Source organism: Thamnophis sirtalis, unplaced genomic scaffold (assembly GCF_051295495.1).
Source record: "Thamnophis sirtalis isolate CommonGarterSnake01/CBP01778 unplaced genomic scaffold, rThaSir2_p1.2 scaffold_6, whole genome shotgun sequence".
Lineage (NCBI taxonomy): Eukaryota > Metazoa > Chordata > Lepidosauria > Squamata > Natricidae > Thamnophis > Thamnophis sirtalis.
In genome coordinates, this window is record NW_028261386.1 from 84,966,839 (window position 1) to 85,038,927 (window position 72,089).

Below are 72,089 nucleotides of genomic sequence, written 5' to 3' on the forward strand. Positions count from 1 at the left end.
GGCATTCTATAGTATCCAATCATGTATGACTACTAACATTAACAGTTATGGAATAGATGGGTTATTATTTCAAGATCATAAAGGAGAACTACATCCAGTAGTTTTTTTTTATAATTTTATTTTTTATTACATAGACAACATCGCATAACAATAAAAAAAAACAATGGGAAAAGGAGAGAAAAAAAAAGGAAAGAAAAAAAACACCCCATCATCAAATACAATATGTCATTTGATCACAGGTGCATCCCTACTATGTTTATACATCCCGTATCTCTCTGTTGTATATTTAATAAACACCACAATAACCTAGGGTTTAAAAAAAAAAAAGAGGGGGGGGAGACAAAAAAGAAAAAAAAGAAAAAAAACCATCATCACATGCAGCATGCCATTTGGTTACAATTGTTTTAACCTCTGCATCTTCAAATAATATTTACCGTCTCAAATATTTCATCTAATATAACTAAAGGCCTTATTTTCATTCTACAATATATATTTAGTTAACATTAGCATTATTTTCCCCCAGAGAGTATACTTCTATTTATTGTTAACCTTGCATTTCATACCTTCAAACAGAGATCTTATTCCTTCATTGTTCAACAAAGCATCGCTGCCTATATATACCAGTTTTCATTTGTTCCCCTATTAGAATTGCTTTATCAGCAGCGAAATATCATTATAATAAGTTCTTAACCTTATACATTATATCCCCAGACCTTATATTAATACTTCATTGTGTCATTATTAGATTATTTCACAGCATAATTATATCATCATTTACTTTTTTCAATTAAGGCATAAGTATATCATTTTTCATTTCCAAAGTTTTTTTTCCCCCCTAGCCACCGATAAAACAAATCCCATATCTTATAAAATTGTTCATCCTCTTGCTCTCTAATTTCAAATGTCAATTTACTCATTTCAGCACAGTCCATTATTTTTCGGATAACTTCTTCCTGTTTTGGTATTGTTTCGTTTTTCCAGGTTTTTGCAAATACAATTCTGGCTGCTGTTAACACATTTACAATCAGATATTTTAAGTCTTTGTTGTAGGTTTCTGGTATGATCCCCAATAAAAAGACCTCTGGTTTAAAGTCTATTTGTTTGTGTGTCATTTTCTCCAACCACATGTGGATTTTAGTCCAGTATCTTTTAGCTTCAGTGCAAGTCCACCACATGTGGTAGTATGAGCCAGGTATCTGGTGACATTTCCAACATTTTTCTGATTTATTCTTGAACATTCTTGCGATTCTGGTCGGGGGTAGGTGCCACCTGTAAAACATCTTATACAAGTTTTCTCTATATGCAGTAGACATTGTCATTTTGTAATTTTGAGACCACAATTTCTGCCAATTCTCTAAATCAATCCCATACCTAAAGTTTTTCCCCCAAGCTATCATAGTTTCTTTAACTTGTTCTTCATGCAATTTAAACTCCAATAAATATCCATATAGTTTTTTAATTACTTTTTCATCAGTACCTGTTAGAATTTTGTCTAACTCAGTCATTTTATTATAGTTTTTCTATCTTCATTATATCTAGATTGTATCTGTACATATGAATACCAGTTCATTTCCATCCCTTCTTGTTTCAACTCTTGAATAGATTTGAGCTCACCCTCTGTATTCAATAATTCTGTATATCTAACTGTTTGTTCCTTTTTATATATTATGGGATATGAAAATGCTTCAATTGTTGATATCCAGACTGGAATTTTTAAATAATGTAGTCTTTTAACCTTTTCCCAATTTAACAACAACGCCTCCCTTATATAATGTCTTCTAAAGTAACCATGTGATTTAGTACCCTTATACCATAAGAAAGCATGCCATCCCAACAGCAAGTCGTGACCTTCTACATTCAATAATCTAGAGTTTTTTTTAATAATATCCATTCCTTAATCCACATCAAGTTTGTTGCCTGATAGTATAGCTCCCAATCAGGTAGCCCAAATCCTCCTCTCGATCTAACATCTTGTAGTAATTTAAGTTTTATTCTAGCTTTTTTCCCTTGCCAAATAAATTTCAAAACTATTTTATTTAAATCTTGAAAAAAATCCTTACCCAATCTGATTGGGATTGTCTGAAACAGATATAGAATTCTAGGTAGAATGTTCATTTTAATTGTAGAGATTCTTCCCATCATTGATAAGTGCAAATTTTCCCATTTCTCCAAGTCAATTGCTATTTGTTGTTTTAGTCTGGTATAATTATCCTCTTTAAGAGTGCTACATCTAGGTGATAAATATATCCCCAAATATTTAACCTTACTTGTGTTTTGAATCTGCAACATTTCTTTCCCCCCCCTTTTTCCCCCCTCAAACATTCCTTTCTCCCCTTCCCTCCATCTCACCCTCCTTACATTCCCCTCTCACTCCCTCTCTACTCCTCCCTCTTCTTTCCCTCTACTCCTCACTTCGGTGTATTTCTACTATTCATTAATCTATTCAATTTATATTTTATACTAAAATTAAAAGAAAAGAAAAAAAAAGAAAAGAAAAGGAAAAGAAAAAAAGAAGAAAAGGGAGCAACAGTATACAAGTGAGTTCTTATTGTTTTGGAAATTGAAACTATGTTTCCCCCCTCCCCCCTCCCCCCTGTAAACCCCCCTCCCTACCCCCCTTCCGACTTCCCAGATCCCATACCCAGCATAGCTTTTTATCAAACACAGTCTAGAGTATATTAGAACCAAATAGGTTAAAAATTAAAAGATAAAGAAAGGAATTTAAAAAAAAAGGGAAAAATCAATAAGCTCTCTACCTTGAGCTCAGCTTCCCATCATTATTAGAACTTAAACAATGTACATCATTCCTGATCTCAATTAATTAATTGCTTGCAGGATTTCAAACTATATTGAGACCAAATAAGTTAATCAAATAAAATTCTACTCTAGCTAGGGGCCTTATCTCTTTATCTAAATATCTGTCTATTTCCAAACCTTTAATTTGTCCCTTTTATACCTCCTTCTCTATGAAGCAATTTAAACACATCTCAAATTCTTCTCTCAGTTTCCTTTTCCAACTCTTCTCATCCTGCCTCTACCCGTGTCCATATATATATTTTATTTTCATCCGTACTCCTCTCATATTTGCTCCGCCTTCCTGCAAACTCCCTGGGTATATCCTTCCAAACATTATGTTCAAGTAACAGTTTATACAAAAATCAACTTACTTTCTGGCTCAAAATAAGCTCTAATTCAACCTTCACTACCCTCCCATCTACACCACACTTCCCAACTCCATTCAACCTGAACCACGATCCAGGAACACCACGATCTCCGCCCTCCTCACCCTAGAAAATAAATCATGAGCAATTTATATAAAAGTTCAGAGTTATCCATCAAGTCTTTTTTAAGTCCCATACAATATATTTTCCGAGGAAGTCAGCATTAGTTCTTTCAGCCTTGATGTCTCTTCATCGATATACAACTATACCATTTTATGCAAGACAGAAGTCACAGATTATTGTTCAAGTTAAGAATTAAGCAAATGTTTTGGAAGCACGACTAAGTCCTTGTTCTCTGCTCTTCTGCCCTTCCGGAGGGAGAAAGCGATACCTCCTGCCTTGTAGTTGTGTGTTTTGTTGTTTCTCTTCTACTTCTCCTTGTCTTTCTCCAAGTCCAGGTGATTCAGGATGTCCCGCCTTTAGGATCTTATAATAAAAGTCTCGGGCTTCCCAAACAGAGTTGAGACGATATTTTTGGTCATCAAATGTAACTATAATACCAAATGGCACATCCCATCTGTACTGTATCTGACAATTTCTGAGTTCTTTAGTTAGAAAAGCATAGTCTCTCCTGGCTCTTAACATTTGAGGTGGTATTTCTTTGAAAACGATCGAGTCCTGTCCATCAATTCACAGCCTGTTATTATAAAACTCTTGTAATATCGCATTTCTGGATTCTCTTGTAGCAAAATATATAATTATATCTCTCGGAAGCTGTCTCTGTTTTGCTGCCCACAAATTATGGCGGTAATTTTTTTTGGATCTGCCAATCAAAGTTGAGTCCTGGACTTCCCACCACACGACTGAAAGCCTCAGAAAAAGTCTGTTTCAAATTCTCCTGTTCATTTTCACGCAATCCCCTAACTCTTATTGCAAGCGCCGTCTTTTTATAATTTGTCATAACAAGTTGTTTTTCTGCATTTTCAACTTCCTGTTGCAACACTTCAATTTTAGATGTCAGGTTAGAATTAGCTTCCTCCAAGAGTTCCAGCTTATCTTCCATTCCAGCCATATAATCTGTCATTACAGTTATGACTCCAATCATATCCTCCTTTGTTTGAGCAATCTTGGCATCAAGCTTGTCACATAAGTCCGAAATAAGTTGCTTCATTTCCTCCCTAAATTCTTTAAGAGTTTCAAAAAGAAATTCTTTCGTTAACAAATCTCCAGTAGAGGGCGTAGAAGGCAAGAGCTGCGGCTTTGTAGCAATTACTTGGGATGTGTTGTTAAAAAAACGTCTGGGCTGCTTTGATTTCGGAGCCATTATAAAAAGGAAACAAACAGAGTCTCTGCTCACATTGGTTTAAGATAAGGTACTTTCAATAAACTTTTAGCAATTGATAAAAAGAAGTCTTCAAGGAAACAGGGCTAATTAATTTGTGAGAAGTTATTCCCTTGATTCTGTGCCAGGAAGGTGGAAATATATCGTATAACAAATGCGGAAGCTATAAAATCGCCATTTTAAAAAACAATTAAACAAAGGAGTTTTTTTATAAAATTTAAGCTGGTATTTTGAATAATAATAAAAAAAGGGTTCTCAGGAATGGTCTCTGCTCGGATTGATTTTAAATAACTTAGTTTCAAAAAATTGTCCTGAGGGGGGGGGGTAACTTGCCTTGAGCTGAAAAAAGACAGCTGAGAAGATCTGGCCAGAGTGAATGACTCAGCTTTTGTTGAACCTTCTTCTCCGTTCACAGCCAAAAAAAAAAAGAGCTGTGAACTACAAAGAGGATTCTAACGACTGAGTCCCTCCCTGCTTCTTTCTTGCCTGAAAAAAGAGATATCTATAGATCTTGAATAGATATACGAACCAGAACTCTGAGGGCAGCTCTGTTGAGCTACCGGTGATGGCAAGCCCCTCCCCCGGAAGCCGAATCTGCAACATTTCTGACAGCTCTTCCTTTTGTGTTGCTGGGATATTCTTTGTCATGATCTTTGTTTTATCTTTGTTTATTTTCAAGCCTGCTACTTCTCCATATTCCTCTATTCTTTCCAGCAATTTGGATGCTGTTTCTAATGGATCTTCAAGAATAAAAACTAAGTCGTCTGCGAACGCTTGTAATTTATACTCTTCTCTCTTAATTTTCATTCCTCTTATTTCTTCTTCTTCTCTGATCTTTCTGTTTAAGACCTCTAGTGTTAGGACAAAGAGTAGCAGTGATAGTGGGCAGCCTTGTCTTGTACCTCTCTTTATTTCAATCGGATCTGTTAGTTCTCCATTTACCATTATCTTTGCTGCTTGTTTCTGGTATATCATTCGTATAGTTTGAGTGAATTTCTTGCCAAAATTCATCTGCTCCAGTTGCAAAAACATAAATTGCCAATTCACATTGTCAAAGGCCTTCTGCGCATCGAGGAACATCAGTGCCATTTGTTTTTCAGGATGGGCTTCATAGTATTCCAAGGTATTCAAAATCATTCTCATATTGTCTTTAATTTGTCTTTTAGGTAAAAAGCCATTTTGATCTGAGTGGATGAAGCCATTTAAATATTTTTTAAGTCTCTCAGCTAGTATAGATGCAAATAGCTTGTAGTCTGAATTTAATAAAGAGATTGGTCTATAATTCTTGATTTGTGTTAAATCAGTCTCTTCCTTGGGTAGTAGTGTGATATATGCTTCTGACCATGACTTCGGTATTTTGCTCTCAGACATCACTTCATTCATGACTTGTAGGAGTGGGAGGGTCAATGTTTCTTCAAATGTTCTGTAGAATTCCACAGGTAGTCCATCTGGTCCTGGAGCTTTCCCATTGTTTTGTTTTTTAAGTGCCTCTGTTAGCTCCATCATTGTTATTTTACTTTCTAACATTATTCTAGTTTCGTCTGGTACCTGGGGGAGATTGGCATCTTGTAGGTACTTTTTAACTCGTCCCTCCTCCACCTTCTCTTGTTCATAGAGTTTAGCATAATAGTCTTGTATAATATATTTTTTTCAGTATTTCCATACTGAATTACTCCTTGTTTATCTCTTAGTTGAAGTATTTTCTTTGTTTCTTTCTCTTTTTTCATCTTATATGCCAACCACCTGCCTGGCTTGTTCGCATTTTCAAAATAATTCTGTTTGGCACCTCTAATTCTTTGTGCCAATTCTTCCTTTTCTAATAGGTCCATTTTGTGTTTAATTATGTCCATTTTTATTTTGACATCTTTTTTTTGTGGTGCTCTCTGTAGTTCTCTTTCAAGTATTTTATAGTCATTATCTAGAGCTTTATGCATTTGTCTTTTCTTTGAGTTTCTCTTCCTTGTGTAGTCTATTGTCAAACCTCTGATAACAGCCTTCATTGTATCCCAGAGCTTCTGCAACGACGTATCTTCTTTCCTATTTTCTTTAAGGAAAAGGACTAGCTCTTTTTCCATTTTTTGTACAAACTCTTTTTCTTTCAATATAGTGTTATTTAGTGTCCATCTAGGTCTTGCCCTTTGGCCTTTCCATTTAATTAAAATTGGATTGTGGTCCGCCCAGGTACTTGCTCCAATCTCAATTTCTTTTATGTTGGAGCTCAACTCCGCTGAGACCCATATCATATCTATTCTAGAGAATGAAGAATGTCTGCTTGAGTAGAAAGTTTATTGTTCTTTTTTAGCATTTCTTTCTCTCCATATATCTTTTAGATTTACTTCATCTGTCATCCTAAAAAAAGATTTTGGCAGAGGCTTCCTATTTAATTTTTTTTGTTTTATGTGTTTTATAGTCCATATTTTGATTCACAATGCCATTAAAGTCTCCCATCATACAAATATCAGCATAGTCTAGTTCCAAAACTTTTTTGTGTAGTTTTTTGTAAAATTCATCTTGTTTTTCATTGGGGGCATAGATTCAAATTAGGAGTGTCTTTTTGGTATCCATAATTTCCACCATCAAAATTCTTCCCTCTTCCTCTGCATAGACTACTTTTGCTGGGATGTTGCCTTTAATATAAAAGACCACTCCTCTTTTCTTGCAGTTCGCCAATGATGAAAACACTTTCCCAAACTTTGGTTGAGTTAATAAATGTTCATATTTCTTTTGGATATGTACTTCTTGCAGGCAAATTATGTCAAGTTGTAATTTCTCTAATTTATGAAATATTTTCTTCCTTTTAATTACTGAATTAAGTCCATTAATGTTAATTGTAATCATTTTTCTTTCTTCCATGTTTATACTTTATATACAGGATTTATCATTCTAGTAGATCTGGGTTCTCGTTTTTCTTTACAGCTTCCATTCCCTGTCGCCCCTTCTTTCTCACTTCCATCTACTGCTCCTTCTATTTTTTCGGTCGCGGTTGCAGGTGGTTCCAGTATTTGTACCGCTGAATCGTCTTTCCCAGCTTTCTCAGCCATTTCTCTAAAGTATTCTTCGTAGAAAGCTTCTGCCTTCTCAATTGTATCTATCCTGTGTCTTTGTCCTTGCCAAGTACATAGTAAACCTTCCGGTATGAGCCATCTGTAATTAACACCTTTTTTTATCAATACTTTAGTCAGAAATTGATATTCTCTTCTCCTCTCTCTCACCTCTCTCGGAATTTGTTTGAGAACTACAATCTCCTTACCTTTATATTCTAATTTTCTATCTCTCAATTTCTGTAAAATTTGTGATTTAATTGTTTTCTTAGTAAATCTTACATGCACTTCCCTTGGGAGAGCATTTCTCATTGCATATCTTGTGTATACTCTAAAACTCTCGTCTATAATTTCTATTATTTTGTCCTGGGACATCTCCAGAACATCTATCAAAATATTTGAAATTATCTGAACTAAGTCCTCTCCTTTTTCTTCTTCTATGTTTTGAAATCTTAAGAAAAATCCAGACCTATCCATCTCCCATCTTAATATTCCACTGCTCTCTCTTTCTACATCACTTAGTCTGACCTCTAGCTTCTCGGTTTTCTTCTCTCCTTCTTGAATTTTATTTTCAATTTTTTGAATTCTGTCTTCGTATTTCAGCATCCAGTTGTGCATACTTTCAACTTTCCCCTCCATATTATCAACTTTTTGCACTATGCTTTGATTTTGTTGTTCCATTACCTCCATTTTTTTTACAAGGGTGTCTAACTTGCTATCTTTACTGTCAATTCCTGCTTGCATTTTCTGCATCATTTGCATAAGTGTTTCAAAATTTGCTTCCTTCTCTTTTTCATGCTGGGGCATTGTCTGTGTTGTCCTCTGGCCTCCCACAGGTGAGGAGGCAGAGGTTGATGTAGAGCCAAAAGCAACTGCTTTTCTACTCATAGCCAATTAGTATTAGAGGGTGGAGGGTTATAAGAACAGTGGATGAAGTACGTAAAGTACACAGAGGAGAGGGGGGAGAGATGAGAAAAGGGGGAGAGAGAGAAAAGAAAAGGAAGAAGGGAGAGAAAAGGAAAGGAAGAAAAAGGAACTTTTCCAACTATTTTGTTCAAAATTTAAATTGGATCATCTGTTGATGCCCCAATTTCTTCAGAAAAGAAAGAAATACAGTAAGAATACAAAAGAATATATATATATATATATATATATATATATATATATATATATATATATATATATATATATATATATATATATATATATATATATATATATGTTTTTATTTGTGCTGATAAATAAATAAAGGAAGACTAGTATAGGCTAGCTGATGAGAGCTAAATAGCTTGAAATAGATCTATACTAGTCTTCCTTTATTTATTTATCAGCACAAATAAAAACACAAATATAACAAAGGCAACAGTAAAAATATTGGGTTTCTGTCTGGATGGACTCTTGTGACGAGCCTAATGACAGAGAGTGGAAGTGTGACCTTCCTCCCACACTTGGGCATACCAGGGGTTGTGACTTTAAGTATATACCTCCCACCCTGGCTGGCTGATAAAAGGAGTCATTCTCTGCAGCTCAAATGGTTAACTCCCTGCCTTGGAGGCAATAGAGCACAGGTTCGAATCCCAGTAAGGATATGGCTAGCTGATGAGAGCTAAATAGCTTGAAATAGATCTATACTAGTCTTCCTTTATTTATTTATCAGCACAAATAAAAACACAAATATAACAAAGGCAACAGTAAAAATATTGGGTTTCTGTCTGGATGGACTCTTGTGACGAGCCTAATGACAGAGAGTGGAAGTGTGACCTTCCTCCCACACTTGGGCATACCAGGGGTTGTGACTTTAAGTATATATATATATATATATATATATATATATATATATATATATATATATATATATATATATATATATATATATATATATATATATATATATATATATACACACACACACATATATATATATATATATATATATATATAATGTTTTTATTTGTGCTGATAAATAAATAAAGGGAGACTAGTATAGATCTATTTCAAGCTATTTAGCTCTCATCAGCTAGTCATACCCTTACTGGGATTCGAACCTGTGCTGTATTGCATCTTAGGCAAATGTCTTAGCCATTATGCCACAGGTCTCCTCCTTATCAGCTGAAGCCAGGGAAGAAGGTATATATTTAGTGTCACAACCCCTGGTAAGCCCCAATTATGAGAGGAAGCTAAAGATATACTTTATACTTTGTACTTTAAATATATACCTCTCACCCTGGCTGGCTGACAAGGAGTCGAGCTCTGTAGCTCAATGGTTAACACATCTGCCTAAGAGGCAATAGAGCACAGGTTCGATTCCCAACATGGGTATGGCTAGCTGATGAGAGCTAAATAGCTTGAAATAGATCTATACTAGTCTCCCTTTGTTTATTTATCAGCATAAATATAACAAATGTAACAAAAAGGCAACAGTAAAAAATATTGGGTTTCTGTCTGGATGGTCTCTTGTGACGAGCCGAAGACAGAGAGTGGAAGTGTGACCTTCCTCCCATATTTGGGCATACCAGGGGTTGTGACTTTAAATATATATATATAATATAAAAAAAAGAGACCCCACCCTCCAAAAAGGGAAGGAGAGGTGCTTCAGCTACAAGTGGAAAAAAGAAAAAGCAGAAAAAATGTAAATAGTCAAGGGGTCAAAAAGAATTATCCAAAGGTTAAAAAGAATAATCAAAACAGAAAAAAAGTGTAAAAGATCAAAAAGTCAATAAGGATGATCAAAAGGAAAAAATCAATGTCAATATCTCCACAGCAGATGGTGTGAGAATGGTGTTGAGAGATGAAAGAATGCCAACAAGCTAAAACAAATGGTTTTTTTCGGACTCTTTTTTCCCCCCCTAAGATAAAAGTCTTTCCAAGGTCACTCTCAGCTCTGCTGTTTTGTCTAGCAAGATTCCAGCTGCGTAAATACGTAAATCAAATGCACTACAGGGGGGATTTTGATAACAAAGTTCAAGTCCACTAGATGGCAGTGTTAGTTTGTGATTTGTAGTTTATAGCTTGCTTTAGCTTGTTGTTCCGTAGCGTTTGTTAATTACTAATTGTTAAAATACAACCAAAAGGCTAAAAGGAAACAAAAAAACCCAGATCTTCAAGGCACTTTAAGTTTAAATTCAATGTCCCCATTAGGTTCAAAGTTAAAAGTATCAACAACAAAAAGGAGGAACACAAGAGGCCGATTTAAATTACAAAAGAGTCCAGCCCGGCTTCCAAAGATAAAAGAAAGGAACAGAAAAATAAACTTCCAAACGGCAACATTTGTCCCCGCCGCTTTTCTCACTAGTCAGCCTTATTTTAAACTAAGTTTCCAAATTTAGAGTGTTCTCTTTCCAACAAGAATTTTTTTTTTAAAACTCACACCAAATGACATGCTTATATCCACTCTCTCTCTCTGGGCTTTTGCAGTTATAGTCAGCATCGGCTGATCCGGAAATCACTGGATTAGGAGGGCTTTCCTTAGGTTCCCAGAGATTTTGTGAACATCTCTGGGACCACTGGAGTTCCCACCACCTTTCACTGTCTCTTCGGGGCAGCTTAGATTCGAAATGAATCGTCCAGATAACCCGGTATAGATGGTCTCTCGGGAGCTGCCTGAAAGTCCGTCTTCTCACTGCTAAGCCCCGCCTTCTTCTTCTACATCCAGTAGTTTTTGTTCTAGAACACTTACAGATGCAGAAATGTCCCACTCCCAAATAGAAAAAAAGAAGATTGCAACAGGGTAGACATATGAATGACTTTCAAAATATCTTTTTGGATTGGATCCTTTCAGCTATGTACAGATCAAAATCCATTGGTTCCTTAAAAGTGGAAACATTTGGGGGTAGGTATAAAAATGCCAGAGACTCTTCCAGATGAAGAACTATAAAATTCATGCTCACTTCTAGCAAACCTGCTTTTCAAAAGAAATATTTCTCCTTGACATCCCCTAAAGCTATATGATTTATGCTGAGGGCCTTTTACCTTTTGCATTTAACCATAGTACAGACAGGACTGAGATTGCTTTCATATTGTCCATACCTCAGTCAGATTTATTTACTTTTTTTATTAATTTTTTTGCATCTACCCATTCCAATAGCTTAAAAAAATCAAATACAAAGGTAAAACAATTGAAAACAGACAAAACAAAAGGCCCTGGATTGAAAACATCAATTTACAGCACAACACCCCCTTCCCCCAAATATGAATCCCAGCCCTGGGACCAAAACCAAGTTTTTACACTTGTCAGAACCTCAGGAGAATGGATGCGTTCCTTTTCTCTGGTGGAAAGCTATTCCAGATGGTGGAAGTAATGGCAGAGGAAGCCCCCTTCCTAAACATTAGTGAGGCACCCCATGAGTCAAGAGCTGCTGGCACAAGCTTTCCCTTCCTGTCAAGATCAATTGGGACTGACTGAGGAAGGAAAAGATCCATCACCAAGACATAAAGTGTCCAATTCCCATAGTTGGTTCAAAAGAATACTGGTGCTATTGAAAGCCAATGAGAAATCAAAGAGCACAAGTCTGGATTTACTTCCTCCATCACACCAAAGGTCATAGGTAAGCATGACCAGTACTGTTTCCTTACTTTCCACATAACCTGAAGTTGTTCCACTAGTTAATTGTTCTAACTGTCAGGAAATTTCTCCTTAGTTCTAGGTTGCTTCTCTCCTTAATTGCTTTCCACCCATTGCTTCTAGTCCGCCCCCCTGGTGCTTTGGAAAATAGGTTAACCCTTTCTTCTTTGTGGTAGCTACTTAGATATTGGAACGCATCATATCACCCAGGGGTGGGTTCCTGCCAGTTTTAACCTCTTCTATAGAAGAGGTTCCACAAATCTACAGTGCCGTTTAGAACCGGTTCCAGCTCCCTCCCCCCACCCGTCTGCACATCATCAAGATGAAGAGCGAGAGGAGGAATTCTGGGAGTTGAAGTCCACAAGTCTTAAAGCTGTCATGTTTGAACATCCTGGGGTTTTTTTTTCTAAAGGGTTAGGGGTGCAAAGGTCTTGTAACTTGACAGCTTTAAGACTTGCATGCTTCAAATGCCAGTTTCTGAGCCAACATTTTGGTTGCTAAGCAAGAGCGTTGTTAAGTGAGTTTCAGCACATTTTACACATGGCTGGCAAGCCACTCCCACTTGGTCACATGGTTGGCAAGCCACTCTCACCCAGTCACATGGCCTGCAAGCCACTCCCACAAAGCAGGCCATACCTACAGAAGAGCTTGTAAAAATTTTTGAAACTCACCACTGATGTCACTCCTAGTCATTCTTTTCATCAAACTAGACATACTCAGTTCCAGCAACCATTCTTTACATGTTTTAGCCTCCAGTTATAGCAATAGCAATAGCACTTAGTCTTATATACCACTTCATAGGGCTTTCAGCCCTCTCTAAGCGGTTTACAGAGTCAGCATATTGCCCCCAACAACAATCTGGGTCCTCATTTTACCCACCTCGGAAGGATGGAAGGCTGAGTCAACCCTGAGCCGGTGAGATTTGAACAGCCAAACTGCAGAACTGCAGTCAGCTGAAGTAGCCTGCAGTGCTGCATTTAACCACTGCGCCACCTCGGCTCTTAGTTCCCTAATCATCTTTGTTGCTCTTCTCTGCAATATACAACTGCTATATTTTCAGTGTAAACCTATTGCAGGGTACCAGCTCTTTAACAATGCACTGAAAACAGTATCATTTTTCAGTTCTCCTTCCTAAATAGATAACCTTTTTAATTTTTATTGTTTAAAAATGCATGAACCATTTTAATCACACACAAAAATGAGTTGTTTTAGATTCTAACCTTTCTTTTTGTGAAATTCAGGCCTTCTGGAGATGATCTCTGGGTAAATGCCATTCTGATTCTATTAAGGTTAATTTTCAGACAGACAGCAAAGGGCATGGTGAGAGTGGAAAGTAATTATAGAGAACAGGGCACATCTGCTTTTCAATGCCTCTTCAAAGTCACCACAAGCAACACCCAAATGAGTTAATTCTGTGCTCCAGCTTCCTGTCAATGGACTAGACACTGTTATAGCGATATATGTCAGCCTTGAAGTCAATGATCTGTGAGCAAGGAGAAATTAACACTTAAACTGTACATATTCTGAAAAAAAATCCTGAAAATTATCGTCATGGATGCCTACATCCTTATTATATGCATTTTTTTTCAGCACCCATAGCACTGAAAAATTGAAAATAAAGTTTTAGAACTTCTAAAAAAATTCAAATACCCAAGTAAAAACACATGCTTAGAACCAATATTAATCTAGAAATGACCTGTACAGTTTTTCATTTGATCTACTACTAATTTTTTGGGTATTGTTTGTTTTGGCATCAATATACTATGTATAAGAGGTTTGTTCAAGTCTAATGTAAACTTGATAAATAAATAATATTCTGAAATACAAGAAGCTCATTTTATCATATGCACATACATTATCGTGGATTTTTTAGTTGAGTGTAGGTAAGCTTACATCCATTCATTTAGTGACCGTTCAAGATTACAACAGCACTGAAAAAAGTGACTTATGACTGTTTTTCATACTTACAACCATTGCAACATCCCCATGGTCAGATGATCAGAATTCAGATGATTGACCATTGATTCATATTTATGATGGTTGCAGTGTCAAGGGGTCATGTGATCAGCTTTTGTGACCTCCTGACAAGCAAAGACAATGGGGAAGCCAGATTCACTTAACAACCATGTTACTAAGTTAATAACTGCAGTGGTTTACTTAACAACTGTGGCAAGAAAGGTCATAAAATGGGGCAAAACTTGTTTAACAACTGTCTTGCTCAGCAACAGAAATGTTGGGCTCAATTATTGTCATAAGACGAGGACTTACCTGTATGTTGCCTTCTGTTTCATAGCAAGGGGCATAACAAAGAGCCTTGCTGTAGAAAAACAACTCAAAATCTAGTAACAAGAGGAGGAGAATTAAGCCCGTTAGGAAATATTGTATTAGCGTAATGGCACCGCATGGAAGAATCCTGGCAATAGAACAGAGTGAAAAGGCTTTCCAATATATCTTCATGAGAGAGTGTCCAGGTTTTTTGAACTCAAATTTCTGATTGTTACTTAATTAATGCAGGTGATAAATGGGTAGGAAAGTGAGGCTAAAGGGGGACCAAGCCAAGAAACATATATGAATGTTGCATTTCCAAACTGGAAATTAAATGTGCTCATTTGCAATGTTCAGAAACATTGGTTAGCCCAGGGGTGTCAAACTAATGTCATCACGTTGTCATCACGTGACATATCACAACTTTTTCCCCAGGGTGGGCATGGCCAGCACGTGATGCATCCAGCCCATGGGCTGTGAATTTGACACCCCTGGGTTAGCCATTTTCAAAAGCATCAGTCTTTGGCCAATTTAAATCAGGAGTATGTAATGTAGTGATTACGTGCTCCAATATATCCCCACACATCTCCCTTGGTTCACATCAGAGGTGGTATTCAGCAGGTTCTGACCAGTTCTGCAGAACTGGTAGTGGACATTTTGAGTAGTTTGGAGAACTGGTAAATACTACCTCTGACTGGCCCCACCCCCATCTATTCGCTGCCTCCTGAGTCCCAGTTTGATTCAGGGGGAAATGGGGATTTTGCAGCAACTTTCCCCTAGAGTGGGGTGGGAATGGAGATTTTACAGCATCCTTCTCCTGCCATGCCTACCAAGCTATGCCACGCCCACAGAACCGGTAGTAAAAAATTTGAATCCCATCACTGGTGCACATGTAGTTCCCCTGGTCCCCCTGCTCCTTCTCCTTCTCCTGCTCTTCTTTCTCCTTCTCCTTCTCTTCCTCCTCCTCTAGGGTGACCAGACGTCCCACATCTGGCGGGACAGGCACGCCTTTTCATAATTTTCCCCGCATCCCGAGCTGTTCTCAAAACCCCCAGACTTATTTTGGCGCTCGCTGGCTCCCCCGCCCATCAGCTGCCGCTAGCTCGCTCGTTCCATTCCCCCATCTATTCTATCTACACTAAAAATCTAAGCCAGCCCAGCCTGCCGCTCACTGATTGGCCTGGACTCCAGCCAATCAGTGAGTTGGCTGGGATGGAAAACTTTAAGCACGCACGTGGCGTGCTTAAAATTTTCCATCCCAGTCAGCTCACTGATTGGCTGGATCCGCTTAAGGATGCCGCACGAGTCACGACTCTCACGAGTCTCCATTTCATTTTGCCTTTGCTGTTTGCTTTTGCTGCACTGCCCTGGTGAGTAACTCCGGCGGTGACGGTGGGAATTGGGAGGCTTCGCCGCTTCGGGTGGGCGGCGGCGGCCTTTAGCAAGGGAAGGGAAGGCCTTCCCTTGCGAGTTACTCATGAGAGGAACTCGGGGGGGGGGGCAACCTGAGAGACGGGAAGAAGATCGTCCCTCCCCACAAGGAAAATGCAGAGACCGGCAGCAGAGAAACAACATTGCTCTAGCAAACAGAGTTGGCGAATGGGTTTTCGCTAGAGCAATGTTTCTCTGCATTTTCCTTTCTCCCCCCGCACCGCCGCCTTCCACACACACCCAGCTTCCAAAATCTGGGGAGTTGTGGGGAGGGACGGGAGGTCGTGGGAAGTGCCATTTTTGAGGAAAGCGCTTGGCCGCCCCCGTTAGCCGCAGCCCCAGACGGAGGAGCGGAGCCCGAGCTTTCATCGCCATCCCCGCCAGTCGCAGCGGGGTGCACCGAGTGACTCGGCATCTCATGCTGCGATGCCGGCAACCCCTGCCACCCCCTCCCGGTTCTGCCGCCCGGCCTAGTGCATAGCCGCCAGCTCCGCCTGGCGAAGCAAATTCCACATGTGGATGCGGAGACGGACCTCTTGCCTAGGGAGGCCGCGGGCTGGCAGTAGCCGCCGTGGTCTGGCTTTCCCCCCTGCCCTGCCTCCTCCACTAGCATTTGTTCCTCCACAGTAGGGCGGCTGGGGGGAGGAGACAGCCCTCCTCTCCTTCTCCCCCTTTGCGGAGTTGGGTGGGCCGCCCTGAGAAGGACTACCACTTTCTGAACTGTCTGCATGAGATTTAAATCGATTTTACCATCTTTTTGCTCTCAAGCCTCTCAGAAATGTGATTTTAAAGTGGACAATGCGAGGAGCTCCCACTGCATGCTGGCAGATGTAGTTCTGCAAACATCAAAGTCTCTGCACGGACGTCGTTTCCCGGCAGCCTTTTCGGCGTGCCCCATTCAAAACGGTGGCAGTTGGTTGAGTGCTCTTGTGCAGTAGCAGGCTAGTTTGCAGGCGTCTTGAGATTTCTCTGGCAGTTTAGTATGGATTCCAACATTTACAAGTGCCTTCAGCCTGGCTTATCGATTAATATTGAGCGCAGCAATGGTGAGTGCCGAGAGGAGAAAGGCGATTTGCTTCGGAGCGTCTTTTGCCTCCTTCCGTAGCGCTGGTGTTCTCTGGAGGCTCCACGAGATTAATGCTCAGTGCGTTATTATCGCTTTCCTGCGGATTCGTATGTCTGTAATGCAGTTCTTTGGGACAGAAGAGTTGTCAAAGAAGCAAGTTAAAGTCGGGCTATTCTGCCCCTTTGCCTAATGTTACTCTCTGGGACTAGCTAGCGGGGCTGAGCGTGTGCTGAGCACTACCTCCATGTGGTCTCGCTCCTTGATGCTTTTTTAGAACAGGAATGGGGAACTGTGGCCCTTTTAGTAAAGGACCTCCCCAGACTTGTTTTGATGAGGACGGAGCAATTGACGGTAGTTTGTGCCAGCCGCGGAAGCTCAAACTAGTATCAGTTGCCCCCATGTTCAGCAAAGCAAGCCCGCTGGTGGCGCCTGTGCTGTGGTGGGAAGCAAGCTGCAGGTCCCCCCCGCCGCCGCCGCCACCTTCTTTACCTCCACCTCTTCCAGAGCCTGGGGTGGCTGTCAGGGCGCTGACGGCGGAGCAGACGCGCCCAGTTTGTTACTGCTTCGAGTGATCAGATGGACGAGGGAAGCGGCAATGGCAGACTCGCTTCCCACCGCAGCACAGGCGCTGAGGCATGGTTGCTTCCCACCCGGAGGTGGCGGCAAGAGCAGCGCATTGTTGTTGTTGTTGTTGAAGAAGACACCGGGGCCAGCCTGCTCGTCCATGGCTGGAGCCATCGTCGCGGGCGGGAGGGACCTTCCGTTCTTCCTCCGCACCTCGCCCGAGTGGTCATTACAGTCACTGCCGCCATCCGCCGTCTGCCACCGCCGCTTCCCTCGTCCGTCTCGATTGCTGAAAGCAGTAACAAACTGGGCGCGTCCGCTCCACCATCAGCGCCCTGACAGCCACCCCTGCTGGCGGCTACCGGGTCTCGCTGGAGTCAATTGCAAAATTGCGTTCAGCGCTTTGAGGACCTGAGGCATCTTGGGAAATGCAGTTTCCTATCGGAAAGAATGGAGTAGCTGCGAATTTGTAACAACAGAAGACAATAACTTGGTGCTTCGCAGGTTACGAAAATCTCAAGTTTGATTTGCACACTGTTTTTAAAAGTTAGATAAAGAAATTATGCTGTGAAAGCGACTAGAAAGCCGCCCCCCTCCCCTTCCTGTGTGTGAGAAAGGGAAGGAGAGGAAGGAAGGAGGGAGGGGGGAAGGAAAAGAAGAAGGGAGGGGGGAGAAGATGGAAGGAGAAAAGATGGATGGAAGGAGAAAGAATGGAAGGAGAAGGAGGAAGATGGAAGAAGAAAGGAAGAAAAAGAAGAAGGGAGGGAGAAAAGAGGGAAGGAGGTAGGAAGAAAAGGGGTAGAGAGGGAAGAGAGGGAAAGAGCAGAAAGACAAAGAGGATGAAGTTGATAGGCAAGAGGAAGGAGGAAGGAAGGAAGGAAGGAAGAAAAAGGGAGGGAGAGAGGAAAGAAAAGATGGAACTAGAAAGGAAAGAAGGGAGGGAGGAAAGGGGAAGACAGGGAAAGAGCAGAAAGACAGAGAAGGTGAAGGTAGATAGGCAGAAGGAAGGAAGAAGGAAGAAATAGGAAGATGGAAGGAGGAAGGAACAGAAGCGAAGAGGAAGAGAGAAATGGAAAGAGCAGAAAGACAGAGAAGGTAGATAGGCAAAAGAAATGAAGCTGAACGAATGGAAGGAGGAAGGAAGAGAAAAGGAGGAAGGGAGTGAGTGAGGAAAGAAGAGAGGATGGAAGGAGAAAGGAAGGAAGAGAGGGAAAGAGCAGAAGACGGATAAGGTGAAGGTAGATAAGCAAGAGGAATGAAGGAAGAAGTGAGGTGTCTCGAGGAGGGGGAAAACATTTAGTGACCAAAGTTACAATGGCATTGAAAAAAGTGACTGATGACCATTTTTCACACAGCGACCATTGTGACCATTTTTCACACTTAGCGATGGTTGCAGCATCCTCATGGTCACGTGATCAAAATTTTGTTTGGCAACAGATTCGTATTTATGCTGGTTTCAGTGTCCTGGGGTGACCTTTTGACAAAATATAAAAATTTTAATAACACCCCCCCCCATCAATGGTGTCCCTCTTTACCAATCTGAAAATCTGGTCACCTTATCCTCCTCCCTCTCTTCCTCCTAATTATATGTGATGAAAGAGCATCTCACAGTGACAGAGTGAAATTGCTGTGCCAGGAAAACTAGTGCTCATTTCCTCTTGCTTTCTTATTATGATTGTTAACTACAGTATCTTTGTTTGAAAGTGTTTTAGACACTTGAGTTGAAGCTTTTCTCAACCTAAGTTCAAATTATTCCAACCTGTTCTAGGAAACTAGACAGTTTCTGGCACAGACATGTTAAATATATTTCACCAGCTAACAGTGACTGACAAGAGCTACAGATTTCTGCGCACTTCTCAGCTATTTTCCACCCAGCTAACAAGCACTGTTGAAATAAAATGTGAATTCCCAAATCTCATCGAACTGATAGATTCTAGGGATAAGGAAATGTGATATTGCATACTATATCATCTAACTAGCATTACATGTGCAATTCTCCACTTACAACAATTTAGTGACTGTTCAAAGTTACAACAGCACTGAAAAAAGCGGCTTGCAACCATTTTTCACCCAACTGTTGCGGCATCCCCATTGTCACATGATCAAAATTTAGAGGCTTGGCAACTGACTCATCTTTATGATGGTTTCAGTGTCTGGGGGTCACGTGATCACCTTTTGCAACTTTCTGACAAGCAAACTCAATGGGGAAGACCAGGGGTGGGTTGCTGCTGGCATTGCTGCCGGTTCGCTTCGCACGGGCTTCGTATGAATGTAAAAAAAGATTGCAAGGCATTTCTTTCCATGTTTGCAAGGAAAAATACATACCACTAAAATATGAGAATATTGGATAGATAGGTGTTCTGATCCCCCTGGTTCCACACCAAAGCACACTCCGAGCCAGAGATAAATTATGGCATTTAATTAACAGACAAACAGGTTCTTGGCAGCAACCCAGCACAGACAAGCTTGGGCAGCAATAAACACAGATAAGGCTTAGCAGCAATCCACCCTGCAAAGCTCATACAAAGTTCTCCAACATTCAATTCTGTGTTGACTTCTGCAAAGCGGGGCGTGTGCAAAAGTAGCCTTTTATACTGGAGAGGAGCCTAATGACCACCAGCTGAGTGCAATTACCTCCTGTAATTGCGTAATTGTTCCTGACGCCTATTAGCTCTTCGATGGCGTGCATCCAGGAACAACTCACTACTGGCTTCCGGCTCACTCTCCCTTGTCTCCTCCCCACTGGTCCAAGGCTCAGATGCCTCCTGGTGGCCAACCAGCCTCCCTGCGCCCTGCTCGGAGTCGGAACCCTGTCCAGGGACCTCCACATCCTCCAGAGCCGACTCAGAGGGCCCCTTGCTGTCAGAGTCTGGTGGCAGCTCCAACGGCTCCTGCTGGGCCACAACAGATAGGTGTACTTGAAATAGTGAAACTATATCTGAACAATAGTCATGATGGACATTGTCACAAATTAGTCACTTACCTGTTTTCCAGTTTGTTCCTTACCACCTTAATTTAACTTTGTCTTTTTCCAGTTAGGTTTTTTTCCCCAAATTTATTTATTTATTTATTTATTTATTTATTTATTTATTTATTTATTTATTTATTTATTTATTTATTTATTTATTTATTTATTATTTATTTATTTATTTATTTATTTATTTATTTATTTATTTATTTATTTATTTATTTAATTCATTCAATTAGCAAGTTTATATGCTGCCCATCTCATTGTCAAGTAACTCTGGCTGACTTAACAATATTATAAAAGCAAAACTACAAACATTAAAAGATGAAAAGAAAGATGGTTTAAAAGTTTAGTATTGTTCCATTTAAAAAAAAGAAATAGCAATAGAGACCTATTGTTTCGTTTTCTAATAAAACAGGGACCCCAGAAATATTCTTGCTTTAAATATAGATTTGTTCTGTGGATTTATCCAAAACCCTTAAAGGCATTCATATTAAAAGTCATCATTATCTCCTATAGCTTCTTCGGTTGTGCCTTCTTGAATTTCTGTGTACTATGGATTGCTCCAGCTTAGTATTTCTCAAGCTTCTGTAGTCATGGCTCACTAAATAAACATCCATAAAATGTTTATTAATGCTAAACCACTCTAATTTTTTTAAGCGTCCTGGTAGTCCTTGACTTGTAACCATTGGTTTAATGACTGTTCAAACGTGTGACAATGCTGAAAAAAGTGACTTATAACCAATCCTCACAATTATCACTACTGCAGTGAACCCCAAAGTCACATGATTTGGGTGTTTGGTAATCAGTATGTATTTATGATGGTTATAGCATCCCAAGGTCACATAAGTGCCATCTGAGACCTTCCCAACCAGCTTCTGACAAGCCAAGTCAATTGAAAGGCAGAGTTATCAAGGGCTATAAAGAATCACTGTTGCAAGGTTAAGAGGGCTTTGCCCCAAATACCAGTCTTAGTGGAACAATAGTGTGAGAAGGGCATAAACATACACAATATGTGGTTGCTTCCATTGCACCATAAGCTCCATCCCTTCCATGTGTGGTTGTGTTATCACAGTGCATTGCAAAAAGGTGCATTTGCATCACCGCCCTATCAGACTATTGTTGTCATTTTTACCTCCCCCAGTCTTCTTGTAGATGTTTTAGAAAGGGCCATGTCTCTATCTTTTGCTTCTGAATTCAGTAGAAGTATAGATCATCATTAAAAAAATATGTTGGGCTAAGATAGACCTTGCCTTGATCCAGTAAAACTATTATGTTTTCTTACAAACTGACTCAAATATTCATCTCCACCAGCACCAATAAAGGTACTTCATTATTGTCTTCCCAATAATGTTGGAGTCTACATTGTTGGTAGCCTTGTTTATTCTAATTAATTAAGAATTCAGCTTTTGCTGAAACTCTGCCTACCTATCTGGCCCAGGGGTGGGCTGCTGGGGGTTCGCACAGGTTCGGGCAATCATCTAGCTAGCATTCTGCCCAGTTCGGTGAACCCCCAAATGTCACTGCTTGCCACGCCCACCCCACCACGTCCCTCCCTCCCTGCCCCACCCGTCCCAGGAGTCTCCACACAGCCAGGTAAGTGAAGGGCCTACGTATAGCTGCAGGGAGGGAGTGGGGTAAATCGGCCTACCGGAACACTGGAAGTCCAGAAACGGGCCTGTTTCTGGTCTCTGGAGGGCCTTTGGAGCCCAGGGAGAGCAGCCTTTGCCCTCGGCTCAAGAAGAGTCTGGAGAGGGTGAAAAATGCCCTGCTCTGCCATGGTGCAGGAGGCTGACTAGGCCATGCCCACTATGGCCACGCTCACCCAGCAACAGGGCAGCGAACCCACATAACTTCCTTTAAGATAAAAGGTTTGTGGCACAAAATTAGCCCAATTCATTTAGAAAGAATTATACCTCAGTTGTTTCTTAATTTGATCCCACGAAATAGCTTCTGTCTACTTTCTTTCACAGGAGAATTATATTTCCCCTTTCTCCTACAGTCATGCAAGCAAGAACATCTGTTCTCATTTTCTATTGCTTGTTTTCCTTTCTGGCCACCACAGGGATCAGTCTTTCGCTCTTTTCACAATGAAGATGCACCTAATTTTCATGGTAACTGCTAACAGAGACATAGATAACCTGAGCTAAGCCTTGGAAATTAGACCTCGTTGTAACATGCAAGTAAAAATAAAAATAAAAATTGAAAGATAAATTCTGGAGCATGCAGGTACATTTTTTTCCTCATTAGATATTAATTAAAGGATTCCATAAATAAATGTTTACATTTTAAAAAGAAATCTAATTCACATCTCTCAAGATTGTAAATGGGAAACTAATTCAACACTGAAAAACACAATATAAATTTCACATAACACAACATTAAAACACTGAAGTCAACATCTCACAAAGGAGATGACTCAGGAAAACCTTCATTTTCAAAATAGTGTCAAGTCCCATTAATATCCACCAATGTAACATTTAAATTAAGGTGACCAGATGTCCCGCTTTTGGCAGAAGCCCCTGAAACGCGTGGAAGTTCTCTGCGGGCGGCTGCCCCCTCCTCCTCCCTCTCCTCCTGCGGCCGTGAGGAGTCCGTTCGTGCAGAAATTGCCCGCCCCGGCTGAGTGAATTGGGATCGCCGCAGCAGGAGGAGAGGGTGGAGGAGGGGGCAGCCGCCCGCAGAGTCAGAGAACTTCCACGCGGTTCAGGGGCTCCCACCGCCCGGCAGAAGCCCCTGAAACGCGTGGAAGTTCTCTGCGGGCGGCTGCCCCCTCCTCCTCCCTCTCCTCCTGCGGTCGCGAGGAGTCCGTTCGTGCAGAAATTGCCCGCCCCGGCTGAGTGAATTGGGATCGCTGAGTGAATTGGGATCGCTGAGTGAATTGGGATCGCTGAGTGAATTGGGATCGCTGAGTGAATTGGGATCGCTGAGTGAATTGGGATTGCCTGCGGCCGCGAGGACTCCATTCGTGCAGAAATTGCCCACCCCAGCTGAGTGAATTGGGATCGCCGCGGCAGGAGGAGAGGGAGGAGGAGGGGGCAGCCGCCCGCAGAGTCAGAGAACTTCCATGCGGTTCAGGGGCTCCCGCCGCCCGGCAGAAGCCCCTGAAACGCGTGGAAGTTCTCTGCGGGCAGCTGCCCCCTCCTCCTCCCTCTCCTCCTGCGGCCGCGAGGAGACCGTTCGTGCAGAAATTGCCCGCCCCGGCTGAGTGAATTGGGATCGCCGCGGCAGGAGGAGAGGGAGGAGGAGGGGGCAGCCGCCTGCAGAGTCAGAGAACTTCCATGCGGTTCAGGGGCTCCCGCCGCCCGGCAGAAGCCCCTGAAATGCGTGGAAGTTCTCTGCGGGTGCTGCCGCTGCCCCCCCACCCTCTCCTCCTGCCGCGGAGTCCGTTCGTGATCGTGCGCCTCTGCTCTGCAGCGAAAATGCCACCGCCACCCCCTCCGGCTCTTCCCACCCAGACACCTGCCGCCCAGGAGCTGCCCGAAAACCTTCCTGCCCACCACCGGCTGCACCGCAGCTGACTCGCCCTGAGTGGGCTGGAAGGCTTTGGGCATCCAAAGAAGAGGCGCGAGCGGATGGCAGTGGGGTCGCCGCCCGGGAGCCGCCAGAAGCCTTCCCTTCCTGCCCAACACACTTGTTTTGATGAGCGCGGGGTGACTGACGAATCAGCTGAGTGATCTATTTCCCGGCTGCTTGGTTTGCTCTCTTTCTTGAGGCAGTGAGAAGTGGGGGGGGGGGAGGAATCTCCGGATGAGGTGAAGACGTGTTTTCTCTTTAAAATTATTTTTTGAATAATTCTGTAAGATTTCTTTTTCTACTTGGAAGTTGGGAGGGCGGGATGTGTGTGTGTGTGTGTGAGAGAGAGATAGAACATGGAACATACATAGAATAACCAGAGCTGGAAGGGGTCTTGTCCTTGGAAGTCTTCTACTCCAATCCTCCACTCCCTGCTCAGGCAGGAAACGCTATACCATTTTTGATCAATGGCTGTTCAGTTTATTCTTTAAAACTTCCAGTATTGGAGCACTCACAACTTCCGGAGAAAAGCTGTTGCTCTGGTTAATCGTTGTCGCTGTGGGAAGTTTCTTCTTACTTTTAAATTGGATCCAGTTTGACTGCATCTGAATACTTTCAAAGAATGCAAAGAATTTCCTTTAACAAGGAGCTGGCTGTGTGTGTGTGTGGTGTGTGTGTGTGTTTTGAATGGAGACCTCATGGTTTCGATTGCCAAGTTTCGATTGCTGCGAGCGGATGGCAGTGGGGTCGCCGCCAGAAGCCTTCCCTTCCTGCCCAACACGCTTGTTGCTTTGGGAGAGGTTGGAATGTTTGCTCTGTTTCTCGAGGCGGTGAGAAGCGGGGGGGGGGGGGGGGGGAGGAGAAGGAATCTCCGGATGAGGTGAAGACATGTTTTCTCTTTAAAATTATTTTTTGAATAATTCTGTAAGATTTCTTTTTCTACTTGGAAGTTGGGAGGGCGGGATGTGTGTGTGTGTGTGTGTGAGATAGAACATGGAACATAGAATATGCATATAATTCATAGTACTCCATGGATTATTTTAATTATGATTCTAAATTAGTGGAATTTGCTGCTCTCCATTTCAATATCTGTAGGTATCAGCTGTACTCTCTTTTTTTTAAATGGCTCTCACTTGAGATTCACATTGTAAACTGGTTTCCTTTAATAAATAAAATCCATTTTCTTGTACATTATTTCTGCTGTCCTGGAACTTTTTCAGTTTCATTTAAATAGGGATGTACTTGTAACAATAGGGTAGAAAACAGTACTGATTTCTGAAGGAAAATTAGATAGAACTGAGGATGCAAAAAATCTGATCAATCTTCATTTTTGGTCTGAAAATATACAAGTGGTTTTATGTGCTTCTGTTCTAACTAAAGGATGCACTCACAGTTGTGATTCTGTGAACTAGTTGCAGCTTGTTTCTGTACCATTCTGTGCCATGTGCTTTCCAAGTTTCAAAGCCTTGGATTTTTGCATTTAATCACTTTCTGATTCAGATTCCTAGGCTTTCGCTTGCATTAAAACATTGATTTATAAGATCAGTAAACTGGATATTCTACTTTACAGTTATTGTAAATGCCATTTATTAGACATACAAGCCACAACAACTTCTAACACTCATAAGTATGAACCAGTTGCCAAGCATCTGAATTTTGATCACATAATCATGGGGATGCTACAAAGGTCATAAGTGTGAAAAATAGTCATAAGTCATTTTCAGTGCCATTGTAACTTTGAACAGTCACTAAATGAACTATTGTAAGTTAAGGACCACTTGTAATCTCTTTACACTCATGTAATTTAAATATTGCCATAGCTAAGATTATGCCAGGATATTCTACACAGCAAGACATTCTTTAAAGCTTGCAGTCATTTTATGGGCATTTTAACTTGCTGTGGTATAATTTTAGAATACATCTGAATGTAGGTAGTAAGCAATCTTTTCCCAAACAGTGGAAGGGACAGAACTGGCCATCCTGCATTGGAAAACAAAACTTGCTGCTAGAAACAGTTGATATTGGCAATCCACTTGGAACATATCTTATTTGGCAAGTAAACTTTTACTTGTTAAAATTTGTTGCTTAGTTGTTTGATTGATTTCTCCTGGAAACGGTATTATATTAAAGAAGCATTTGCTCTTTTCTTTGCCATTATAAACCTTGTTTTGGGAATGGGAGATTATCATAGCCCTCACTCCTATGATTGAAAAAGAAGTAATTATGAAAATAAAGTATACATACTCAGTACTTCATTGAAGATGGTCACATGACCTTTTTTTAATTTGCAATATTTGGCACATAGACTTCTTTCCTGGAAAATGTATTCCTCAAATTGAGGTAGTACTCTTTGGGCCCTGCTTCAAGTTTTTCTTCCTCCTTTTCTAAACTGCTGAAACACAGGGTGATTTAATTTTGAAAATATTGTTCAGATACTCGGCACAAATGGTAGTGATGGTATTAATCATAATAGCCATGGACAAGGAGAATATAGTACAAAAAGATGAAATATAGTACAAAAAAGACCACCTCCATAGTTTAATATTCCAATCAAACCACCTCATATCTTTACGTAATAAGGGAAAAGACAGTAACTTGCTTCTTGAAAAGAAAATTATATCAGCTGTTCTCCAAGCTTTGTTAAACACAATTGCAGTTATCATTTGGTTTAAGCCAAGAAGCATGTTGCTTGGAATTATATCAATCCAGAACCAGTGAAATTAAATCAGTGTTAAATTAAAAATGTATTTACGGGTAATTAATTATAGAAAGATACAAATGTTGCAAACTCATCCACTTACATGGATCGCCTCATATCCATTATATCATATATCTTTTGTTATTGTCTTTCCTGTTTTTTAGTGGCATTCCATAAGAAAAAATTTCCCCACCATGATTTGTGACATCTATGCCATACTATATTCCACATCCATGTATTAATTTAAGGAGGAGGGGATTGATATGCTAACAAACACATATTGTCTCCACATGGTTTCACATCTTATTTATAGATTGATGTGTTTATTGTAGTTTTGAAAGAGAATGTATTTTTTACTCAATCAGAACCTGCTGGACATAGGATCAAAATGTATTGCTATTACCTAATTTTTGGGTATGATTCAGCAGTTAGAATAGTTTGCAAAGGTACAAGAAGTTCTGTATGTCATCCTCACACATGCAAGTTACACAGCAGTTATTCACTTAAGAACTGTGGCAAGAAAGGTGGTATAGTGACCAAAGTTACAATGGCATTGAAAAAAGTGACTGATGACCATTTTTCACACTTAGCGACCGTTGCAACCATTTTTCACACTTAGCGACCGTTGCAGCATCCTCATGGTCACGTGATCAAAATTTTGTTTGGCAACAGATTCGTATTTATGCTGGTTTCAGTGTCCTGGGGTGACCTTTTGACAAAAAAATTTTTTTTAATCAAGCCCCCCCCCCCCCCCCCCCCCGGTCAAGGGCGTCCCTCTTTTCCAATCTGAAAATCTGGTCACCTTAATTTAAATGTCTCCAGCTCAGACTCTCCCTTTTTGGAAACAAATTCTGAAACATAGTCCAGCTATTCCTTCCATCTCTGCAAGCTTTCCTGAATGTTTTATCCACGTGCAATTTCAGTTGCATAGCAAAACAGGACCTGCTGCATCATTACATAAAAATGATGGCCACTGTGATTAGGTGGCACTAAAATTTGAATTTGTATCAGTGTTAAGTTGCTTGATCATAGCGTTAGTTGCTAGGGCAATGAATTGCCAAGAGGTTGATTGTAATCTTGATGCCTGTAGAATGATCTCTGGGGTTGAGATGTGTTTGACTGAGGTTTTAATACATTAGAGATAAGTTTCAAGGGAAGCAATATTGTGTGCCAGCAAGAGGACTACTTGTTAATTATATTAATAGAATTTAAAAAATAATCCAGGGACCATCACTGGTAAAACTGCAGCCAAATCAGTTAAGTGGATCAGACTTCTGGTTAGAATCGGAAACTTTGCTGTCTTTTAGGTGATCACATAGTGTGGCTCAGGGGCTAAGATGCTGAGCTTGTCAATCAGAAGGTTGGCAGTTGGGTGGTTCGAATCCCTAATGCCATGTAACGAAGTGAGCTCCCGTTACTTGTCCCTGCTTCTGCCAACCTAGCAGTTCTAAAGCATGTAAAAATGCAAGTAGAAAAATAGGAACCACCTTTGGTGGGAAGGTAACAGCGTTCCATGCGCTTAGTCATGCCAGCCACATGACCACAGAGACGTCTTCGGACAGCACTGGCTCTTCGGCTTTGAAACGGAGATGAGCACTACCCCCTAGAGTCAGGAACGACTAGCACATATGTGTGAGGGGAATCTTTACCTTTACCTTATAGTGTAAACCACTACCACATTTTTTTTGATGTTTAGGTATATGTTGAAGAAATATTGTTACTAATTTTCTTCCTTTGCTCTTCCTTCCTTTTCTCTCATAAATCTGCTTGGACATGCTCCACATATTTGCTACACTGGTAAGGTGTGAGTGGTTGGAGTATTTGGAAACATTTTATAGCAAGATTCCAGAAAAATATTAATGTCCAAATTGACTCTGACAATTACGGAAGAACAGATGCAGAGTCATATTGAGCAGAGCATTGAATAATTATGGATTTCAAATTAAAGATGTCTGAGAAATTTTGATTTTTTTTTGTGCGAAATATGTTCAGTAATATGCCCAAGATGGTGTCCTGTCGCGTTTGAGGAGAGCTTCAGGGAGATAATTGTCCTTCTCGGGGCTAGCAGAAAGTACCCTATTCCATCGTCAGCTCCAGGTCCAGCTATGAGAACTTCCTGGGACCTTGGCGGTACCCTTGAGCTGCAATTTCCTGCCTCGTAGCTGGAATGTTGTGAGTGAAATGGGGCAGTTGGCAGTGAATGGAGAATGGAGACCGTCTGCAGCTGCTGGCATGGGTATGGTCAGCAGCAGCGGGACACCCTGCCTGAGGTTTCTGCCGCTGCTGCTCCCCATGCTGTGGTGTTGTCCCGGTTGCTCCCCCACACCTTGCTTATGGATGTGATGGGCTGGATCAGCAGGGAGTGGCTGAGGTGGCTGGCATGGATATTGATGCCAGCAGAGGATGGCTTCGGTGGTTGGCATGGGTGCAGTTGGAGTGGGGGGGGGTCCTTCGTTGTGGCCCCCTCCAGTATCACCGCCATTGCCTGGGCCACCGTACTGTGTCATTTGGCCATTTGACCCCTCCTCTTGTGACACTATGGACTGGGTCAACAGAGTGCAGCCCTGAAGACAGATATGAGTGCGGCTGGCATGGACAGAGCTTAGTTGTTGGAGTTGTTGGAGCAGCCACTGCTGCTGCTGCTGTCCTCACCGTCTCCATCACTGGCCGCTTCACCACCTCGCAATTTATCATCTGCTGCGATTTTGACATCTGGCCATTACCCCTACATATTGTCCTTAACACTCACCATTGCTATGATGGTCAGTTCAAAGCTACCCCTTTGAACATTGTCGGCTGCCCCCCTTCTTGGACATGTCATCTCCCCATTCCATCTCATGATGTCATCCTGTTTGGTTGATGCCTCTATGTTATACTGGGACAGAACTTTACTCCCTTTGGGAACTCCCCCTTTCCCGGGGCTGACCTTCTTACCTATCAAGACACTTCCTTAATGATGGATCTTGGGATCCCAAGAGGTGGCATGTGAAGAAGAGATTTCTTAGGGGTTTTTTACAGGGGTTTTAAAATCAAATTTTAAGGGAGGACTGGGGGGGGGGTTGATCCAGATGGCTCATACAGGCTTGCGGGGGGAGTCTGCCAGGGCACAGGCCAGAGCTAATTAATGGGCATGGGTCGGGAGTGCTGGGAAGGGTTGGGATTCCGGGGGGGGGGATGACATTAAGCCATTCCATTGGGGGGGGGTTTACCATCTCTACTGTTTGTGGGAGAGGCAGATATGGTGGGGGGTAAATTATGTTATGTTATCATCGTGGGTTTGTTGTTTAAGAGCAATCGCATGTTCCGACCCTCATCACCTTTCTCACACCCCGGGTGCTTGGGATTACAGGACCCTGGTCTCTGGCTGGTGTCACTTAACGCCAGTTCTGTGGTACATAAGGCTCCCCTTATTTACGACCTCATACAAGAGGGTAGAGCAGACCTGGCGTGCATTACGGAGACCTGGTTGGGCCATGAGGGGGGTGTTCCCCTTAGTGAATTATGCCCACCAGACTTCCGGGCGTTTCACCAGCCAAGAGCCCAGAACAGGGGGGGGTAGTGGTGGTTAATAGGGAAAGTCTTGGACCTCAGGAGGTCACTGTGCCTCAGATAGGTGGGTGTGAGTCCTTTTTTGTGAAATGGGGCCTTGGAGTTCAGGTGGGCCTTTTTGTTATGTACCTATCTCCCTGCTACATTTCATTGGCCCTGCCAGAGCTGCTTGATATGCTAGTCGGATTGGTGGTTGATTTCCCCAGGCTTATGATCCTGGGGAATTTCAATCTGCCTTCCTTTGGCGAGACATCCGAGTCAGCTCGGGAGTTCATGGCTTCCATGATGGCTATGGACTAACTCAGTTAATTCAAGACCCCACCCATAACAGGGGACACATGCTCGACCTGATTTTTGTCTCTGGGCAGTGGATGAATGATCTAGATTTAGGGGATACTTCTATCCAACCCTTGTCATGGTCTGATCATTTCCTCATCTGGCTTGACTTCCATACTGCTACCACTCGCTGCAGGGAGGCGGAACTGATTAGATGGTTCTGCCCCAGGCGCCTGATGGACCCTGAAAGGTTCCCGATGGAGCTTGGGACTTTTCCTGAATCCCTTGCTCACAGCTCGACTGAAGCCCTAGTGGAAGCCTGGGATAGGGTGGGCACTGGGGCCTTGGATCGTGTTGTGTCTTTGCGGCCTCTGACCCGGTGTCGATCCTGGGTAGCTCCCTGGTTTACCGAGGAGCTCCAGGAGATGAAATGCTGGAAAAGACACCTAGAGAATGATTGGAGGGCCAGCCGGTCTAAATCCGGTTGAACACTAGTAAGAATTCATATTAAATTTTACTTAGTGCCGATAAAAGCGGCAAAGCGGCAACATTTTCCACTCTTATCACATCCACAGATAACTGCCCAGCTGCCCTGTTTAGGGTGACCCGCTCCTTACTTAACCAAAGAACTGGGAAGGACCTCTTGCAGGGTAGGGCTGAAGAATTTGTTCAATATCTGCAGGATAAAATCGCTCAGATTTGGCAGGATTGGACTCTGACTGGGTAGATTCGACAGGGATGAATCTTGTGGAGACTATCTGGGATGAGTTTGACCCCCGAGGGCATGGACAGGATTATGGGGAGACTCAGGGCTGCCACTTGTGTGCTGGATCCATGTCCCTCTTGGTTAGTTTCAGCTTCCTGGGAGGTGACACGAGGCTGGCTGCAGGCGATTACCAACGCTTCATTGAGAGAGGGGTTCCTTCCCACTGCCTTGAGGGGGGTGGTGGTAAGGCCCTTCCTTAAGAAGCCTTCCCTGGACCCAGCTTTTTTAACCAACTAGCCCAGTCTCCAACCTTCGCTTTGTAGCAAAGGTTGTCGAGAGTGTGGTAGCACGTCAGCTTCCCCAGTACCTGAATGAAGCTGCCTACCTGGATCTGTTTTAGTCGGGTTTCAGGCCCGGGTACAGCATGGAGATGGCATTGGTCGTGTTGGTTGATAATCTCTGGTGGGCCTGGGACAGGGGCTGCTCCTCTGTCCTGGTCCTATTAGACCTCTCAGCAGCTTTTGATACCATCGACCATGGTATCCTACTGCGACGACTCGGGGGGTTGGGAGGGGGGGCACCGTTTTACGGTGATTCTCCTCCTACCTGTCGCATCAGTTGCAGTTTGTGTTATTTATTATTTATTATTTTATTTATTTGTCTTGTATGCCACCCACTCCCGGAGGACTCCGGGTGGCTCACAAAAGACAAGGGAAAGGGGGGAACTAGACAAAGACAACATATTAAAAACAAAACCAACATTCACAATTTCTGTGGAGGTAGAAGCTTCTCAGCTCCCCCCAGCCTGCTGGAACAGCCAGGACTTGGTGGCTTTGCGGAAGGCCGGGAGGGTAGTAAGGATCCGGATCTCAACAGGGAGCTCGTTCCAGAGGGCCGGAGCTGCAACAGAGAAGGCTCTCCCCCGGGGAGTCGCCAGCCGACATTGGCTGGCAGATGGAATCCGGAGGAGACCTAACCTGTGCGATCTAATTGGTCTGAGAGAGGTAATCGGCAGGAGGCGGTCTCTCAGGTACCCAGGTCCGATGCCATGTAGGGCTTTATAGGTAGCGACCAGCACCTTGAAGTGGATTCGGAGACTAATAGGTAGCCAGTGCAGCTCGCGGAGGATAGGTGTAACGTGGGTGTACCTTGGTGCACCCACAATCGCTCGCGCGGCTGCATTCTGGACTAACTGGAGTCTTCGAACACTCTTCAAGGGCAGCCCCATGTAGAGCGCATTACAATAATCCAGTCTTGAGGTCACAAGGGCGTGAGTGACTGTCTGAAGGGCCTCCCGATCCAGGTAGGGTCGCAATTGGTGCACCAGGCGAACCTGGGCAAAGGTCCCCCTGGTCACAGCCGACAGATGGTGTTCTAGAGTCAGCTGTGGGTCCAGGAGGACTCCCAAATTGCGAACCCTCTCTGAGGGGCGTATGATTTCGCCCCCCAGCCTGAGAGATGGAACAGTTGGACAATCTTTGGGAGGGAACATCAGAAGCCACTCGGTCTTGTCTGGATTGAGTGCCAACTTGTTTGCTCCCATCCAGACTCTAACAGCCTCCAGGCACTGGCATATCACTTCTACTGCTTCGCTGAGTTGGCATGGGGCAGACAGATACAGCTGCGTATCGTCTGCATATTGGTGATACTTAATCCCGTGCCGGCGTATGATCTCACCCAGCGGCTTCATGTAGATGTTAAATAGGAGGGGGGACAGGACCGAACCCTGTGGCACCCCATACTTGAGGGGCCTTGGGGTCGATCTCTGCCCTCCGACCAACACCGACTGCGACCTGTCCGAGAGGTAGGAGGAGAACCACCGCAAAATGGTGCCTCCCACCCCCACCTCTCGCAACCGTCGCAGAAGGATACCATGGCCGATGGTATCGAAGGCTGCTGAGAGGTCAAGAAGCACAAGGATAGAGGGGTGACCCCTATCCCTGGCCCACCAGAGATCATCGATCAGCGCGACCAAAGCAGTTTCCGTGCTGTAACCAGGCCTGAAACCCGACTGAAAAGAGTCTAGATAATCGGCTTCATCCAAGGACCGTCGGAGTTGTGAGGCCACCACTTTCTCAACAACCTTCCCTACAAAGGGAAGGTTGGAGACTGGATGATAGTTGCTCAAAATGGCTGGGTCCAAAGACGATTTCTTCAGGAGGGGTCTCACCACCGCATCCTTTAGGAGGGGTTGGAAGATTCCCTTCTGGAGAGAGGTGTTCACAATCGTCTGGATCCAGCCGCGTGTCACTTCCCTGCTGGTCGAGACCAGCCAGGAGGAACACGGGTCCAGTATACAAGTGGAGGCACTCACCGCTCCCATGGCCTTGTCCACTTCATCAGGAGAAGTCCATTGAAACTCAATCCATAAAGCATGCTCAAGACTCTCCCCCGGTACCTCGGCTGGTATCGTGCAATTGGAGTCCAGCTCTGTCCAAATCTGAGCGACTTTATCCATCAAATACTGAACAAATTCCTCAGCTCTACCCTGTAGAGGGTCACCCGCATCCCTCCCTTTCAGGAGGGAGCGGGTTATTCTAAACAAGGCGGCTGGGCGCGATTCGGCAGATGCAATAAGGGCGGCAAAATGCGAACATTTCGCCACCCGTATTGCCACGAGATAGGCTCTAATAAAGGCTCTCATCAGTGCTCGGTCTGACTCAGATTTACTGGCCCTCCAGCGGCGCTCTAGGCATTTCTTTTGGCGTTTCATCTCCCGGAGTTCCTCGGTGAACCAAGGAGCCCTCCTGGATCCACTACCTCGGAGAGGTCGCAAAGGCGCAATCCGGTTTAGAGCCCCTGCCGCCGCTGTATTCCAGGCAGCGACTAAAGACTCCACCAGATTGTGGACGATAGTGTCAGGTATTTCTCCAAGCGCCATCTGAAACCCCATTGGGTCCATCAGGCACCTGGGGCGGAACCACCTAATCGGTTCCTCCTCCCTACAGTGGGGGATTGGCCTCCGAAAGTCAAGCCTCAGCAGGAAGTGATCAGACCATGACAAGGGCAAGGTTTTAATGCCCTTCAACTCTAGATCACATCTCCACTGCTCCGACAGAAATACAAGGTCAAGTGTGTGACCCGCTGAATGAGTCGAACCTCGAATTACTTGGGTCAAGTCCATGGCTGTCATGGAAGCCATGAACTCCTGCGCCCCATCAGAGTGTTCACCAAGTGTAGGCAGGTTGAAATCCCCCAGAACCATAAGCCTGGGGAACTCCAACGCCAACTCGGCTACTGACTCGAGGAGCGAGGGGAGGGCTGTTGCAACGCTGTTGGGAGGTAGGTACGTTAGCAACAGACCCATTTGACCACCAAGGTCCAACTTCATCAACAGGGACTCACACCCGACAAACTCCGGAGCAGGGATCCTACGAGGAACTAAAGACCCTCGGACGATGACAGCCACTACCCCACCCCTTTTTCTGGGGTCGCGGCTGATGAAGCACCTGAAAACCTTCTGGGCACATTTCAGTGAGGGGGACTCCTCCCTCTGGGCCCAGCCAGGTCTCAGTAATACATGCCAGGTCTGCCCCCTCGTCTAAAATTAGGTCCCAGACAAGGGGAGCTTTGTGAACCACAGACCTGGCATTTAGCAACAACAGCCTGAGACCAGGGCCCTGACAATTCTCGCCACCTGGCCCTGGAGTGGAACCCTCCTTCCCCGGTAATGGCCAGCCCTGAAGTTCCCGTCATACCTGCCCCTCCCCATAGTGACCGTAATGCTCTGGCCCTCCCCCGCTACTGTAGACCCCACAACCCCTTCCACAGCTCCCGCACCATCCAGCAGGCAATCCTTAACACTCATTCTAGGACGGGAAGTAAGTCTGGGCCCCTACCACTTCTGCAGTGGCACTCAGTGGAGGAGACACCAGGCAATACTCTCAACCCTCTCATACACACGCAGCCAGTCACCCATGCAGTCCCCACGAAATAAGTTAAACACAGAAAATACAACAGTATGAATTTTAAAAAAGTGGGTGCAAACATCAACCAAGCATACCATTCACACTACATTCCTAAACAATTTGCGGAGCACTGCGCTAGTGCGATGTAAGACAATGGTGTGCAGATGGAGGGCGAGCTGCTCCACTCTTCTCCCCTCCTCTGAGTCCTAGAAGAGCTTCCCAGGCCACAGGTCCAAAGTCAGTAGCATATAAAGTGGCTGTAAGCAGAGAGGGCACGGGATAAGGGTCCGGTATTGGTACACAGCAGCTTTCCAGTCCTAAGTCCTCTGGATCCAACAAGCAATTTATGGCCCCTGTGTCGGGGGGTAGTTCTTCTCCTTCCCCTGAGATTGAGCAGGGTCCAGAATCCGGGGGGGGGGGAGAGTCTGTGGGGCCAATGTCTGGGACTGGCCCGAGCTGCTCCAGAAGACGGGATAAAGGGCGCCAATTCCTACAGAGCCAAGTCCTGACCCCTACGGCTGCCATCATCTACCACTCCTAGCCCTATTCCAACCTTATCCTACTACTAAACCTAATCCTAACCTAAAACTAATCCTAATTCTAAGCCTAAACCAAAAACTAACACCAACCCAAACTAAGCTCACCCTACACCAGCCTAATCCTAATAACCCCAGCGTAGCCTAGCCCTAGCCCCCACACTAACTCTACCCCCAACTCTAGCCACGACCCCAACCCCGGTCTCCACTAGCCCTGCCCCAAGGCCGAGAGCACCCACAGATGGTACAGTCTCCGGTACTTATACCTAAATCTATATCTAATCTATGCCTAAACTATCTATAACTATAAACCTAAACCTAACTAAATCTACCTAATTAACTGGAGCTATGGCAGGCAGCAAACAGTCAGAGGGAGGGCAGATAGAATGACCAGAGCAGATGGCCCCAGCCGAGGCGAAGGAGAGTCAATGCTGGGTAGGGAGATGGTAAGGCTCGCCGGTAATGGAGAGGGACAGGAGTGGTATCTGAAAGGCTGCGATGGAAAAAAAAGGAGGGGGAGGCGTCCAGGCCTCTCACCGGCTCAGCAATGGACGATGTCAGAATGGTGCCCCCTTCTCCGCTCCGAGCAGCATGATCACTCAGGGTCACCGGAACCCGACAGGGGCGGAGGGGCACAGGGGCAAGAGGAGAGGGGCGAGAGGAGAGGCTGGAAAGGGCGAGCAAGGTATTGGGGGGTGGGGGTGGGGGAACAGCCACGGCGGCAGTACACGCAGCCAGCCGCCGAATCCGCCGATCCCACAGAACTCCGTTCCAAATGGTCTCAATCGAATAGATCTCCCAATCCCCCCTGCTCACTGCTCACCACATAGATGAAATTAAAAAAAAAACAGAGTTCAACTCCAGTTGGAAAAGCAGCCGCTCAGATAGAATCAAAGGCAAGCGTCCAAGATTTAAAACGCAGCGTTCAACAGAGCGGCGTCGCCATCTCTCCTCTGTGCCACGAAGCAGCTCCAGTTCCAGATCCAGGCCTCAGCAAATCCACAGCTAGGAAAGCGACCGGAGACGGCTGATGTTCAAATGCCAGTCCCCGCTCGATCCGCAAAATACAGCCCTTCCAGGACCTTATGTCAAAGTTGTCACGGACTCCGGAGGCTCTTCTAAGATCTTCTTTTGTCTCGCCGGCTTCTATCGGGCGAGAAGCCAGGCAGCCATCCAGGTCCTGCACATGCGCAGATCATGACTGGAGGGCAGGGATCGACCCGGAGGCGCATCACTTGTGGGGTGCCCCAGGGGTCAGTTCTCTCACCCACCTGTTCAACATATATATGAAACAGCTGGGTGAGATCATCCATGGTTTTGAGGTACGGTATCATCAATATGCTGATGATACCCAACTTTTCATCTCTCCCCAAACCACCCAAATGATGCCTTTGACGTGATGTCCCAATGCCGGGAGGCTGTGGGGATCTGGATGGGGAGGAACAGGCTCAAGCTCAATCCCTCCAAGACTGAGTGGCTGTGGTTTCCGTCATCCCGATTTGTGCATCTTGTTCCATCTTTGATGATAGGGGGAGAAATTTTAGCTCCCTCAGAGAGGGCCCACAATCTGGAAGTCCTCCTGGATATGTGGCTTAGTTTAGAAGAACACCTGATGGTCATGACCAGAGGGGCCTTTTACCAGGTTCGCCTGGTACATCAGTTGCGCCCCTTCCTGGATTGGGATGCTCTGTGCACAGTCACTCATGTCCTCGTCCTTTCTCGTCTGGACTACTGTAACGCTCTCTATATGGGGCTGCCCTTGAAGAGCACCCGGAGGCTTCAGCTGGTCCAAAATGCAGCTGCACGGGTTATCATGGGGGTACCTAGGTGCTCCCATGTTACACCCCTTTTAGGCGACCTGCACTGGTTGCCGGTTGTCTTCCGGATGCAATTCAAGGTACTAATTATGACCTTTAAAGCGCTCCATGGCTTAGGCCCAGGGTACCTGGGAGACCACCTACTGGCACCAGTAGCCTCCCACTGTCCAGTACGATCCCACAGAGTTGGCCTCCCCAGGGTGCCCGGAGCTTCGCATAATCCCCGACTTCCAGTCCTTCCGACGCACCCTAAAAAGTTGGCTTTTCCAGCAAGCCAGCCTGGCCTGAATAGAATAAAATATAGGATTAATTTGGTTGTTAATTTTAATTTAATTTTTAAAATTTTATTGTAAATATCAATTGGGTTTTTTGGATACTTTATTTAATGTCCCTTTTAATTTTTGTAATATGTGTTTTCTTTTATGTTGTACGCCACCCTGAGTCCTTGGGAGAAGGGCAGCATATAAATCCAATAAACCTAACCTAACTAACATATAAAATATGAACTTCCATATTGATTATTTGCTGGCAGTTTATTATGAAAATACACATTAACTGAAATAAGAATCAACAAATACAAAAATCAAATGAAATAAAAATACACCAGCTGGCATCTTCCTATTTGAAATGCACTTATTAACTAGAATCGTGACTGTGTCTCTTGTTCTACCCTCAGGTGCCTTGGAAAATAGCTTTATTCCCTCTTCTTTGTGGCAACCCCTGAGATATTGGAACACCGTTATCATATCTCCCTTAGTCCTTCTTTCTATTAAACTAGACATACCCAGTTCCTGCAACCGTTCTTCATATATTTTAGTCTCCAGTCCCCTAATCATCTTTGTTGCTCTTCTCTGCACTCTTTCTAGACTCTCCACATCTTTTCTACATCGTGGTGACCAAAACTGAATGCAGTATTCCAAGTGTGGCCTTACCAAGGCATTATAAAGTGGTATTAACACTTCATAACACAACATTAGTCACTAAATGAACGGTTGTAAGTTGAGGACTTCTTGCTTTCTTGCTCAGAAATCTAAAATGGACATCTTTTGACAGCACAGACTGTCAACTCTGAAGCTGGTCTCACCAAGGCCATTTTGGGGGTTCAGTGTTGCTACACTGGAGCTGAGGGATAGGGAGGGGTGAATAGAGATAATTGGGGTTTTGTAGCCAAAACAAAATACTTTCTCCTGGGAACCAAGGACATTTCCACAGGTAGTCGGAGAGCGCTGAAGTTACCAGGCAACCAGATGGCACCTTGATTGGACCATGTGACTGATTGTTTGGGGAAGGGAAAAACTTTTACTTTTAATTAGATGAAAACCGTGGGAATGTTCAGAGTCGGTTTTCACTAGCCTGGGCCAATGTGATATATCCAATAAAACTATTCTTTGAGGAATCTACCTGCCTTGGAGTTCTGTATGCTATGGATGTATTACTTGGAACTCTCACATCGACTTGTCTGGGTCCCATTGGGACCAAAGCTTAGGAATGTAGTTTCTGTTTTGGGAATACAGCTGACACAACTTCTAAGCACCAGGGAGATATTTAAAAGAAACAGAAGAAAACAGAACCATATCTCAAGACTCTTTATCCTTTTTTTGATTGTTCTGTTACATCAGCTACTATTTTCTTAAATATCATTTCTGCTGTTTCAGCTAAAATGTAATCCTTACATTTTAGTCACATCCCATTTCTCCATCAAGGAATTCAGGGTTCCCAGAATTTTTCCCCTGAGGTTCGCCAACTACTATTGACTAGAACTGCTTAACATCTTGCAAGTTAAATGAAATTTACAATTCAAAGTAGAGATGTTCACACCAGTTTCTCATAACATACCTGTGCGACAAAGGTGGAATGGATCTATCAATGTCCTTTTTAAACTCCAAATTAATTGGTGAAAAGCTTGTTTCGTTAAGATTCTCTGTGCATTCACCTCCACCTCCAAGCTATTGTTAGTTATTATTAAGTAGCTCCAGGCAGGAGAAACAGCGTATATTCAGTATAAGTATAGAAACAAGTCCCTTGCTGTCTCATTTCCCTATTTACATTTTCTAAAACTAGCTTGAAATAATAATGCTTTTAGAATATATATTGATATCAGATCATGGATTTTCCAAAGCTCTGTGCATTGCAAAGCCCTCATTGTATCCAGATGGGCTCACAAAGGCCTCCACAGTGCAGATGGTCCTGCTCTGCCCGTCAATATCTTTGCAGTCACATTTTTGTAGGGGTGAGTGAGGTGTTATGCCTGAATGGGCTTCTCTTATTGGCAATTGGGTTGTGAAAAGAAACACAATCACCACAGAGATCTGTCCTACTTTTTAGGAGTACATTTCATAAATGGGCACACCATGCTCTAGCAGATATCCCCAAACCTGATACTTTACAGAAGTGTTGGGACAACAGCTTTTATTTACTTTTTTTCCAGTGGGAAGGGCAGTTTATAGATGATGTGTGTCAAACTCAAGGCCTGGGGGCTGGATCTGGCCCGTGGGGTGCTTAGATCTGGCCAAAGGGGCCACCATGGAAACAGCAAAGGACTGGCCCGCAGTGTCTCTGCCAGCAAAAATGGAGCTTGGGTAAGGTGACCAGACGTCCCGCATCTGGCGGGACAGGCACGATTTTTAATAATTTTTCCCGCGTCCCGTTGCGTATTGAAAAAGTACCGATTTTCCAAAAGAAAAAAAAATCAATTTTAAAAAGGAAGCTGTTAAAAAAAAATTCTCTAAAGTGTCATTCCTGATGTGGCCTTTAGAGGGCAGTGTTTCCCTCCCTCCCCTTTTGCGCGTGCGCGCACCGACGCGCGCCGTTTTTCTGCAGGGAGAGCGATGGTAAGGAGGAGGCTAGGTCCTGGGCCAAGCAGCTCAGCCGTCGGAAGTTTTTTTTCCCCCCGCTTCTTTTGGGCGCCACTCTTCTGCAGCCATGCTGTGCAAGCCGCTGTCAATCTGGTCTGGGTGAGCTGAGGGGAGGCAGGCGGGGATCCGGTTGGGAGAGGCTGGTGATGGGGGTGGCTTTTGAAAGGGTTGGGAGGTGTGGGGGAAGGCAATCGGGGGAAGGCTGCTTTGCAACTGCCAGCAAAGTCCCATCCCCCCCACTCTTGCCTTTCCTTCTGCTTGCTCCATCCCAGCGGAGGCTGAACCTGCCTCTTATTTGGACCTCCTGCATCCCCCCCCCAAACGGAGCACCCCATTTCAAGCAACGAGGGGCGCCAAGCAGGGCAGGATTGCAAACACCCCCTCCCCCCAAGGCTGTAGGCAAAAGCTGCTCTCCAGCGTCCCTCCCTGCCCTGCCTTCCCAGACCCAGAACCATCTCTGTGGAGGTCCTTTTTGGCTTTAATGCGAAGCCTTGAGGGGGGAACCTCTGCCCCTGAATCAGGAACGCTGGAGAAGCGGGCGCAGATCGCTGGCTTTTTAAATCAACTTTTTGGAAGGAGGATGGGAGGACGGATGGGGAAAGTATTAAAGGCATCCCAGCTGAAATGGGCCATGAGCCAAGGTGGCACAGTGGTTAAATGCAGCACTGCAGGCTACTGCTAGATCAGCAGGTCAGCGGTTCAAATCTCACCGGCTCAGGGTTGACTCAGCCTTCCATCCTTCCGAGGTGGGTAAAATGAGGACCCAGATTGTTGGGGGCAATATGCTGACTCTCTGTAAACCGCTTAGAGAGGCCTGAAAGGCCTATGAAGCGGTATATAAGTCTACTGCTATTGCTGCTATAAATCACTTTAAAAAAAGGCCATTTTAAAAAAATTCCACTTTTAAGGCGGTGAGCAGATCTAATGCTCCTTCCAACTCCCCACAACAGAGAAAAGGGGGGGGGAAGTTAGGGAAGGAAGGAAAGAAGGAAGGAAAGGAAGGAAAGAAAGAGGGAAGGAAACAAGGAAGGAAGGAAAAGAAGGAAGGAAAGGAGGAAGGAAGAAAGGAAGGAAGGAAAGGAGGAAGAAAGGAAAGAATGGAAAAAAAGAGTGACTGGCCTCATTTCATCCAAACAGGTTTTCATGTCCAAAATGGGACTAGAAACTCCTGATTTCTTGTCTGGTGCCTGAACCACTAATGAAAAGAAGGATTAGGAGAGACATGATAGCAGTGTTTCAATATCTCAGGGGTTGCCACAAAGAAGAGGGAGTCAAACTATTCTTCAAGGTACGTGAGGGTAGAACAAGAAGCAATGGGTGGAAACTAATCAAGGAGAAAAGTTGTGAATGTTCCAACACTGGAAGTTTTTTTAAAAGATGTTGGATAACCATTTTTCTGAAATGGCGTAGGGTTTCCTTCCTAAGCAGGGGGGTGGACTAGAAGATCTCCAAGGTGCCTTCCAACTCTGTTATTCTATTCTAACATATACTGTTTTAAAGAAGCACAGAGGGAACAATCCTCCAGGCTTTAGTGACCATCACTAAGTGTTGTAGCTTATGATTCTTGATGAATGTATTCCATTTTATTTTTCTTTATGTACACTGAGAGCATATTCACCAAAGACAAATTCCTTGTGTGTTTAGGAGTTTAGCTTCTCTCTCTTAAAAATGTAAGCTACCATAAGGCATTATAATGCAAGCTAGCCTTAGCTTTCAAACAGTTCATTTAGTGACCAAAGTTGCAATGGCATTGAAAAAAGGGACTGATGACCATTTTTCACACTTAGCGACCACTTAGCGACCGTTGCAGCATTCTCATGGTCACATGATCAAAATTTTGATGTTTGGCAACAGTTACAATTTATATTTGTAAATTGTAGTTATGTTGAAATAAAAAATATTACAATACTATTTTTGTGTTGTATGAAAATTTTTGTTGCTCCGTATAAATTTTTTAATCAAGCCCCCCCCCCCCCCCCCCGGTCAAAGGTGTCCCTCTTTACCAATCTGAAAATCTGGTCACCTTAAGCTTGGGAGGGTCCCGTGCAGCCCTCCGGAGCTCTGTTTTCACTGACAGAGGATTGCAGGAGGCTGTTACAGCCAAAAACGGAGCTTGTGAGGGCCACATGCAGCTTTCCTGAGCTCTGTTTTCACTGGCAGAGGGTTGCAGGAGGCTGTCGTGGCCATAAACAGAGCCCGGGAGCCCGTTTTCGCTGGCAGAGCACTTGGGCCACCACAGGTTCCCCTGACACGAGTGATGTTGAGCTGCCATGCTCACCCTGGTCATGCCCACCAGAGGCCCCCGAGGTCTGTGTGGCCCTCAATGAAATCGAGTTTGACACCCCTGTCATAGATGATCTAAAATTGACTATACAGCAGAGCTAGGAAGAGAATGGTCACTTGAGGTTAGAAGGCCTTTGGTGAGTGAGGAAATCTGCTCACAAAACATGACTGGCAACTGTTTTCTATTGCTGCAGTTGGAACTTTTCCAGCCCCAACTTTGACACTTCAAGGACTGGTGCTGAGCTTCATACAAAGCATGAACTCGGCTATCAAATTTCACCCTCACCCTCATTATTCCAGGGGCAGGAACAAACAGTTCCTAGGTGGTATGCTTTTATGACTTTTAGACACTGTTTTAAAATGAAGGGCAGATTATTCTTCACCCAATCAAAAAGTTAGGGAAGATAAGCACCTTGAGACTAAGGTCCTTAGGTCACAAATACTGTTCTAGAATTTTTATGACTAACAGTTGTCTGTTCCTTTATTACGGTAAAATCTTTTTTGTTCAAGGAGCATTCAAGAAGCAATACTGAGACCACAGTGTTCAGCTTTCCAGGATATATATTTTTTGTCATTGCGAAGAATAACTGTATTTTTAAACTTGCCTTCTGTAGCCTGATGTCCTTCAGTTTCCAGATACATCTAGAGGACACTAGATTTGAGAAAGCTATTTTTGGACAAGTCACCGAAGCCCAAACCGGACAAGAATATATTTCTAAACTGTGTGATGGGAAGCATTATTTAAAATAACATTATAAAGGGCATCGAATAGCTCTGAATTACTGTTTGGGGCCTGAAGGCCTGGAGAGCCATAATAGGTTGGACACTGGTGCAATTATGAGGACACTATGTCAAGTTTATTTTCCATTATTTTGTTTCCTGAGGAGATGTTCAGATGTTTTCCTTTCCTTCCTTTCCCTTCCTTTCTTTCCCTTCTTTCCCTTCCTCCCTTCTTTCCTTTCCTTCCTTTCCCTTTCTTTCTGTTCCCTTCCCTTCTTTCTTTCCCTTCCCTTTCCTTCTGTTCCCTTCCTTCCCTTCCCTTCCCTTCCCTTCTTTTCTTCTTTCCTTTCCTCCTTTCCTTCCCTTCCTTTTCCTTCCCTTCCCTCCTTCTTTCCTTTCCTTCCTTTCCCTTCCCTTTCTTTCTGTTCCCTTCTTCCCTTCCCTTTCCTTCTGTTCCCTTCCTTCCCTTCCCTTCCCTTTCCTTCTTTCCTTCTTTCCTTCTTTCCTTCTTTCCTTTCCTTTCCTTTCCTTTCCTGGTAAACTTTAAGGCTTTTACTGATTTATAGGATTTCCCTAGCTAAAAATAGGTAAACATCATGTTGTTGTTCTTTATCAATTGTGGTTGGAAAGCACTCCAGAGTTCTTGAAATGCAAAAAAAAAAAAAAAAAATTAAAAAAAATGCAAGGGGCTACATATATCCTGGCAATTCTCACTACGTTCAACAAAAGGTGATTCCTTGCAACAGACCACATACCTACTACCTGTCTACCATCATTTGTACCCTGCCAAAATGAGTACTTGATTTAGTTCCTAGACACAGCCCATTGCACTTACCTATTTTTTTTATAACTTGGCCCTCATTTTTTAGCAGAAGAATCTAGAGACAGGCACTGATTAATGCTCCCTGTACTCATTTCAGCTAGCTTTATACCCCAGTCTCCTGATCAACTCCAAGTCAATAACAGTCATATCCCTTTAAAATCCCTCCCCCCATCCCTGAAATTTAGCCACTTTCTGTTATTTGGAGGAAGTATTATGGACTCCAAGGAAGATATTTTATTTCTTATATCCCCAAGAATGTACAAGTCTTCTCTCCACTCCAGTAACATCTCTAGCCACACACTCATGATATGGTCCTCAGAGGAGGAGGAGAAAATTATGTCCTGTATTTTTAAGCCTGTCTCATGAAGATTTGTGCTGGGAGGGATTATATAATTATTGGTACAGCTTTGCTTTTAAGTTGGCATGCAAGAACAAAGGGCTTGATACAACTGTTGATGCAAAGAAACAGTAAAAAGCTGAAACAGAGAAATTACCTGTCTCAAGTTCTGACTTCTAATGTTAGTAGTTCCATCAGAGACATAATTCAAATTTTCTCAACTTTTATTTCCTGAGGATAGGAATAAATAAACTATATATTTACCTAGGCTTAAGGAGGCAGCGTAGGCTGTTTTGTTTTGACCGGTCTTTGATGAGCTTTTCATAGGGGATTATTCTGTTTTTGTTTTCTTATAAGATCACCAAAACAGATGAATCACAAAACTTTTAATAACTTCACAGGTCAGATAGAAACCAGATCAATGTAGTCTATTAGCCAGTGACTAATTAATCTAAATTCTGCCTGGAAAAAAAATCCAAATAGTTTCAGTCTTGTTTACTAACTTACTCAATTGTTGCTCAAATAATAAATATATTGTCCAAGCTGGCTGTTTAAAGACCACTGTGTTTAATAATATATGAAATAAATCTGAAATAAATGTCTGAAAAATGTCTGAAAAAATCTGCCAATTCATGGTGGGACTATAAAAACAGGATTGCTGACCATTAACGCATTATTAGTTGAATGGCCCACTGTTTTAAACACTTCCAAACATGGGTTACTAAACAGAGTCATTTCCCAGCAACAAAAACCAATTGAAAACCATTGAGGCAGGAATGAACTGAGCTGTCTCATCTATAGACCCAGTATCTGCTCAGCAGCAATATAGGCTAGGAGGCCTCCTATGAAAGAAATCTATTGGGATAACATGATTCATGTTGTAGTGTGGGGAAAAAAATCATTGTCTCACCAAATCAAGTGTGTTGATTGTGACATGTAGCATTAAAAGTTCACTTGGAAATCAATTCAAATTTTCAGATTCCAGAATGAATGGTAGCAGGCTATTCTAGCATTGCCAGCATAAACAGCAAGTGACAACAACAAAAACTACACCTATAAGATAGGTCATCATACTGTATAGACCAGTGATGGCTAACCTTTTACAGAGTGAATGCCCAAAGCACGCATGCACGAACCCTCAAAATGCAATGTGCATGTCCCCCCTCTGCACATACCCCCATGCATGCACATGTGCCCCCAGCATGCACCCCCTGCATGCATACCAAAGACCCAATGACTAGCTGGCTGGCAGAAGGTGTGTACGTATGTGTGGTGGAACTGAACTAGGGTGATGGCTCACATGCCCTCATGGATATAAATGTTGAGTCTATACAGATGTGTTCTGACACCCCCCTCTGTACGCTGAGGCACTCCAAGACAAGATTACTGCTAGACAATTTATTCACAGTAAATTAACACACTGGCAAGACCTGGGCAGCAATCCAGACTTCCAAGATAAGAATTACATCTGAGAGCTTCTTCAGCGTTAGTATAATTAGTTGAATCCTGCAAACAGCCTCCTCCCAAAGTCTCTCCTTATATACTCTCTTGAGAGGAGCCTAATTACAACCACCTGGATCCAATTATCTTCTGTATCTGCATAGTTGCTCTCTGCGTTTATCTGCCCGCCTTTTCCTGGTGTCTGGGACCAACTCCCTTTGGCTTTCACCACTGCTCCATGCCTCAGGCGCCTCCTGGTGGCCAACCAACCCTTCTGGTCCCTGCTCGGAGTCTGAACCCTGTCCAGAGTCTTCCACATCTTCCAGAGCTGACTCATAGGGCCCCTCGCTGTTGGAGTCTGTTTGCAGCTCCAACAGCTCCTGCTGGGCCACAACACAAATGGTAAATGCTGCCATAGTCTTAGTATGCTTTAGCTGTAAAACCCTGTTCAAAAGAAGGAGTATCAAAATCACATCTGGGCTGTGAATTTAAAGACAGCATTTATGATAAGAAACTTTTGGGAAACAACTTGGGGTTCCCTTCCTGAACAGGAACAAAGTTTTTATATGTAGAAGAATCTACTTCCTTTGATCTTACTTACGCTTATCTATCCCCCCAAAATGTAGCTGGATGTCTTCTTTTTCCTCTTCATTAAACACACAGTGGAGAATGGGAGAACCATTCCATTCAATTAAACACCTTTTCCCCACTGAGTGTTACACAGTATAAAGGATTTCCTTTCTTCAATTCCTTGAGGATGTGATAAGCCAGAGATGAGGCTGGATAACTTTCTGGACAGTATTCACTGTTATTTCTGTGTCTACTTTTAGCACAACTTTCTTCCATCAGCAGTTGCTTTATTAAAAAGGCCTATTGGGTTTGTCTATAAAAGTCCTTTGTAAAAATGTCACATGCCGATGAATTATTAGGGCTATTTTGGTTTGACTTTGTGACATTCTATTTCTTTCTCTGTTCACTGTCCTCAGTTATGAGTATGCAACCTATAATAAATTGAACAGAGGGAAATGACCTTTTTTGTCATTGCTTCCTTTTATAACATTTCCCCCCAGCATTAAGTTAACAAAGTTACATACAGGTAGTCCTTGACTTGCAATTATAATTGGGATCACATGTTCCATTGCTAAGTGATGTAACCATGAAGCACAATATCATGAGGAAAGCTAAGACTCACAATGAACAAAGGCTTGCGACAAAAGTAAAAAAAAATAACAAAAAAACCTTCTTCCAACATGTTAAAAGCAAGAAAAAAATGTCAAGGAAATTGGTCCATTGCTGGGACAAAAGTGGCAAGAAGGTGACAAGCAACAGAGAGAAAGCAGAACTACTTAACTCATTTTTTTTTGCATCTATCTTTACCTAAGAGACAAAAACCGTTCAACCTATCAAAAACAGCACCATAAAAAACAGATTAGGAACGCAAATTAAAATAGGGAAGAAAATGATAAGTGAACACTTGTCTATCCTAGACAAGTTCAAATCACCAGGGTTCTGAAGAAACTGGCAGATGATATCTCAGAACCACTGAACTATATCTTTCAAAGATCCTGGAGCACATGGGAACTGCCAGAGGACTTGAAAAAGAGCTGATGTAGTTTTCCTATCTTCAAAAAAGGGAAAAAAATAGATCCAGGAAACTACAGACTTCAATACCAGGGAAGATTCTGAAAAAGATAATTAAGCAACGAATCAGCGAACACCTAGAAGCAAACAAAATAATAACCAAAAGACAACATGGGTTTGTCAAAAACAGATCATGCCAGATTAATCTTATTGCAGTCTTTGATACTGACAAAATTAGGGGACCAGATGAATATTGTCGATAGAGAGTTGAACTAGAAGACCTCCAAGTCTCTTTCAACTCTGTTATTCTATTCTGTTCTATTCTATTCTATTCTATTCTATTCTATTCTATTCTATTCTATTCTATTCTATTCTGTTCCTACATTTCTTAATGACAGCAATCCTGGCAGCCCCTGTTACCATCATTAACTAAGAACTACAAGCTGTTAAGCAAATAAGCATTCCAATCAAAGCCATTCGATGCTTGGTTCCTCTTCTTCAGTTCCCACCATCTGCCTATCAATCTTCCCCATCTCTGCCCTTTTGGAGCAACAAGCACTCCCATAACCATGTGGCTCTGAGACTACTTGCCATACTGCAGGCCAGGGGCTCCTCGGCATGCTATGTCTGGGGCTGCAGGAAACCTCTGAGTTCAGCACAGCACAAGGCCCTTTGCAGCACATAGCCCAGCCTCAGCCAACAATAGCAGCACACCACACAGCAGCTACCCCAGGAAGTCCCAGTAATGCAGTGCAAAACCACAGCACAGCACCGCAATATAAAACCATTGCTTAGCACTGCGGCACAAAATAACTGCCTAGCACTGCGGCACAAAACCACTCTCCCAGAAAATCTTAGCACTGACCCACAAAGCTGCAGAATAGCACCACAGCACAATGCCACCAACCCAGAATGCCTAAGGTGACCAGATTTTCAGATTGGTAAAGAGGGACACCTTTGACTGGGGGGGGGGGGTTGATTAAAATTTTTATATGGAGCAACAAAAATGTTCATACAATGCAAAAATAGTATTGTAATATTTTTTTATTTCAACATGCCTACAATTTACAATATAAATTGTAACTGTTGCCAAACATCAAAACTTTGACCGCGTGATCATGAGGATGCTGCAATGGTTGCTAAGTGTGAAAATGGTCGCTAAGTGTGAAAAATGGTCATCAGTCACTTTTTTCAATGCCATTGTAACTTTGATCACTATACCACATTTCTTGCCACAGTTCTTAAGTGAATAACTGCAGCTGATAAGTTAGTAACATAAGTGAATCTGGTTTCCCCATTTGACTTTGTCAGAAGGTCAGAAAAAGCGATTACATGACCCCAGGACACTGAAACCATCATAAATACGAATCTGTTGCCAAACATCAAAATTTTGATTGCGTGACCATGAGGATGCTGCAACGGTCGCTAAGTGTGAAAATGGTTGCTAAGTGTGAAAAATGGTCATCAGTCACTTTTTTCAATGCCATTGTAACTTTGGTCACTAAATGAACTGTTTGAAAGCTAAGGCTAGCTTGCATTATAATGCCTTATGCTAGCTTATATTTTCAAGAGAGAGAAGCTAAACTCCTTATTAGAATTGAAATAGAAATGAATAGAGTAGAGTAGAGTAGAGTAGAGTAGAGTAGAGTAGAGTAGAGTAGAGTAGAGTAGAGTAGAGTAGAGTAGAGTAGAGTAGAATAGTTTATTAGCCAAGTGTGATTGGACACACAAGGAATTTGTCTTTGGTGCATAGGCTCTCAGTGTACATAAAAGAAAAAAAATACATTCATCAAGAATCATAAGCTACAACACTTAGTGATAGTCATAGGTTACTAATAAGCAATCAAATTATAATAGGAAACAAATTATTGGATTTTTAAATTATTGGATTTTTTTCCAAAGAAACTCCAAAGTATGTGCTTCCTGATTATTAAAAGTGCAAATTCAGTGTCAATGACTCCTGACTATTTAAAATATAGTCTAAGACAATTTAAAAAAAGAATCCACACAGAAGAAAACTATTTTAAAAAATCCTATGCACAATAAATAAAATATTATTTTAAAATATATTAAAAAAAATAAAAGAAAAAAACCTGGCTCACTTACCAGCAGGCAGGCACTCTAAGTCAATCCAGAATGATATAGATGTTATTATCTGCGGACCACCAAAATTTTCTCACAGACCACCAGTGGTCCACCATGGACCACTGGTTGGGGACCACTGCTTTAAAGCAGAATCTGCAGAGGGGAAGCAGTAAGTTTTTTTTAAATGACTCAATGCAGCCAAGTTCATTATATGGCATCACGCAAGGCTTGTTACATCTTATTATGCCATCATCGCTAAATCTCTTTAGAAAGTTTACACAAATATAGTTTGTAAATCTCCCTATATTGCTCCTTTCCCATGACTCCTGATGCTGGCAGGTAGACTGCCCTTGCCCACAGAAGCTCAAGAGGAGAAAATTGGATAAAGCACACCTTAGTCATGCTGGATGAAAATTTAAATTTCTAACTTGCCTCATTTTGGGGGGGGGGGCGTCAAGGCTGCCCAGGAAGACCAGCAGAATAATAATTTAAAAAAAGAGATAGACTTAATACGATAAATAGAGAAATGTGTAGAGAAATGTAAAGAATGAAGAGGGATGGATGAGTTTTTAAGAGTCTGGGGCTGCAAAACGGGGGTTATTAATCTCTCTCTCTCTGTGTGTGTGTGTTTGTGTGTGTGTGTGTGTGTGTGTGCGCGCGCGCGCAGCCTTCATTCCTGCTCACTTCACACTGGATGCACAAAAGAGCAGTCAAAATGTGTGTGTGTGTGTGTGTGTGTACGGTTTTTACCAGCAACAAAAGGGGAATTGCTAGTAGAGTATTTTATTTGCAGCTGTTAAGTGAGAGATCACAAGGTAAGAAAGGGATAGATTAAAAAAATAAGAGGGGATCGTACGCCCCCACCTACCCACTCCCAACCCCATCCGACAGAAGGAGACGAGAGAAGAGCAGCGGAGAGAAGGAAATCTCCTCCATCCCCTGCCGCCTCTTCCAAATTATACACACAGACACTGCCCTCTCCATCCCACAGCCCCAATTCCAGCTGCACCAATTCAAGCTCCCAGATCTTTCTCTCTTTTTTTTTCTCCACTCATCCCCCCCTCAACCAAACAAATGAGCAAAGGAAATACAAGAAAAGGATCTTTTTAAAAATAAATAAATAAATAAATGAAATCCAAGGCACGGGAGGAAAATCCCCCTTTCCCCTAATTCCCACTTGCCTCCCCCATCCCGTCTCCCGATCCATTTGGGGCGGATTTCTTTATTTGCAATAAATCCTGGGTTTTTCCCCCCTCCTTTTTTTAAAGGAATGAAAATGACAGATCATCTCCCCCCCTCCCGCCCCCCCCCCTCACCAAAAGGAGACTGGAGAAAAGCAACCAGATCGAAAGGAAGGGAGATATGATCGTGTTTGGAAGAGCAGGAGGGGAGGGAGGGCTGCGAGCAAGCCGAGCAGAGGGAGGGAAACCACTGCCCTCTAAAGGCCACATCGGGAATGACACTTCAGAGAAATAAATTTTTTTTTAATGGCGTCCTTTTTAAATCGGGACTTTTTGAACACGCAGCGGGACACGGGACAAATTTTGAAAAATTGTGACTGTCCCGCCAAAAGCGGGACATCTGGTCACCTTAAGAATGCCCCAGCTCACCAGCCAGCCAACTCACCTCACTGTACTCCAAGACCCCTGCTGCCCTTCACTCTGTCACCAGCTGATCTCCATGATCTTCTTGCTTCCACTGACAGTGACGCTCACCCTGGCCCTTCACAAGACCATGTGAAGCCATCTCTCCCCAAGTTTTCTGTGGAAACTGCTTTGCACAATCAGTGAAATCAGCTACCAGCCCTGGATGACATCTTTGTGTCTCACTGTTTGAGGAAGTTGCATAACATTCTCAGAAACTCTTCCTATTCTGCTTACAATCTTTTCAGACTGTTGCCTTCTGGAAGAAGATACAGAACAATTAAAGCTAGGACTACACATCTTCTGAATAGCTTTTATCCCAGAGCTATAATTGCACTCAACAATGAACTAAAGAGCTACCATCAGTGAGCTATTGGACAGTATTTCATGGTCTGTTGTGTGGATGCTTGGGTGGTTTAGGGTTGGGGAATTTTTTTGGTGGGTAGGTGGTGTTGGGGAACTTTTAACATGTGCGAGCTCGTGAATGGCCGGGAGCTCCTGCTCTGGCATGGGACAGATGAAAGATCGGAAAAAGCATTGTGTTCCTATCGGCGAGCCCCCGCAGGAAAAGGGGCAAGCGGTGGGGTATGATCTGGAGGACCGGGTGGGGCGGTCAGCTGGAGGTTTGCTCTCTCGGGCTGGTTGCCTGCCTGTGTGGTTGTTGGCGGTCTTGCTACTTTGGCAGCGAAAATGGCGGCGCTCGGCAGCTTCTAATGATGCTGGCGCCTTTGGTCTGCCTCTTGATTTAAAAACCCAGGAGAAAACTTGGAGGAAATTCGGGGGACCTTTTGGGACAGCGCTACGCTATTCTGCCAATGAGGGGTGGCTGGCCCAGATGATGCCAAACGGAATTAAGCGGCTGGCTTTGCTGCTGCCGCCACAGCTCTTCCCACCCTCCTCCCTGTTCCTCATTGTATCCTGGCTTGCGGTAGCCCGGGTGGCCTTTGCTTCAGTTTTTCGTGACTGGGAGAGCCCTGGAAGCTTTTGGAACCTGCAGGACGGTATTGCCTGTCTTCACGGGGTGGGGTGGCTGCTTCATGTGGCGCCGGACGGAGGTGGACAGTTGTTGGTTTACCATCACCACAACCCCTCCGGGCGCCCCCTCCCACCTCCCCCCCACCCCATTCGATCGGACGCCTTCACGCTGTGACCTCTCCTTGCCCTTTGGCAGCTTCCTGTTTTATTACTCTTACCACCTGCCCCCCCCGGCTTATGACCATTGGAGTGTTCATGAAATTTGGACTGCCTATGAACTTTGGACCTTGGTTTTTGGACTCCTGGATTTCCAGACATATAATCCTGTTTTCTCTATTACGACCATTACTATCTATTATTACTCTAGAGACACCACCTCAACCACCCAGTCCTCTGCCTCCCTCTACTATACTATCTGGGAGAGAAGAGAAGACAAACTATTTCATCTGCATCCCCTTGTCATCGATCTGATCCTTGTGTCCCTACTTCACGAACCAGAGACCTTACTTGCACAATTTTAACATCCATCTTAATATTTGCGCACCCCTTTTTTTTCTTGTATGTGGAATGTATGTGTATGCCTGTGTCACCTTCTTTTAAATTAGTATAATTACTTTATTATATTGTTGTATCTTTTAAACTGTAGTGGGGTATGTTTGTGGGGAATGCTTGGTTGACACGTATGAGGGGATTTAGAGTGCGGTCTGGAGCCCCCTCCACTGAGTGCAGTAGCAGAAGTGGATGGGGGCCCGGATCCGCCTCTCATCCCAGAATGCATGGCAGAAACGTCCTGCCGGGAAGAACGGAGGCTACGGGAGGGAAAGAGGGGTCTACAGGTGCGGGGATGGGCCGGTGCATCCCGGTCATTGTTGGGAGAGGAAGGTTTGATGGGAGTTACAGGGCTAGCCATTGCTGGGAATGTTACAGCGATCCCTCCTTCCGGCCCTGATAGCTCCACTCCAGGACCAGATGGCGAGAGTTGTCAGGGCCCTGGTCTCAGGATGCTGTTGCTAAATGCCAGATCTGTGGTTCATAAAGCTCCCCTCGTCTGGGACCTAATATTAGACGAGGGGGCAGACCTGGCATGTATTACTGAAACCTGGCTGGGCCATGAGGGAGAAGTCTCCCTCACTGAAATGTGCCCAGAAGGGTTTCAGGTGCTCCACCAGCCGCGACACCAGGGAATGGGGTGGGGGAGTGGCAGTCATCATCCGAGAGTCACTAGTCCCTTGTAGGATCCCTGTTCCGGAGACTGTCGGGTGTGAGTCCCTGCTGGTGAAGTTGGACCTTGGGGGTCAAGTGGGTCTGTTTCTAATGTACCTACCTCCCAACTGCGTTACAACAGCCTTGCCTGTGCTCCTTGAGTCAGTAGCCGAGCTGGCGGTTGAGTTCCCCAGGCTTATAGTGCTGGGGGACTTCAACCTGCCGTCGCTCAGTGAATGCTCTGATGGAGCACGGGAGTTCATGGCTTCCATGACAACAATGAACTTGACCCAGGTAATTCAGGGTCCGACTCATACAGCGGGTCACACACTCGACCTTGTGTTTCTCTCGGAGCAGTGGAGACGTGATTTAGATTTAAAGGGCATTGAGATCTTGCCCTTGTCATGGTCAGATCACTTCCTATTGAGGCTTGACTTTCAGAAACCAACCCCCCACTGTAGGGAGGGGGAACCGATTAGGTGGTTCCGCCACAGGTGCCTGATGGACGCTATGGGATTTCAGACGGCGCTTGGTGAGATACCTGACTCCCTGGCCCACAGTCTGGTGGAGTCCCTGGTCGCTGCTTGGAATACAGCGGCAGCAGAGGCTCTAAACCGGATTGCACCTTTATGGCCTCTCCGCGGCAGTGGATCCAGGAGGGCTCCTTGGTTTACCGAGGAACTCCGGGAGATGAAGCACCAAAAGAGATGCCTAGAGTGACGCTGGAGGGCTAGCAACTCCGAATCTGACCTAACACAATTAAGAGCCTTTATTAGGACTTATCTAGTGGCGATACGGGCGGCAAAATGTGCTCATTTTTCTGCTCTTATTGCATCTGCAGAATCTCGCCCAGCTGCTCTGTTTAGGATAGCACGCTCCCTCTTGAATCAGCAATCAGATTACTTTTTCTGGGTATTTCACCACCTCACATCATGTTCTTCTATGAACAATGGCCTTTCTTATGTTAAGAGTTTAAAACTTTCTATAGTTATGGTGTTTACTAAGAAAATCTTATTTTTCTCCTTTCCATAACTCCCAAATGAGGTTGGATGAAAAATGAAATATTGAACAGGTGATTTATGGGGGCATCTACAGAACCATGATTGGTCTTAGATATGAAGAACTCCTATGTGGACATATGACTTCTTAGGCTGATGTTAGCTGATCTTATCCCCAGAGCAACTGCGACTACAAAAACAAGTGCTTTCAAGTAAGTAAACCAAATGTGCTAAGTGTATGCTTATATTGGGGTAAATATTTTTGGCCCTCAGCTCCCATCATCTTTTATCATCAGTCATACTGGCTACAACTGATTGAAGTTGAAATTCAGTAATGTCTGAACAAGTGACACCTGTGTGGATTATTCAATTCACTGTTGTGCTTGTGTTGTCTTCCTTGAGTCTCACTTCCATATAACTAAGTCATAGAAGTTTTCTGTTTTATAGCATTATTATTTCTTCAACGAATAGTGATTTCTTGCAACAAATCATACACTATGCTATCTGTATTTATACCTCTTAAATTCCTGTGCCCATTTCCCCATCTTTAGTAAATATCCTAGCAAAGCATACAAATTCATCTCCTTGCTCTAACTTTTCCCCATTTATGTATAACTTGCAACCAATCACTCCATTTTTCTTATGTGGCACAATTATTTTGCTCTTTCATTTATTAATTCTCAGATCCACATTGCACAGTCTATCTAACATTCCCTGCAAAGCATTCAGGTTCCAGCCAATGACACAGCATCACCTGCATACAAAAATACATGAACATTCAGATCCAAAAGCAATATAACTGTAGCATTATCAAAAGCATTCCATCCAATACACATTTATCCTTAAATACATGCCCTCCAAGGAACATCACACATCCTTGCTTATTCCACTGCTAAGAGTTAAATAATTTTTTGGGGGAGATTAAGATTTATATAATTTGTTTCTGTTCTCTTCAAAATTAAACTATCATTCCCAAACTATCTCTAAAATATTCCTTCCAGCGTTTCTTCATTGCAGCCTCATTCCAAATTATTTAATCCTTTTTATTATTTGAATTAATAATAAATTATTATATCCATCTTCAGGAGACTCCTTGTTTAGCCCTCTTCATCCATTTCCAAAACAATTGTTCATTTGTTGTTGTTAGTTTCAAAGTTGTGTCTAACCCATCACGACCCCATGGACAATGTTTCTCCAGGTCTTCCTGTTCTCTACCATCCTCTGGAGTCCATTTAAGTCCATGCCTACTGCTTCGGTGACTCCAACCAGCCACCTCATTCTCTGTCATCCCCTTTTTCTTTTGCCCTCAATCTTTCCCAGCATTAGGCTCTTCTCCAGCGAGTCCTTCCTTCTCATTAGGTGGCCAAAGTATTTGAGTTTCATCTTCAGGATCTGGCCTTCTAAAGAGAAGTCAGAGTTGATCTCCTCTAGGACTAACCAGTTTGATTGCCTTGCAGTCCAAGGGACTCCTAGGAGTCTTCTCCAGCATCATAGTTCAAAGGCCTGAATTCTTTGAGGTTCAGCCTTTCTTATGGTCCAACTTTCACAGCGATACATTGCAACTGGTAAAACCATAGCCTTGACTGTATGCACTTTTGTTGGCAGGGTGATGTCTCATATACACATACTATATATAAATTCACTCTGTGTGTTCCCTGCTAGTTTTACTCCTAATGGTTCCTTGTTTGCTGAGTTCAGCCTTTCTCTTCCTACATATAATACAATTTCTTTCTCTTATCTTTGTGTTTTTCAGTGTTCATTCTCTTGCACACATTTTTTCTTACCCAAATCTTCTTTTACTACATTGTTTTAACAAGCATTTTTTTCATTAACATGACTGGATAACATAATCAATTTCACTCTGTTCTAAGCAGCTTCCTAGCCTCTTTTCTTACCTCTCCTTTCTTTTCATTCTGTTGGAGAATTAATCTATTTTCTACTAAAAATGCTTTTTCAAGATGCAACTGGACTTTCTGGTTTTGCTTTGAAGACTAATTTCTACTACTACAGTATTTCACATCAGTACTCGATCTTCCTTTTCCTGCATTCATTCTATTTTCACCGTAGTTTCTTTCACTTCTTTCCTTTTCTTCCACATCCAGTAACTACTGTTGATACTACCAAGAAATAGTCAGTCTCCTATTTGGAATCTCATTTCATCCTTGAATTCATCCATTGTATTTATCAGGAATCCTTTTCATCAAAAATAATAGAATAAATTGTCCTTTGCAGTGTGTATAGTGAATGGCCTTATGCTTAAATAACTTATTTTTTTATAAGCAGATGCTTACTATTTTTTCATTGTTGGTTCTTATTCCTACCCATCAGTTTATGTCACATAACATATTTTTCCTCCAATCACAATCCTTCAGAATGGTGTAAAACTTTTCCCCTAAAGTCCTAACTGATTCTTCCATTATGTCTATTGGAGTGTAGCATGCAACTGATATCAATCTCTTGCATTTTTTCTTTCAGACCTATACACAATAACCTCACTAATTCATATTTTTGGACATAACATTTTAGCAATTTCATTCAGAATAACATTTATACCTTTATTTTCATGCTTCTATTCAACAGTTTTGCTCCACCAGATCAGATCATCTTTAGTCACATCTATTATAATATAATGTCTCCTTTCTCTCAGTTTCACAACATCATTTAATTTGCTTTCATTAATTTTATTTGTTAATTTGTGCTCTTACTGTTCCTATCTTTGAAATTAAAATATTCCATATGCTACAATCATTTGCCTGGAGCCATAAATGTTTGCCTCTGATATCCACCATGACATTGGTCAATTAAGGGTTTATGTAATGGTTTTAGTAAGATAGAGAACAAGTAGAGCTTACCAACTTTAGTTAGCATTATTCCTCACTAATTTTAAGGATAATAGCAGATTGTTTTGGCAAAGCTTAGCTGCAAAAGTACACATGTAACCAAAATCCAGTTTTAGTTTACTTTTCTAGCTTCAATTCCATTGCTTCACAATGGAGCATCTCAGATTTTGCTGAAATAGACTTAAACTTTTTTCTCTAACGTTCTAGAGAAAAAGTGTCTTAAAATTTAGCCAATATATTCCTCTATTTTCCAGTCTCTAGTAGGGGTCTTTTCATACCACCTTTTCAGAATAGAGCCACGAGGGAACTCGCCAAGTCTATTTTTTTTATCAATGCAAAAAAAAGAGAGGTACTGAATGTATTAGTTGTAACAAAGCCAGGAATGGTATTGTTTTCCAAATCACAGAAGCCAAGTAAACATTTTATGAAACAGCATGGAAGGAGGGAGAGAGGGAGGGAATTTTGATCAGGCCAAGAAATGCTGTTTTTGAAGGCATCTTCCAAAGCTGTTTTGAGGATGGAATCCCAGACTTGGAGAAAACAGCTCTATTCCATTTTGGCATTTAGAAAGTCAACAGCTATGCTTGTGACATGAGGTCGTCATCTCCCTGGGATGTCTACTGTCCTCGAGCCTTTACTTGCTCCGGTGTTCATTATTGCTTGCAAGATGACAAATTATGCTCCTGAGATATTATGCAAGCATTCACCAGAGAATGTTTTCACAGTATTTTAATTATTATTTTCTTTCTTGTAGCAGGAAGATAGTCAAGCTTGAACATTTTAGCAGCCTCATTAGAAGGGTGTTTGAGATATAAAACCCAAGATAAACCAGATAAACTCAACTTGGAATTTGGAATGGAATAGGACAGAACCCCTTTACAGAATAGCTATCCAACAAAGAATCTCTTCCAGTGACCATAATGTTTTTGTTGTTAGTTGCGAAGTCGTGTCCGACCCATCGCGACCTGCATGAGCAATGCTCCTCCAGGCCTTCCTGTCCTCTACCATCCTCTGGAGTCCACTTAGGCTCACGCCTACTGCTTTGGTGACTCCAACCAGCCACTTCATTCTCTGTCATCCCCTTTTTCTTTTGCCCTCAATCTTTCCCAGCATTAGGCTCTTCTCCAGAAAGTCCTTCCTTCTCATTAGGTGGCCAAAGTATTTGAGTTCCATCCTTCAGGATCTGGCCTTCTGAAGAGCAGTCATGATTGATCTCCTCTAGGACTGACGGTTTGATTGCCTTGGAGTCTAAGTCCCTTTCTTCAGCATACTAACTTTTAAATATGCCTCACACATATGTGTGTGTGAAGCTGGTGTAGTTGCTCACCTTGATACATTTTTTCCCTTCAATTCTCTTACAATATTGTCCCTCCATAAGGAGTATTATTATTTATTGAAAGCATTCTACTTGCTGTAGGATTTGGCTACACCAGTTCTCATTCATGGAACAAAAGGCTACATTCACATGTATCCCTAACCAGACAGGCAGTCCTATCAAGTTTGACAGGCTGTGAATGAAAAGAGAGAAAACACTCTCCTTCCTGCACTACCCTTGCAGTTAGTGATGCTCTGTCTTTTCTCATCTGTGATTTATGACATCTTAAAATGCCACTGTTCTGATGATATATAGGGATGAAGAGAGTTTTATATTACTGAGCTTGGTGTGTTTCTTGCAAATGTTTCATTACTGAAATAGGTAGCATAAATGCTAGCACCAATGATGTTATCTGTTTTGCTAATGAGAATACCTGCAAGAAAACTACCAAGCTCTGAGAGCACCAAGGACCCCAGAATTCAAGCCTGAAGATATTTTCTTCTAACAGTTTTATGTCACTACAACAATGATATATTTCCTTCTCCAGTGGATCAGGTTTTGTTAGAGTTCCCTGCTATGACCTGTCCATCTTGGATAGCCCTGCACAGCAGAGCTCATAGTTTCATTGAGCTATGCAAGCCCCTTCACCACAACAAGGCAGTAATCCATGAAGGGGATATAGTAATATAGTAATTTAATTTTTATAGTAATTTTATTAAAGAATATTACAATGGTAAAAACTAATGCAAGCTTTTAAAAAAGTTAATAAAATATAAAGAAAGGTTAAAAGGTGCAGAAACAAAAAATGGGAAAAAAGATAAAAAGAAAAGTAAGACTATAGGAGAGAAAAAGAGAAGAAATATATAAAGGAGAGGCTTCTGACTTTTATCACAAATATAAATAATTTTAGTAAATTATTACCCCCTCTTAAAATAGTACTTCAAATATATCTGGATCCTTAGTCCATTTGTAACTTTCTGAAATCAAGACTTTGGTTGTTCATTTTTTTAAAAACATTGTTTTAGATTCTTAACCCTGTAGTTAAAACTTTATTTTGCTATGGATTGAAGGAAAACTTATCTGGTGCTGTCAAACATATTGATACAACTATTTCTAACAGCTGAAAAGCATTTAACAACCTATTTCCAAAAGTGATTAGGAAAGTAAGTATGCAAACTTTGTGTCCTTTCCAAGGTACTGAATGCAGTTTGAGCAAGATGGCTACTCCCTCATCTCCAAAAGCTCTAAATCTACTGGAGATGGCTATCTTGGAGTCTCCTCATGAGGAGCAGTTGTATAGAGAACTTGTGGGTGATCTCCTTGTCCAGAGAGATTTGAAGAGGCAGTCTACTCTTGGTTCTTCATTCTTTGCTGCCATCATTGGTTTCGTTTTTTGTACAGCCATCTTCAGTCCACCATCTTTTCCTCTGGCAGTCATAGAAATGTTTTTTTTAATTAGCAATGCCTATCTTTTTGTTTGTTTATTTGTTTATACAATGTATATTGCCACCCATCTCGTAACAGTGATTTTAAATGAAAACAGCACACCAAAACTCCATTCTCCATTCTGATCATATAGGGTGCATAGCTCCATCTTTAGATAAAGGCATCAGTGGTGGGATCCAATTTTTTTTACTACCGGTTCTCTGAGTGTGGCTTGGTGGGCATGGTGTGGCTTGATGAGCATGGCTTGGTGGATGTGGCTTGGTGTGGCAGGGGAAGGATACTGTAAAATCTCCATTCCCTTCCGATCAGCTGGGACTTGGGAGGCAGAGGCAGAGAATAGATGTGGGCAGGACCAGTCAGAGGTGGTATTTACCAGTTCTCTGAACTATTCAAAATTTCTGCTACCGGTTCTCCAGAACTGGTATGAACTGCTGAATACCACCTCTGAAAGGGATATATATTTTTACACATAGGTATCTGTGAAGACCACCCTGCCAGATAGTTGCCACTGACTGTAATACTACACTAGATAATAATACAAGGTAGCTCTTCTATTTATATTCTGCATGCTGTATCTGTATTCTGTACCTACATTCTACATTTTCTATTCTATTTATATCCTAACCTGTTCTGTCCCCCCTTCTCCTCTCGTTAAACAGACGACAGGCAAACAACTTAAAAGGAACTGTCTTTATCAGTTCTCGGCTCAAACTGGCTGCGAGCCCAAAAATAACATAAATAAAGTCTCAGACTAGATAACAGAATACAAAACAAAAACTCTTACAAGCAGTGCACTTCTCCAAGTGTCTTCTTGAATCAGGGTTACAGAAACAAAGCACTTTTCCAAGTGTATCTTACATAAACCACAACTGATGATCAATCAATGTTGAACGAACCAAGGAACCAGGAACGTTGACTCCTGCAACTAGGGCGTGGCACCATCCATCCTTTTATCCCCAGAATATCCCCTAACGAGCCCCAGCTGCATAGTTAATCTTGCATCCTGAAAAGACTCACAGAAGACGTCTGCTGAGTCACAACACTAACCTATTAATTAGTTCTGAACTGAACAGCAGTTTCTTAGTTGTACTGTATATATTTGAGTTAGATTTTGTGTTGGAACCTTCCTGCTGGTATAAATGGTTAGTTTACAGGAAACTTTTAATCAAGTAAATAACCTATTCCCAGCATCCCAAATCGAATTACTGTTTGACAATCAGGGATCCCTTCCTAAATTGCCCTTGATTTCCCCTTTGAATTGATTGATTAATTAATTAAATTATTAATTCTGGATTCCTGAGGGAAATGTCTCATTAAAAAACCAAGCTTTGTCTTGAGGCTGAGTGAAAATGTAAATTATTTTATAGTTTTACTTATTAATATGCAGCCCAGAATAGAAAACATTCCCAAGTGTACGAAGACAGAAATACAATTTCATATTTATTTATTCTACTGATATTTGTGAAGCTGGCAACATCAGTGGTATTTTGTATTGCAAAATAGAATTAAAAACACAGACTTACTAATGGAGCCCACCAACATTTCTGCTGCACTAAAAGGAGACCAACAAATGGTTTGTTTTAATTGCGATTCAGCTACATATTTGGGAATTTGCATATTTGCATTTTTTTTCTTTGTGTGTGTTTGTGTGTGTGATTGTGGAGAACTTTATTCATTAAAATGTGTAATTTTTGTTTGATGATAAATAAATAAATAAATAAATAAATAAATAAATAAATAAGAAGTCATTCAACTGGCCATCTCAAAACAAATCAATCTCCTAGTTAAAAAAGTATTTAAATACTTATATGCCAATGTTCTTAAAAGACCCTTTTTAAGAGCTCATTTTGAAAAATTAGGTTTGTGGGAGGTTTCGTGGGGTTCCATTTCAAGAAAGACTGTGTATCTATGGTGCATTAGCTATTAAAGACATTACATATATTCTCTTTTATTACAGACTGTATCCTGCAGAAAGCACCATTTATTTAGATTTTTTAATTTAAAAACTAAAAAAAAATTGGGACACCCAGGAGAAACTCTCTTTCTTTTTTGCAAGGAGTGAACCTGAATATCATAGTCAAACTGTATTCTTTATATTATTTTGAAGAGAACAGATTATCTAGATCAAGTGGTATTTAACTGTATTATGAGTATATCCTATTTCCTTTGTATTTCCTTGTATACTTGTGTCAATGTTTTTTTTTTTTACTTTTGACATGATCAGATGACTAAATCAATAAAGTTACTATTCTGTACCATGTTTTCTGTTAGGCCAAGGGTAGAGATATTAAAGTTGAATATCATCAATGGATGATGTTTTCAAGCAGCTCCCTATATGCATTAAAAATATACATGACAGAGCCAAGTGCAAAGACAACCCCTATTGAAAGGGGGCTTTACTTCTATTTATCCTCAACATCAATTAGTATTACACACTAAAAAAGGAGTGGGAACATAACAAAATGACAAAATCATAATTCAGGCTTGAACCAAGATTATCTGAAGTTATCTAGATAATTTGCTTCATTCTGGGTCCTTTGGGTAGGTACCACCTTACCTAAAAGGGGAGGACTATGGATAGACTAATCATTGCCCAGCATGACATAGCCACTTCTTAAGGAAGTGATCAGCATTTTTATGAAACTGAGCTTGAAGATCAGTGAGCACAGTTTAAACAGGGGGGAATCTGAGAATACAACAGAAGGAAAAACTGGATGAAGAAGAGGACACAGAAAGAATGCTGGATACAATTGCAGCTAATTAATGAACAAACAATTGCAAAGCAACCGTGATCAAATAAAGTTGATAAATAAGAAAGCAGAATCTGAGGAAAAATAGCAGTCATTGGACCATAGAGTTAAAATAAATTGCTGCATTTCTAAGCATGAAAGTTTGGATTATAAATGAGGCAAAACACGAGAAGCTGAAAGCAAAAATGACATGAAGGCACAATATGATATTGTTTGAAAACTAACAGGAATGAGTAGTAATAGGCTCCTGTAAAGGATAAGAATGGGAAGATATAACCATGTAACTATGAACAAGATGCATGTTGGGTAGAACACTTCAAAAAGTACTGAGCCCATCCAGCCCAGCCACAAACTATAGTAAAGCCACCTGCAAATCTGGACATGGTTATAACTGAAGAAGTTAATAAGGCAATAATAAAGCAATAAAACATCAAATTTTCATACAACGCAAAAATAGTATTGTAATATTTTTTTTATTTCAACACAACTACAATTTACAAATATAAATTGTAACTGTTGGCAAACATCAAAATTTTGATCACGTGACCATGAGAATGCTGCAACGGTCGCTAAGTGTGAAAATGGTCGCTAAGTGTGAAAAATGGTCATCAGTGACTTTTTTCAATGCCATTGTAACTTTGGTCACTAAGCCCATTATACCACCTTTCTTGCCACAGTTCTTAAGTGAATAACTGCAGCTGATAAGTTAGTAACATAAGTGAATCTGATTTCCCCATTTGACTTTGTCAAAAGGTCACAAAAAGCAATTACATGACCCCAGGACACTGAAACCATCATAAATACGAATCTGTTGCCAAACATCAAAATTTTGATCGTGTGACCATGAGGATGCTGCAACAGTCGATAAATGTGAAAATGGTCGCTAAGTGTGAAAAATGGTCATCAGTCACTTTTTTCAATGCCATTGTAACTTTGGTCACTAAACAGCCATGTCCCTGACTTAACAACCACCATGATTCACTTAACGTGGCAATAAAAGGTCGCAAAATGAGGCAAAAATCATTTAACAAACGTCTCCCTTAGCAACAGAAATTGGGGGATCAATCCTGGTCGTAAGTCGAGGATTACCGGTAGCCAATTGCAAAAGGCAACTTTACTTGGAACAGGTGAGATTGTGCCCAGATCCCTTTCATGCCAACATCCCATCCTGTTCATGGGGAGAACTCCACAGGCGGACAAAAGCCCCCAATCCCCTCTCAACCTCCAGCTGACTCTGCCATCCACCATAACCACACATGCCCCTCAAAGGCTGAACTCAGGGGGCTGAATTCTACAGAGGGAGGAGTAAAGGGGGGGGATTTGAGGGGCAGCCCAAAGCACCATCTGTCTAAATTTGCATCAGACAGGCAGTAACATTTTCATAGACCATGATCAGAGGAGCAGGTGATCCTATGGAGAGACTCCTCCTGCATTCAGTCCCAGGCCTACAAGTGGAAGTGCCCCTTCCTTCCTTCCTTCCTTCCTCCTTTCACCTTCCTTCCCTCCCTCCCTCTTTCTTCCTTCTAGCCTTCCTTTCTTTCCATTCTTTCTCCTTCCTTCCTTCCTCTTGCCTATCTGCCTTCTGTATTTCTGCTCTTTAGATCTCTCTTCCTCCTTCCTTCCTCTTTCCATCCTTTCACCAAAAATCAGGATGTTTTATTAGCATCAGCATCATTCTGCTGAAAATGCCAGATTCTGTGGTACTTCTGGATGAGATTTAGAAAATTACAGAGACATGAGGAACCATTATATAATTTCACTTGGCAAAACTCTGATTAAAATAATAGCAACAAAATGTAAGGTTTTTTAATTTTAAAACTCTAGCAAAACATAGATTTATTTCCAGTTTAGTTAATTAATTATAAAAAGGAATGCAATTGATTAAATAAAAATGACTTTTTCTTTTATTAAGAATACTTATTCTACATTAAACTAGAAAATATTTCATAGGCCCTTCAACAAGTTTGTTACAAGTTTTCAGGAATGCATGCATTCTTGAAACTGATACCATGTAATGTTAAAAAGCAGATGGCTAACTAAGTACACTAAAAACCATGTTTAATTATTTGCTACTTGAGGCCAATAGCAATGATGAAGAAATTTCTGTCATCCTCAGTGACAATATTTTTAGGGCCAAAAAATAAAACTCTGTATATTGGATCTGTTGAATGGAGAAAGGCCTGCTCTTCCCCCCCCCCCCCCCATGAGACACCTTCCACGATAATAGGAGAGGAGAGCCAGCCTGCAGAGGGGGGGGGGGGAAGCAGGCCTTTTTCCATTTCAAGGAGCTGCTGTTTCTTCCACCGCCTCCTCCCCCCCCACCTCTTAGAAGTCCAGCCAGCTGCCCACCAAGCTCTCCGCGGAGACTCACCCAGAGTTTTCACCGCGATTTGCCTGGTGAGGGAAGGCAGCAGGTGAGGCTATGGAGGGCATCCCAAGTGGAGCTCCCCCGCCTAGCTGCGTTGCGCACACGTGCGGGCATTTCAAGGAATCCGGTGTGTTTTGTTTTTTGTTTTTAAAAAAACCACCATCCGCTCGTGGCTCTTCCCACGCCCAAAGCCTCCCAGCCTGCCCGGGGCGAGTCAGCTGCAGTGCAGCCGGTGGTGGGCAGGAAGGCTTCTGGCGGCTCCCGGGTGGCAATCCCACTGCCATCCGCCTGCTCACTCGCTACACTACACCCCGCCCACGCGAGCGGCAGCGGATGGGCGGGGGAGCGAGCAATCGAAGAAGGCGCCAAAATTAAGCGGGATCTTTTGAGAATGGCCCGGGACACGGAAAAAATTATGAGAAAGTGTGCCTGTCCCGCCAAATGCAGGATGTCTGGTCACCTTAAAATAATAGTGACTTCCATAAAGTTAATTAGAAAATCTTGTGGATATTTGGTTCTTCTATTTGGTTATTAACTTCCAGTTTTCCAGTTAGTACTCATGGTAAACACAAATAAAAACTAAATTATACCATAAATTTTTTAAAAAAATCTGTTTTTAATCTGTATACTATATTAGAATCAATTTTTTAAATTCCTCCTTTAAATTCAACCAAAAAGGAATTCATATCAGCCAATATATATGGTAGATACCAAGAAGCAAACAAATACTGTCTCTCCTTATACACACATACACACAAACAAACACAAAAACAAAGAGTAATATAACATGCAGAATCATGGAGTACTGCATTGCATATACTGTATGTGATGGATCCAGTTGTGCATGCTGCAGCTCTTTGACTGAGTATGTTCTTCAGCTTTGAAGAAAGAGGAAAAACTCAGCTTGGCACAAATTATAAATTAGTACTTTAGAAAGGCTTTCACGTCCCCGTTTTTGAAAGTCCATAATTCGTGAAAACTGTTAGAAAGCCTATGATTTACTAATATTTTGCACGAGTTGGCAAGATTCAGAGTAAATACAACCTTTTAATGTAGGGCTTTTATAACTTGCCCTCATTATGTCAACATGACAAACTAACTTCAGTAAAAGATGGCAACATTATGTAGACTATTCATGGATTACACAAAGGTATTTAGTCCCTGACAGCAGTTCTTAGTTATGCAATTATATCAGGCTTTGCTATAGATGGATACTTTGCATAATTCATTGCAAAGCTTCACAGTTAACCTAATTAAATTCAATGTTTTAAAGAAGTTTAAGCGTTAATTCCCTATCAGCTTTGTTGCCCTGGAACAACAATGCATGCAATTTAATCAGAATCCAATCAGATTGCGTCTCCTCCATTGTTCTTTAAGGAAAAAATTCTTAAGAACCGCAATGTTTGTACAAAGTCTCTCATATGAGATCCATGTCTTTTTGAGCCACCAAAAGGTGTTTTTTATGAGTGTGACAGCAATTGAGCTAAAAAAGAAAAAAAAATGACCATAAGCCTAGACCATAGCTAATAATAGTTAGTAAGCCATGGTTTCTCTTGAACCATAGTTTGTTGAACATACCATAATAGGTGGTTCAAACATCTTTGACCCGTTATCTTCTCTGCTCTATCTTATGGAGTTGATATCCATCAACAAAATAGCAGTTTGATATCTTCAAGAAAATATACTATTTCATTTTTCTTAAAGATGTCAATGTGCTATTAGCTACATTGCTTGATTTTGTGGAGCTCTTGAAAACTTGCAGACAGAATGGAAGAGATGTGGTCAAGGACAAGAGGCCAAGAAATTGCAGTCCAGGAGCATTATAATGACTGAAGGCATTGTTTGGTAATTCTTTGGCATCATATCATGGACCACAGTTGTATATTTACTTAACTTGGCTTTACCTAACTTGTTTCAAGAAGTAAGTAAAAGCCTTACATTTTTCTTACCTCTTGAAGGTCAAACAAATGTTCTACCTAGCGGCTCTACAAGCAGGATAGGAAGGTTTGTGTCATTGTGACATTGGGATGGCACTAGATTCAAGAAGGCTATTACAAATTATTGTACATTATGTAGAAAAGGATCCCCCCACCCCCATTTCTGGATTACCTGCCAGTGAACTTCAGGAGATGACCTCAAACTTGTTTCCTTCTCATCCCTTCTCTTCCTCCCTCATATAAACCTGCATTCTGTCCCATGCACATTGCCCAGAAGAAATCATATTTTCTTTTTTTTTTAATTGTCCACTGAGAACAACATAGGCATTCAAGCAGAGGAAAGAAAGACAAGGGAACCAGAGGTGTGTTTTTATCGCAACACTGACTAAAAGTGAAATGGAAAAGTTGCCATTTATATTTGAACTGAAGGACTCTCAGAGAAATTAATTAGTAATTTTTAGTAATTTAATAAATTTATATGCCGTCCAATCACATAGGACTCCGGGCGGCTTACAAAAACAAGATAAAAGATAAGAGTTAAAAACAGAAAAAGAGAAACAAATTTAAAAACAACACACCATACATTCCATCTAGGTGGGGCTGGACCTCGTTCATGAAGTCAACAGCCCCAGGCCTGCTGGAATAGCCAGATTTCAGTGGCTTTTGGGAAGGCTGGGAGAGTGGGAAGGGTCCGGATCTCTACGGGTAGATCGTTCCACAGGGCCTGAGCAGCTACAGAGAAGGCCCTCCCCCGAGGGGCTGCCAGCCAGCATTGTCCGGTCGACGGCACCCGGAGAAGCCCCAACCTGTGAGATCTTATCGGCCGTTGGGAGGTATGTGGCAGGAGGCAGTCTCTGAGATATCCAGGTCCTAAGCCATGTAGGGCTTTAAAGGTGATGACCAGCACCTTGAAGCGCGTTCGGAGACCAATAGGAAGCCAGTGCAGCTCGCAGAGTATGGGTGTAACATGGGTTTATCTAGGTCACGCGGCTGCATTCTGGACCAACTGTAGTCTCCGCACACTTTTCAGGGGCAGCCCCATGTAGAGCCAGAGAAAACATTCTCGGGTTTGCATTTCCTTTTTAAAAAAAACATGGAAAGAAGCAAACTGAGAGTTTGTTTAACGCTGCTATGTATCGTTCTAAGTAATTGAAGAATTTATTTGCCTGGAGTGTTTTCTCCAGATGTTGTCTCAAGAATAGGTGACATTCTCTACAGCATAGAGTCAACACTATAAACATAAACTGTCATAGTCCCTCTTTCAGAAGAATTCTGAAGCTGGTTATCTTATTAAGTTCACTCATGGCTCCAGGCCTGGATGATTTACATTGTCAGTCTTACCTCATCCAATTGTAGCTTCCTTGATAAACAGTTCTGTCTTTATTGCTTTCATATTTACAAAAAGCAACCAGAACAAAAAAGATATTAGCAGGGAACTGAGTGGAGGGTTAGGCAATTAACTCCTCCTGCCAAAAGGGCTTCTGCCAGTAGAATAAACAAAAGGAGATTCTCTCTTCATCCCGTGTGTCTCAAAATTTGATCTGGAAGATTGATCACCACAACTATATTTGGCCACACTAGGCAGCTGTATAAAAAAAGAATGCAAGAAGAAAGTGCTGCAACTTACATGGATGGAAATTTTATTTACAAAATAATGGATGGAGTCATTAGCTGTAAATATGGTTCAAGCTAATTTTTATGGTTATGATAAAGTACCAATATTTAAAATATTCAAAAACAGTGTGTGTGTGTGTGTGTGTGTGTGTGTATGTGTGTGTGTGTGTGTGAGAGAGAGAGAGAGAGAATATAAATGGGGGTGGTGGGAGGTGGAGGTGATTTTATTATATTAATTTATCTGATTTTTTAGTTAGTTTTATTGTTTTTTGATGTGTTTTTAAATTATGTAAGCCACTTTGAGTCACCATAGGCAAATAGGCGGCAATATAAATTTAATAAATGAAATGAAATGAAATGAAATAAAATAAAATATACCATGTGTACATGTGTTTTATATATGGGCATGGCTAGATATATACTTTCTTTTGAGAGCAGGCAACAAAATTTCATTTTTAATGTGGGCCAGTAAAAAATGACAATAAAGGTTATCTATCTATCTACTACCTATTATCTTTCATGGATGAGCAAAGACAGCCAAGGAGTCCACCAATGTTTCACTTCAAGATGTCCGCTAATGAAATTGTAAAGATAGCATCACTTCCTGGTCTTGTTCCTGAGGCAATCTAGGACTGAGCAATCAGGGCAGAGTGAAATATGCCAGCATCCTTTTCTACCACCTTAAGGACCGAAGTAGAGCACTTTCACATGGCCAATCCTAGCCATGTCTTTGGAGGAATAAGTTCCATTACATTCAATTAAACTAATTTCCAAGCGAGGCATTTTCTCAACCGATGCTGTCTCCCCCTGGAAACAGCACAAATTGCCTTTCAGTAAAATGCCCTGTTACTGTAATTATGTTCCAGAGTGATTAGGCAGAAAAGAATTATGTAAGCTATCTGCAACTTTGTCCTTTTCACCGGTTTTCCTGATGGCCACAACAGCTAATCCTATAATAGCAGTTCAAGTTCTGGGATAAAAGAATGAGTTCCTTCCCATGAAAACTAGCATAGACAGGGCGATAGTAGAATTGTATATTCTTAAATTTATATCAGTGTTACTGAAAAACAATACATGATAATGATGGTCATGATAATGTAATATATGAAAGGTGGTATGGAGTACTTGGCATGAATTACATAAATCATCAGATAAACAGGTCCTCTATGACAGACCATAAAAATATACAACATATGGAAATTAAAAACCATGAAATCACCATGTGCATAGTCTTCCAAAGATCAGTAAATTTTGTTGCCACTTTTGAGATCTGGTGTAATGAGGTGTGTGTGTATATATACATGCATAACAACTTTAGCAATGAGTGAGTTGTGCGCACATTCTCCTATCCTATTTTCATCTTAGACACCTGCATATGCCAAGGTCCTTTGACTAATGCTCTTGTACATACCTGTAAGAAATATTGACATATTCATAAATAATAAAGGACACCAACAAAATTGAGGTTTTTTTCTCTTTCCACTGTTCTCGAGAAAGGGAGTTGAGCTACTGAGCACAATGGCCACAGGCTCTGTAATTAATCTCCCCATGAGATCTCTCCAACAACTATAGGAAATTACCCTTGAGTAGAAGGGCCACATTCAAATCGTTCATTAGATATGCAGATCGTGCCATTTTGACATCTTGGGATGGAATTAACTTCTAGCCATGGCTTTCTAATATTGTAGCAGGCTTTTTCCTGTTCCTGACAGAAGCAATCCAATTAAAATGGCCATCAAAGCTCTGTTGAACTGTATTACACTGTTTCTCATTAATGTCACATTCACGTTTCTGGTTCAGGGTGGAAGATGTTTCCTTACTAATGTTTGCTAAATTCTGACCTCATAGACAACTATTTAAAATTATATTTTTTGTCTCGTAGCAATGGAAGCACTTGATTTCTTCGCTGTTGCATTTCTTCCACATCCAGGCATATTTGTAGAGTGTGATCAAGAAGGTCACTGTTTTTTCATGCTCCGCACATAAAAAACAAGCGGAATTTTGGTCACTTTGCTGCAGCTACAATCTTGACTTTTTTTGGCCATAACATGCAAGCACTCATGCTTACATCTCATAAATGTTTTTGACTGTCCCCCACCCACCCCCCCGCATTCATGGTCCTCACTGCTGTGAAGATCTAAGGGAAATGTAGTTCTTTCAGTCCTTCCATCATCCCCTGCCTACAGTAGTGGGATTCAAAAATTCTTACTACTGGTTCCGTGGGTGAGGCTTGGTGGGTGTGGCTTGGTGGGCATGGCTTGGTGGAGATGGCAGGGGAAGGATACTGTAAAATCTTCATTCCCTCCCCACTCCAGGGGAAGGCTACTGCAAAATCCCCATTCCTTCTCCACTCCAGGGGAAGGATACTATAAAATCTCATTCCCTCCCAATCAGCTGGGACTTGGGAGGCTGAGAATAGATGAGGGCGGGGCCAGTCAGAGGTGGTGTTTACCGGTTTTCCAAACTACTCTAAATTTCCACTGCCAGTTCTCCAGAACTGGTCAGAACCTACTGAATACCACCTCTGCCTGCCTACCTCAGGAAGGGATATGGCATTTAAATCAGTTTAACTGAGCTTTAGTTGGTATTAAAAGGATTGATAAATTATTCTATCCAATCAAATGTTAAAATCATTGGAAAATCCCCATTCTATGTGCTTTGATAGGCAACTTCCTATTAAATGTATGGTTTTACATACATTTCACAGGATGCCCCCCTTTTTAAAGCAATTTTGATATGCACTATTCTTAAATATGCCAACTCATCTGAATGTATATCCTTCTGAAACATGAAGGGCTTTGTGTACATTTTGTAGTAGAAAAGAAATATGCTAGAAACACCCATGAATTTTACTATGTCCATGCCACAATGAATTTTGTTTTGGCGGATTATACTACAGTTTTCAATGTCTCCGTGATTTCTTTTCCTTTTTACAGCCCTGTCAGGGAGTGCTGTGATCTCTCCTTGGAAGTACTTTGAACTACTTGTACATTATTTTTATTCTGGGTTGCTATGTAATGAAAGGAGACAGATACTCAAATGCTGAATATATAGGCCTCAGGTTTTTCTTGTGTCTGTCCTATCAAAGCACAGAGAAGTTTGCAGGCTGGCCTGAGTCACTAATTTATGGATTTCTACTCATCCTCCAACAATTTTGCATTTGCCCATAATTCTAGGATGAGTATACTGATATAAGTCTTTTATTTTCAGTGACCTCTAGTATATTGCCTGGGCTGCTACAAAGATTAATCAAATCTATTTTTTTCTTTAAAAAAAAAACACCCTCTATTAGCTCTTCTAGAAAAGTTATTAGCCTGATTAGATAGTTAACAACAGCATCTCTCTCTCCCTCTCTCTCTCTCTCTCTTTACCTAAAAATTAAAGCTTTCAACTTAGAACCCTATGCAGCAATTAATTATGAGTCTGTGCTGCATTTAAATGTTTTCCCACTTCTGTTGCATTAAATAGGCT